Source organism: Electrophorus electricus, chromosome 16 (assembly GCF_013358815.1).
Source record: "Electrophorus electricus isolate fEleEle1 chromosome 16, fEleEle1.pri, whole genome shotgun sequence".
NCBI classification, from domain to species: Eukaryota; Metazoa; Chordata; class Actinopteri; order Gymnotiformes; family Gymnotidae; genus Electrophorus; species Electrophorus electricus.
Window position 1 is genome coordinate 4038410 of NC_049550.1, and position 71636 is coordinate 4110045.

At 38.4% G+C, this 71636-nt stretch overlaps 7 protein-coding genes, 1 long non-coding RNA gene and 1 other non-coding gene across 17 annotated transcripts in view; 5 read left to right on the forward strand and 4 right to left on the reverse strand.

Annotated features, from left to right (window-relative positions):
- radil (Ras association and DIL domains) overlaps positions 1-9708 on the reverse strand; it is a 25910-nt gene extending 16202 nt beyond the window's left edge. For 2 of the 4 annotated variants that reach the window (XM_035534995.1, XM_035534992.1), the window contains exons 1-3: positions 9442-9708; positions 8079-8187; positions 6380-6947 (exon numbers count right to left, since the gene is read on the reverse strand). In XM_035534995.1, coding sequence (XP_035390888.1) covers positions 6380-6914 — 535 coding nt within the window. In that variant the 5' untranslated portion in view covers positions 6915-6947; positions 8079-8187; positions 9442-9708. The remainder of the gene's footprint in view (positions 1-6379; positions 6948-8078; positions 8188-9441) is intronic. The other 2 variants (XM_035534993.1, XM_035534994.1) reach the window with 2 other exon arrangements.
- Positions 9709-10462: 754 nt separating this feature from the next.
- On the reverse strand, positions 10463-19714 carry LOC113588365 (monocyte to macrophage differentiation factor 2-like). Of its 5 annotated transcripts, none has more exons than XM_027027513.2 (8): positions 19518-19714; positions 16539-16620; positions 16176-16336; positions 15365-15439; positions 15037-15138; positions 14242-14311; positions 14097-14109; positions 10463-11442 (listed from the first exon to the last, which is right to left on the reverse strand). In XM_027027513.2, exons 1-8 carry the CDS (start codon positions 19529-19531, stop codon positions 11357-11359), a joined length of 603 nt encoding a protein of 200 aa, XP_026883314.1. In that variant the 5' UTR covers positions 19532-19714; the 3' UTR covers positions 10463-11356. The 5 variants fall into 5 exon arrangements, with proteins under 5 accessions (XP_026883314.1, XP_026883312.1, XP_026883313.1 ...); XM_027027511.2 differs by having other exon boundaries at positions 14073-14109; XM_027027512.2 differs by lacking the exon at positions 14097-14109.
- A 500-nt stretch (positions 19715-20214) lies between these two features.
- Positions 20215-21753, reverse strand: LOC113588366. The gene is made up of 5 exons (XR_003411844.2): positions 21651-21753; positions 21298-21407; positions 21023-21069; positions 20589-20629; positions 20215-20415 (listed from the first exon to the last, which is right to left on the reverse strand). It is a non-coding gene; the product is annotated as an uncharacterized LOC113588366 (long non-coding RNA).
- Positions 21152-21238, reverse strand: LOC113588370. The gene has a single exon (XR_003411845.1). It is a non-coding gene; the product is annotated as a small nucleolar RNA SNORD60 (small nucleolar RNA).
- Positions 21754-40004: 18251 nt separating the features above from the next.
- LOC113588367 (histone H4) lies at positions 40005-40356 on the forward strand. Its single transcript, XM_035534812.1, has one exon. It carries the CDS (start codon positions 40008-40010, stop codon positions 40317-40319), a length of 312 nt encoding a protein of 103 aa, XP_035390705.1. The 5' UTR covers positions 40005-40007; the 3' UTR covers positions 40320-40356.
- Positions 40357-40818: 462 nt separating this feature from the next.
- Positions 40819-42000, forward strand: LOC118242691 (histone H2B 1/2-like). The gene is made up of 2 exons (XM_035534806.1): positions 40819-41140; positions 41746-42000. Exons 1-2 carry the CDS (start codon positions 40834-40836, stop codon positions 41757-41759), a joined length of 321 nt encoding a protein of 106 aa, XP_035390699.1. The 5' UTR covers positions 40819-40833; the 3' UTR covers positions 41760-42000.
- Positions 42001-48393: 6393 nt separating this feature from the next.
- Positions 48394-49085, forward strand: LOC118242675 (histone H1-like). Its single transcript, XM_035534783.1, has one exon. The coding sequence runs from the start codon at positions 48394-48396 to the stop codon at positions 49015-49017; it is 624 nt and encodes a 207-aa protein (XP_035390676.1). The 3' UTR covers positions 49018-49085.
- A 1230-nt stretch (positions 49086-50315) lies between these two features.
- LOC118242688 (histone H2A) lies at positions 50316-50719 on the forward strand. The gene has a single exon (XM_035534799.1). It carries the CDS (start codon positions 50316-50318, stop codon positions 50700-50702), a length of 387 nt encoding a protein of 128 aa, XP_035390692.1. The 3' UTR covers positions 50703-50719.
- Positions 50720-51268: 549 nt separating this feature from the next.
- LOC118242683 (histone H3) lies at positions 51269-52551 on the forward strand. Of its 2 annotated transcripts, XM_035534794.1 has the most exons (2): positions 51269-51532; positions 51623-52551. In XM_035534794.1, the coding sequence occupies exons 1-2, from the start codon at positions 51320-51322 to the stop codon at positions 51728-51730; spliced, it is 321 nt and encodes a 106-aa protein (XP_035390687.1). In that variant the 5' UTR covers positions 51269-51319; the 3' UTR covers positions 51731-52551. The 2 variants fall into 2 exon arrangements, with proteins under 2 accessions (XP_035390687.1, XP_035390686.1); XM_035534793.1 differs by having other exon boundaries at positions 51269-52551.
- Positions 52552-71636: the final 19085 nt, after the last annotated feature.

Sequence of the window (71636 nt, forward strand, 5' to 3'; positions counted from 1 at the left end):
CTGAGCATGGACTAAACTACGGAGTCAATGGTCAACCATTATTACAAAGTCTTTTAAGTCTAGGCTTAGGCTTAATATCGGTCTGGAAAAAGGTTTTAATGGTGTATTAACCGAGGCCCTTCCTACAAAGCAGTGCAGAATTCAACCTGACCAGCACATTCACTCACCACTAAGTTATGGCATGGAACAGTTACTGATTCAAGATCTGGATGATGCAGACAAAATGCAGGAATGCATCTAATAAACAGGGCCATTCTCAACAACTGCATATTCAAACACAAACAGCAACAGCCTTGAGTTAAGACAAGACTGTAGTTTACAGATGATGGCGACACAACAAAAAGGCAACTAAACAATAATAATAAAACAAATAAAAAAAAGAACTCTGTACCATGAGGGAATGAATCCAAGGCAACCTGGAATTATTTCAACTGAAACCTCTAAAAGATAAATGACAAACATTACAGTAATTACAGCCATGATTAAAAAAAATTAATCTCACAATGATGACCTTCATCATGCTCTCTAAACAGCAGATGGCCAGGGCTTTGACTTATGAAGGACCTCTAACATGATGAAAGGCTGTTGGCAGACTGCAGTGGCATGCAACTTGCGAGTTGCTGCATTTTTGGTTAAAACCCCATAAACGTTTACAAGGCAGGAGTGCTCACTTATTAAGGCACTGGTCCATCGCATTTCAGCCTATCATGACGTGGTCTTTTGAGCAAGATAATGCATGGAAGCCGTGAACCTCGAACAATCAAGAGTGCTTCCTTGAGTTTTCTCCCAGGGTTTTGGGTCAAATGGACTGGCATGACAGGGATACAGCATCGCAAAACCATTGCAAAGGGAGGCTGTCAGGGCTTTGCATAAATGCTCAAGCATGCAAAAGTACAATGTCTCTACCAATCCTATGCAATATAATGTGGGCTGTGTACAAGGTGAACAATGACATCGGAGATGCTGTGGAATGTGTAGTGGTAAACAACATAGCATATATTCCAAGATAATATAATATGGCTCTCAGAAAACAATGAAACAAACAAACAAAAGCAGAAAAAACATATAGAAAATATGGGTTCATTGCCTTGCTCCCATAGCATTTCTACAACAGCATCACTGAGTGGTCCCAGGAAAACTCATTCCTGGACTAACTACGAAAATTTCATAATGCTGAATGTTCAGATTTCAGAACTCAGAAATCAACTAAGAATGTTGAATGGTTCACTAGAAATGAAAAAACATAAAAACAAATAGAAAAACATAAAAAATAAAATGCAACAAAGTGCCGGGAACAAAAACATTGTACTCAGTAAAAGGTTTTCTTGTGACAACATATGGTGGAGGATTTCGTGATATATGAAGAGCAGTATAGAGCTGTGTAACGTGGTTGCAGACGGTTATGGCGCTGTAAGAGGCTTAATACAGAATATGATAGCAGCATTTCTCAGCCTTTATTTACCTGGGTTGGGAGACCTGGACGCTAGAACAGGACAAATGTTGGCATATATATTATATATCTCTGTACTGGAGTATATTACATACATTGATATTTACTTTAATTTTATATACAACAAAAAAATAAATCATATAAGAGGATTACTGTTAAATACCTCAATAGGGATGCAGATATATTGGGTAACATGAATCAAATGTTTACATGCAGCAATGGTATATTGGGTGGTTGGGGGCAAAAATATAAATGGAAACTGAGTATACTAGGGCTGCACTATTACTCACAGTTATATTAATCACTGTTGCAATTAATGTGCCATAAAAGGCCCAATTATGGACTAGTGCTCCTGCTATGGCAGTGCTCTTTATTATACACAGGAGCACTGAGCTGAGGAACACCATGGTGTGCACTGTCAGACTGAGAGAGAGAGTGTTCTGGCTATTCTCTCCCCCGGCTGCTCCAGGAGACAGTCAGGCTGTTCCTGAATCCTCAGTGCCATTGTGACTGGAGTTGTCACTATGGTCATGTGCCTTAATGTGTGATCTCCATTGTAGTTCATTAGCACAATGACAGTGTCAGCAATAAATCAATGAATAAATAAATATACAAACACCCTCATCACATTGCATTTTTGACAGTGAATGTGCAGCCCCAGAGTATACAAGGTAAAGACGGATTATGTAGTGGGATTTCAGGAAGAGAGGTGCTGGGTGGGGCTGGTGGTTGACACCATACCTGAATACAGTCCCCACCTTTAACAGTAGGAGTGCTGGGCAGTACCATTCGCCAGCACCGGGGGGAGCTCCGGTGGCTTCTACCATGCCCCCCTCTACTCAGGGTAGTTAACACAGGGGAGTGTGTGTGAGACCCTGGGAGCAGGGGCACATCACCACACAACAGAGGAAAACGCATTGATAAGACAGTAAAAAAAAACACAGAGAGACTTCATATACACACGCATACAATCTGATATTATGGACCGCAAACACTATCTAGTAGTGCTACTGCTTTTTTTCAGTGTTAATACGAATAACAGGATTAAATAACACTAGTACAATGAGTGAGTAATTATCAAGTACTGCAAAACAGTTTGGTTTTTGTTAATTTCATAATTTTATTGCTTCCTTCCTTTCTTTTTTAGATGATTTGTTTCTAAGCTGCCACCCACACAGCACTGCTGAGGTCAAATTGCTCGGACGAGAAAACACACTGCTTGACTCTCTCCCTGAGCAGGACTACATCCCTTTCACTTAGAGCAGAGGGAGCATCCTACCCTCCAGCCCGATGAGAGAACAGTCAGTGCTGGGAATTCAGTGGTAAAGAGCCACCAAATCTTCTGATTTGAAAAAGGTGATGTGGGCGATTGTGAAACAAATTAAAGTACAATAGTGAAACATTAAATAAATACATAATTAAAGCCAAACATTTTACAGCCAATCAATCCAAAAAAAAAAAAAAAGAAAACCCCCCCACACACATTACATTTTTTTTTTTAATCAGTCTACTAAACTCAGGATCCAGAATATAATGCAATGTGTATATTTTTCTTTATAAGCAGACAATAAAAAAACAGACTATTTAATTGTTTAGCTTTCAAACAGTGAACAGATTTTAAGTTTTGTTTTTTTGTTTTTTAATGAATGAACACTCACTATTGGTTAGCAGTGTTATTACTTCATATTGTCTTACTGAAAATTCAAGTCATGCATAATTGATTACATTCTTGAGTGGGTGGTATCAGTGTGTGCTTAATATATCAACACAAGTCATATCAACCACCACCTGGCATCTGTCATGCAGTAAGTATTTGTGTGTGTGTGTGTGTGTGTGTGTGTGTGTGTGTGTGTGTGTTTGTGTGTGTGTGCATATGTACAAATGTGTATCTGAATGTAGGTGTGTGTATGGTGGGTGGGTGTGTGAGTGCATGTGGGACTGAGTAACAAATGTAATTTTCACATCTATACTCACTTGTTCAAATTGGTATAAGCAAACGAATTTTCAGCTTTATGTCAGAAATGATGACAAATCACTCACTGATAGAGTGGCAGTTCTCCACCATGTGAACATGGGGGATTAGGCTGAGGCCAAAGAGGCTGTGTTAGAGAGGCCTGTTCATTTATACCTTCCTACCTTATTGTTCTCCAATTAAGCCATATTAATCAATATATTGTGAGCACTATGTCAATGTTCTATATCATTCAACATTTTATTTTATTTGTTTATTTATACATGCCTACATGTCTGTTAGAATCAAGGCCTACTGAATATTGAAATGAAATTCTGACAACAAACAGATGTGATATATTTGCATCAAGCTCAAAGCATTCATTAAATCTATTTTATGTTTTCTCTTTTCATTCATAAATAGGTTGTGGAGAATGTGTCATGTTTTTAAATCAACTAAACAAAACAAACAGGCAACCAAAGACATTGTGGGCTAAAAAAAATGTACAAATGGACATCTAATCAAGGGGCATTCCACTGTGTGCAATACATCAAAACAAACTTGCCAGATAGTATGTGTGTATCTACAGCTTGTCCTATATCAAAGCAGCTCCTCATAGCAAATTCATATTTTTTATGACCTTTAGGTGGTGCTATTGTTCTTAGGTCCAAAGATGTCCAAAAACAGCTGCCACCATATGAAGCTATCCACTGATAGATAGATAGATAGATAGATAGATAGATAGATAGATATATAGATAGATAGATAGATAGATAGATAGATAGGCCTCAGTTGCAAAATATTCCCATTCCTAAAGTAAAATGACATCGTACATCTGAACATTTTTCAAAATTAACCTTTTTTTGTAACTTTCTTGTACATTTGTGTAAAAAAAAATGAAAAAAAAAAGTCAAGAAGTTTGGGAAGAGTCAGCTGTGCTATGTTAGGGGAATGTATTTATTTATTTATTTATTTATTTAGCACAGCTAAGTGACAGATAAGCAAAAAATATATATTAAACCAAGAAGTCCAGCTTGTGTACTTAAATGACAGATATTTTTTTTTTCCAGTAGCTCGTTAGCAGGGTTAAGTCACACAAACCCAGACTAGCTTTCCCCCTTCTGCTTACACTGTGTACTTCTAGAGTGTCAGTTCACAACAGAGCTCCAGACAATCCACACACACACACACACACACACACACACACACACACACACACACACACACACACACACACACACACACACACACACACACACCAAGCCTTTGCATGTAAAAGAGGAAATGCAGATCAACCTGAGGATAAGTTATCCAGACCAACGTTACTCCTGGTATTGATTTACCCTCCACTTTGTATTTGGCTCAACTGCCATCTTGTTAAATTTGTAATTTAGCACAACAGCAAACAAAGAGAGGGAAACAAGGTGAAATAGATGATTTCTTGCTTATTGATAGTCTGCAGTGTAATAACTTGGATCTTGAGAGTTACAGAATAATTCATTTTCTACCATATTTCAGTGTCAACATAAGGAATGATTCTGTAGCTGTTCCAAATATTGTAATAACAGTGCAAGAAGAAAGAGTCAAAGTTGATTCTCCATAGCACCAGGAGGCCAAAGCAGAATGAACATTGTTACTCATTAAGCAATTAGTTATTCATTAAATTGTGTATATGATGCATTTTGAAAACAACACACCTTGTATTTTTGTAATGTAACATTTATATTATTTAGCCACAAACATTGATAAAGCCTTAAATGTTCTAAGAGTCTGAGCAAAGAATAATAAGATTGCAAGGGAGCTGAGAATGTGTTGCCAATTGCTGCTCAACTGTAAACAAAGCCGTTGGCATTCTCAGTCCCTTTAGCAAATGCTGATGTGGACAGTACAGGGCAAGAGGATAGAAGGATGGAGCGGGACACAGAGCGGCTAACGGCAAGGATATAGCTTCTCCGCCTTCAGTCTTAGACTCTATCATATCTGAATAAAAAAGCTGCTACATTGTTACAATAAAGTATTGCACTTTTTTATATACCCTTGCGTTAATTAAATTTTGCGTTCTCTAAATTCATATAGAGACTACGACTTGTGCTCATAACTGTACCATACATTATATAATATGTAATGAAATTTGTGTGAGTATTGTCACGGAACGCTCGCCTCGCCTGAGTCACATAGTTTGGCCCGCCACGTGCAGTGGGACGGCTGTTTTGTTTGTAACCACACCTGCACACACCTGCACCTTGTTCGTCTAAATGTATATAAACCCGTGTCAAAGTGTGTAGGGTGTTGGTTATTGTAGGCGTAATGTAGAATGTTTCGTGTTAATGTAAAACATTGTATCTGTCTAAAGTTAACCGTTTCATTTTCCTTGTGTGTGAATCTTGTGAGTGCTGTTAGTGTTCTATGTTAATAAATGTACATCCCAGTCAGTGGAGTCTGTGCGTCCTGCCCCTCGCCCTGCGGCACTCAGGCCACCGCACGTTACAAGTATAAGGTGTTTACATTATTTAATATTGTTTATTAAATGATTCTTATATAACTGGTCTGCTTAAACAGCAGCATTTTGTTTGACGAGCAAACCTCAATGCTAAGATTTAATTCTGCATTAATATTAACACACTTCATAACCGAAGCTTAGAAACTTATACTGCTCTGGCCACAGTGTTGAAGGAAATATTTTACACAGTAAAATTACTGACTGCTAAGAACAGTTTCTACATCCTAGAGAGTGGTTTGTGTAGTCAATAAACTACATTTTCATTGTGACCTCTTGGAGATCCAGGCCATGACCGTGTCAGGGTTGGAATTAAAATTGGAACTGAAAAGAGAAATGTTCTACCCAAAGAAACAATAGGAAAATTAGGCAAGTGACACTAATTTGCTTTTGTCTTAGAAAGTAAGTTATATCTTTATAACAGTCCTGCAGCAATAATTCTCATTTGTGTTTGTTGCATTTAAGTGTACATATGTGTTACCTGCAGTCACTGTGTCTTTCTCTTTGGCTGCCAGTTCTTCCACCTCTGCTCTCCGCCTCAACTCAAATCGCCGTGCAAAACCTTCCTTCGGCTTCCACAGATCTTGCAGTAGGAGGGGCTTCTCATTGTTACCTAATGCTCGCAAGCATTCAGTCTGCCATCGCCGATCCAACCCCTCAAATCGCCCGATTACATCGCACAGGACATAACTGCTGGCAGAAGCCTTGTTTAGCGAATAGCGCTCCAGTGCCTCCTTAATAAGCTCCTGTGCACTGGAATAAGGTGTAGCCAAAACACTCTTGTAGTTAGCACCTGCACAAATTTCATCTCCGAAGATCTTCAACACTCCTGGTGCAGAAGTCTGAGTAGAGAGCTCAGCGGGATCATCCTGCATCTGGTCCGGGAGGTCTGTGATGGAGCGGCGGTCACGGTAGCTCAGCGTCCGGTACAGGACCTGGGTGAAGGTGCGACTCTGTCGCTTCAGACGGCTCTTGGAGGGCAGGGACATGCTGGCAGCAGAGGAACCGTAGAACATGGTGCCAGGATGCTCTGGTCAACAGAACTAGAACTGAGAGGATCATGCAAGTCAACAAGAGCACAGAAAAGTTTGGGAGCGTGATTACCAATCCCAGTCTTAGGAATTCAATGCTCTTACTTTTATGCTTTTACTTTTATATCTGTGGTTTTGATCAATCTTACCCACATTACACAAGTTTGCTAATTAGCTGTGCAGTTGGTGTATTATGCTATGGAAGACAAAAATGTGCAGTGCATGAAGTCCACAACATTTCCAGAAATGGACCTGGGAAATGTTCTTCTAGGCCATATTAGCAGTGTTTAGTACACTAAGAAACATAGCCCAATCTCAACAAAAGGCTAAAGAAAGTTGAATTTTGTATGCATATTAACCATCATGGGAAGTAATGGGACATGAACCCGGAAAGGCTTATATGAATATGCTAAACTTGTAAGTAATTAACACCCTAACCTAGGTCAGGCAATTTTTCAAGAACATACATGTTATATATGCTGATTGTGAGACAGACTAAGAACAAAACATTATAATGCAAATTCTTCCACTCAGTCAGAAATGTTTGTATCATAGGTAGGCTGATCTCTTATGATAAGAACAGTGGCCATGTAAACTGCAATATTAGCTTCTTTTGTTGATTTGCTGATATATCATAGTTTTTCAGTCATCATGATCAGTTTATGATATTTACCTTGGTAAAGGGACTCTCTCTCTCTCTCTCGCTCACACACACGCACGCACGCACGCACACACACACACACACACACACACACACACACACACACACACACACACACACACATACACACATAATGGGAGACAGGATGGGCCTAGCTGAAGTTTGTAAAAAGTAAATAGGGATGTTGCCAAGCATCAAATGGAAAATCTACTGATGGAAACTGTTATATGTGAACAACAGTGCTGAACAAAGATTGTATAGAAGTCGACATGCTGTTATCTCTGTATACAGGAACTGTTTGCTTTTACAAACATTCCTTTCAATGGCTGGCCTAAAATGAAATCATGGGTATGTCATTAGGTAGCTCACAAAAACATTAAGTGTGCGATATGATAACAAACACACACACACACACACACACACACACACACACACACACACACGGTTCCAGTTACTACACCCATTGTAGCTAGTAGTTAAATCCTTACCCTTTCTTCTGCTTCACCATCCAAAGCATTTTACTATACAGAAGTTCAGTGCAGTTCAATGGCCTTACAACCCATCTTAAGGTCAGGATGCTATGGCTCCTGGCATCTGCTACAAAGTGGTGGGTAAATCCAGGGAACAGAGTTGTAGAAATAATACAATTAGACTGGCTGATCAAACTGGCTGTGACTCATCTTCTCGTGTATTGCATGTTGAGTTGCAGTTACTACCCTTAGGAAAGTGTTTAGGGTGCCAAATTGTAGAAGGAATACATATATAAGTATAGGATCCCATATAAACGCAAACAGGACATATTATACATTCATGATACTGCAGTTATAAAAGAAGCAGGCCCTACGCGTGGAACAGAGCGAGCGAGCGAGCGAGAGAGCGAGAGAGAGAGAGAGAGAGAGAGAGAGAGAGAGAGAGAGAGAGAGACAGAAAGAGAGGGAAACTGCATCAGCTAAAATCTCCACTACTCGGCAGTCTGACAGAAACTGTGACTATCTGCCCGTGCGTTGAAAGACTATCATTCGCTCGCTCAGCCTTTTCAAACATGGCACGTATTTGCACGTTCTGTATATTTCACGCGCTTCATTATATTTTTGATATCTATAGGCCCGATTATTTCAAACCCCGAAGAGTTTGGGTTCCTCTTGGCATGCCATGTGTTTATAAGCAGGAGCGTCAAATCCCTAGTGCCTATCTGAATGTGGAGTAGCATTAAAGAATACAGTTCTACCTTTGAATGCCGATTGACAAATATAATTCCGACAGACAAATATAATTTAGTCTGTTACAATTTATAGCGAGTGTATAAATAAGTCCAAATATGATCGGTTCAGCAGCGTCATTACCAAGGTCAACATTTTCATCTAGGAAATTGAGTCCCCTTGCAATGAAGGCGGAATCATTTTAGGACATTTCATTTTAAAGAATTGTCGCCCCGTTCGCTTGAGTCCAGTTAGTTGGGCTATTGCGGGTCTCCACTAGCAACGCCGCGAGGCAACAAAGGCACCTGCTCACGAGCCCTAATCCGCTTCTGCGTCTTAATTGGTCTTAGACAGCCAGACTCTGAACACTGATCCCTCACAAGCCGTTCGCTTGAGTCTCATTGCCGACATTTCTCAAAACACTTAAAACATTTTCAAACTAATTCAGTGGGCCGGCGAAGTAAAGGGGAGTTCCGCCCAGCGGCTGCTATGGAATGCGACAATGTCTACCTGTATAATAACATTAAGGTAACAACGTAATACAAAAGTTCGTCATGATTACTGTATGTCACTAGTCCGTTTCAAAACGCAATCCTTTCGCCTCAAACAACCAAACCAGCAATACATATCGATCCGACATGGTGATACTCACGTTGATCGCAGGAAGAAGGCTCATTCTGCGGCGCTCTGTCAGTTATATGCTCGTTCTAACGCGGTGTACATCCATCCAGCATCGAAATTTGTCGCATATGTCAGTTCAAAGCAGTGTTGGCTCATTTCTCCTTTTCACTAGCACCCCATTCATCCCGCTTCGCTGTTTTATCGTTTTACCTCTCGTCTTTATTTGCCCGTTTCCATAGGCTACGCTCTGCCGTCTGCAAGCTTTTCTGTCTGCATTCACTGCGCCGACCGCGTCCGGAGAAAGACGAAGTGGGAACTTGGAAGACTCGCGCTAAAAAAAAAAGTCTCAAATAGGCCCGCTAATCAGGCTCCAATGGATGGAATATACCCCTGCATCAAGAGGGAGGGAGAACGTGTGTTGCAGTGAATAGGTAAAACAAGTGCAGGCTGTGGGGTAGGTTTTATTAGCTACTGTCAGTTTATGCTTAATATATTTTATAGTAAATAAATAATAAACACAACAGTTAATAAACAAGGTAGTCTCACAGTTGTTATTTCTTGAATTCATTTTTGACTTTGGTGGTTGAGTTTATTTTCTATTGTGCAATGCTCTTTAGAACCTCTTTCTAGGAACATCAGGTCTAGAAATAGAAGGCCTCTGACTTCATGATCTGAGAATCATGTTGGTTGCTGTTTAAATTGTATCGGTTCTGTGTAGAGACAAGTCTCCTTCTCAGAGCAATGTTTTTGCTCCAATGATCTTTGTTTTTTATTATTTAGGATGGGACTGAGAACTAAATTACCTATGTTATTTTTGTACTAGTCTTTAAATTGACAACTATTAAGCATTTAATAGCATTTAACTATTAAGGGACTTGGTGCTGTGCTCCAAAGGATTCAGAATCACATTAATCACACTAGAATTATTAAGATTTTGTGCCTTGTGGTGTATGTCTTCAGCATGCAGAGATGCTGGCTTGAGATGAACAGGACATTCCAAAATTGTTAATAAACACCAAAATGATGACAAAAGGGCAAGTTATCTCCTTGATAAAAAGCATTGTTAAATGAGAAGACATATAAAATACACATGTACAGACACATTGTAAATCAGTGGCAATACAAACATTGCAGCAATGTCACAATCACAAAAGTCACATTTGAAAATTTTACACATTTAATTACTCTTTTATAATGCATGGTTTGGAAGGGCGGCAAGCTCCACAAAGCTTTCAACATTTCAAAAACTGTTCTGAAAGAAGGCAAATCTGGAAAAGGCACAAATGTTATCTATAATGACTTTTCAGTAGGTTTTGACATTTCAACTTAAACCAGATTTGTGTTAATGCCAAAAACATGGACTAACAACAAGATCAAATGTAGCTTGAATCATCCTTCTAATTACATCATAAACTAGTATTGAAGTAAATATCAGTAACCAGGTTTAATGGCAATAAGGCAACCCATTTTAATTCTCAGTTATGGATTAATCCACAATAAAGTTTATGATTAATTTTATGTGATATATTAATTTGAATTAATCTATATTTGCAGTTGGTCCAAGTTTGCCAACTCAATGCTAGCGGCAGTGGGAGCTGTAGTTTAGAAAATTGTTGACAGACTTTGCCTGAAGGAAGTGTCCTCTTGCAATGCACTAACAAGGGGAAGATAGTGTTTTCAAATGGACACATTAACACCAAAATAAAATTTATGAAAGAGAAAAAAAGAATCACAATATCTAAAATTACAGCACTCTAAGAATCTAAATGTATCAGACTTTGTAGTGAAATGTGACACTTTATGCTTGTCAAAATATCTGTCTACTTATGTCATAATGATTATAAAACAATTCTTAAAAAACATTCCAGATCTTCATTAGGGTCCTTGGGTTCTTATACACAGTACACAATGCATCCTGTGCTGTTCATCATAATTAAAAACCTTTATCACACGTGACAGTCTTGTGATGTAGAAAACTTGATTTGCCTTTTGGGTTTGCCAGAGCCTGAGTTTCCATGGTACCATATGCAAACTGTGGCAAAAAGCATAAGAGGATATATGGAAGTGAACACTTAAGCATAGGACTTACACATTGTAAAAAATCTGAAATTTCACAGTACCTGAAATTTAAATAACTGATTCATTCCTAAATAAAACTTAGTATTTACATACCAAATCCCAGGAGGAAATAATCACAGCTATAAAAAGTAACAATACCTATTATATTTGAAGGTTTTCTTTATATTAATTATAACACATGAAAATAATTCACCATTTTATGTAACATGTTTCTAGAAGGAGTATTTTCCTTTCCATTCCAGCAGGTTCAGTATAAAGTAAAAGCCCATCAGCTTGCATGCTTTTATAATAATCTATCAGCCCCTGCTGGCCAACCCAGAGAAACTTTTAGGCTCTGGAAAAACCCTTAGTCTCTGTCATAATATATTTATTTTTCAAGTGCTGAACAAAACCTTTGATGCTATTAACCCTAATGGTGATCAAACTCAAACTTTAAATCATCTGAGATACAGTGAAATCTTAACTGGCCCTCATAACTGGCCATAGTTAAGGATAATTCTTCCAAAATGACCCACAAGACTGAGATACACCTTTGTTTAATCTCCGGCATCTTAATAACTGTCATGAAGCATTTCAGTTCATATCTGTGGCACTGCCTGAGAAGCACTTATTACTAGATGCAATTTCTGTTTTTCATTATGATTTGTTTCACCTCTGACCTTTCTATGACCTCTATCATGGTTTTCTCTTTTGTTTCTTGAAAACTGTTTGAGACCTCTTTGGGACTTAATCCAACAGAAGACATTTCTTTACATTTTTTTCACCATATTCTCATAATATGCATAACAACTGATGTTATATTTTAGTTTCAATTGGAATTTGATTATAGCAAATTAGCCTTTATATGAAAAAAAAAAAAATCCTTGAATTTATCTTTTAGTAAACACAAATAATATTCTCTGAACTATACATCATATTCATAATCATATACAATAAACCTGCCATGGTCGATAGCAAAATCATCATTGTACTTAGACATAATAATCATAATAATCAAATATTAAAACATAGCCCAAAACACATATCAGCTATTTACAAAGTAATAAATTAACATAAAAATATGAATTGACCCATATTATGTACAAAATTTATCCACTCTCTATGCAAGTGATTCTATCCAAAACAATACTGTGTGGTCACTACTGATACTTTGAACAATGAACACTAAATATTGCACACCAGTATTATTATTATTACTATTATTATTATTATTATTATTAATAAATAATAATAATAATAATAATAATAATAATAATAATAATAATAATAATAATAATAATAATAATATACACTTAGAAATTACTAAAGGCATAATAAAAATTTTAATAAAACCATTAGTTATATGTAATTTACCTATTAGGAATTTTAGTTTTGTGTACAATAATGGCTGAGTCTGTTTGCACCACAGGGGAATGTTAGAGAAATGAAAATGATACAAGCCAATGGGATTCCCCTGAGACCAGCCAATGGGAGTCCCCTGAGAGCAGAACTTTGGCTACTTTAACCAACCAAAAGCATGAACTTATTCCTGATAGTCTGGCCATTCATTATTAATGGTCAACAATGGCCCTGAGAAACATCATGTTATAGCATTCTTGGATCACGTATCAGGAACATCTTGGTAAAATGGAGAAATAAAAAAGTTTGGGCCAATTGTATGGGCCTCTGTTACAAAGCAGGGATTGTGATAAAGACAAATTATCTGTGGGTCAACATTTCTGGTAAAACAGGAAGCAGCAGAATTGGACCAGATGCTCAACCTTTCAGGGCAAGGTTTTGAAGTGACAGCAGCTGCCTTTAGTCTTGAGCCTTTGTCACTGAAGCACTTGTGGCATTTCACACTAAAATGAACACTGAAATATATTAATGTAAGTGGGTGTATGATATGATATAGATATAATGGCACAGGCCATTTAATGTTCACAAATGGCAAACAGCACTGAGTAAACAGTAATACAAGATAAATCCTTCTCTCTTCCTCAGCAGTAGAGAGAGGGCCCCTGTCGGCAGTGTCAGACAGAAAAGAGAAATAGAAGAAGAGAAATACTTTCTTTGTCCTAAAACTGAGGTGATGGTTCAAGTATCCTTATACCTCTAAGATCCGGAGTTTTACCTTGTATTTTAAGAAGCATTTCTAAATAGCAAAGATGTTTCTTTCTTTGAATGGCCAAATTATGCTTTACATTCATGTGTGTGTCTTTAGTGAAATCTAACTGCAGCTATGTTGCCTGCCAACAAAATGCAACCCGATATTTTTGAATGAACCATTTTCCCATCCTTACTCAAATAGATTTTCTCTGAGATTACAGTGTTTGTACTTGAACATTTCAGTAATATATTTCACCACACTGCAAGGTAATTGAATATATAGATGTGTGTATAGATGCGTGTGTGTGTATGTGTGTGCACATGTTTGTCACCGAGCTGTGCTGGTTTGTTGATTGACAGGTGTGTACAAGTACTTCCAGATGGCGTAGTAATGGATGCCTGCTCCCATGGCAACAAACAGGTGCCATATAGCATGAGCGAAGGGAACTACTCCATCACTTTTAAAGAATACCATCCCCAACACGTAACACCCACCTCCAACCAACAGCTCATACAGACCTGCCCTATCCGTCTGGGAGAACAAGAGATGGGAAGAAAGAAAGCGAAAGAGAGAGTGAGAGAAGGGGAGAGCACAGGATGAGTTCCTATTTCTCAGAGGAACCATTTATCATCTGTTACAGTAATGTGATGGGACGCCTCTTACCATGGAGAGGACCACTAAGGCAGGAAACACTCCCATTGCTGTGTAGCAGACCAGCTCAATCACTTTATACCTGCAACAAATGCCAGAAAGCATCAGAAACACTAATGTTTCTTGACTTTAACTTTGTTGGGTAGCTAGCAACCAAACAAGAGTGAACAATCAGTTATGAAACTATATCTAACATCTATATAATATCTAAGATATTCTTCTAATTTCATAGTGGAACTGCAAACCATGGACCAGAATGCAAGACAAGGATTAAGACTTGGATTAAATGCGGAGTGACAATGGTGAATTAACCTTTTATATAATCTTAGGCTATATTTGGGTCTGGGAACATGGCCAAATATGTTCTATTTTATATGCTACTGTTTTTATAAGAGTTATTGCAGGACTGCCTTTCCAAAAAATTACATAATTGAAACAGTAACGTGTCAAAAAAACAACAGCTCAGGGTGTCAAAACATTATACATGTCGTTCTTACCTAACTGTAAATATTATATTTCCCTGGGAAAAAGTTGACCTCCATCTGTCACTGTATAATTTGCACTCTGCTTTCATATATTTTTGCCTTTTTCATTCTCAAAAACATATAAACAAATGAATGGTCATGGAAGGTAAACAGTAATTTTAATATTATTGACACCAATGTATCGTGACATTTGGTCAAAAAAACACAGTAATAGAAAAAAGCCTTCTACAATTCTGCTCTGGTACTACTTCACAAACATGTACTAAACACACATTTATACACACACACACACACACACACACACACACACACACACACACACCTCTCATGAAAGAAGAAGACATATGTTGTTCCTCCAGAGGCCATCACCCAGACAACCCAACGCATGTGAGCAGCCCACGGGCCAAGCTCTCGTAAAGTTAGCCTGACAAACACACACACACACACACACACACACACACACACACACACACAGAGAGCAATGATTCCCACACTAAGCCAAAAAAAATTCAATGGCTATATTTCATAGTGGTCTGTCTGGACATATAAAGATTAACAATCACCCTAATTGCTGAACAAAATAACAAAAGCCAGTGTCTATCACAACACTATTTCTCACGGTCCTATTGGGCAATCCAAAATGTGCTCACCAGGGGGTGTAGGATGCAGCAATGAAGAAATATATTACTATCCTGTCACACATGTGGAAACAATGCTCGACTGATCTAGTAGGAAAAACAGATCAAGTAAGAGTCCATGAAGTACAAAAGAAGAACAACAATATCCAAAATGCATACAGTTTTTGCCAAGTTCTATTCCCTTTGCCACAAATGTGAAAACAGGCCTAAACAATTTCTGTCAAATAAAGTATAAATTCTAACCCAACAAGATCTGGCGATTTAATATCTATAAGGTATGAGTACACCATCACTGCCACTGAAACTTACATTTAAACCAAATATTAACCTAGTTAGATTTACAGATAAAGCTTTCTATCCTGTATCTGTAAAAAACATAACACATGCTCAGCATCATTACCAGGCTAAACAGGATGATGCAGACATAGGACCTTCATCAGCTTTGCAAGTGAAGTGCTTCTGAAGCTAGTTTAAAGAATTTAAGAGACCACTCCAAAATGTAATGACAGCCAGTTCATTCCATTCAAATATTTCATTTTATTTATTTTATTTTCATTTATAGTAAAACCAGAGAAAAGTATAATTTCTCTGAATTTATTTTAAAACTGTATATAGTTTTAGCCACGTTTGTTTTGAAATTCTAGACTTTTATGGAAGAAATAACTGGAGCATATGCTCAATATTTTTCCTGTTTTCTCTGTTTTCTAGTAGTTTCTAGGAAGTGGCTGAGATGAATGCCTGAGAAAAAATGAGTGCCTGAGAAAAATGTTTTTGGATTAAACAGTGTTTTTGAAAGAATGTTTCTGAATGAGGGTGTGTATACCGTAGATGACTCTTCTTCCAAGTGATGATGTGGAATGCTGTGGATATGGTAAACAGGCTCGATAACCCCGCGCCATACAGCCATGCAGATGTCTCCTCCCATTGGTCATTGGAGAGGAAGTACAGCAACACTCCACCCATGATACTGGGAATGATCCAGAGCTATGAAAAACAAAATTACAAAATGTCTGCATGTGATGTATAAAAATAAGCCCAAACACCAGCATATAATAATGTCACTCTCCAAACAGCAAGAGTTAAAAAAAAAAAAACAGATATGGAATTTTAAAACAGTACAAGGTTAAACTTAGTCAAGACCAGGCCAAATACACATATCTAATTAAGAGAAGGTGCACATGCTCACCGCGTGTGTAGCACAGTTAGCTGCATGTTCATATTCCGTTGGCTGATACCTCTTATTAGCGGGTGCTCGATTGTTCATATATCTGCAAATTGGAGAACATAAAAGTATTGGTAAAGGGAACTTACTGTAGTGAGGGGTCACCAACAAATTCTCTCAAATCAGGACACAGGAACAAAATACTTATTTTAACCTGACCCAAACACTGCTGAAACCTAATGTGTAAAATATTCCAGAAGCAGCTTATTTACATCATTCTGATAAGTCATTCCTACAGTGAGCACTTAACAAGCATAAGTGCTGTTTCTTCTCAGTTGCAAATAAACGAGTTGCTGCTGGTTATGTGGCCATTCAACAACAGTAGAATGAGCAGAGTGCCTGTTTGATCTGGTAGTGGAGAACAGCATTTGCTCACCTCTTAGAGCCTTCATTTTGCATCAGCTATTAGCCATGCACTTAACTCATTTTATCAGAAAATGTTTCTCCCATTGGAGTACTCCCTTCCAAATAATCATATGAAATGCTTGAAGAACTACAAATGGGGACCAGTAATTTGTGACTATATGTCAAGGAAGCAGCCACGTCATTTCAATAATAATTTAGTCCTGTAACCTTTCATAATTAAGATGATTCTGCTGAACACTGCCATGCCTTTCAGTTGCTTGGCAACAGCTGGTAACCACAGAGAACCATGAAAGATGATTCTACCTTCCTTCACACACGTTTCTGTGGGGGAGTGATGCCACTGTTGCCACAGAAACCAATGGATCTACAGAGCCTGAGGCAAAGAGTTTCCCAGAAAACCTTAGTGAAAATGATTTCCGCTCACTCCTTCATTCCACTCATCCCTCTTTCTCAAGGGGAGTCCCCTGGCAAGACCACACCCTCGTTCACAAGGGAGTTACCAGGTTCCCACATTAATAATTAATCAACACATTCAAAACTGAGCATCCTGCTGAATGTCTTTGCAAGGTTCAGATGTTTTTTTTTTTAAGATATACTCCTTCCTGCCTCACATTGGTATCCTGAACATCTCACTTTGCTTTGATCAAATGTTTGTTACAATGTTTTCTGCTTCTTGGCATGGAAGAGGACAGGGAGATGACTCATGTTTTCTCTTCCCTTATGCAAAATACACCAACTGCTTCCTGCAAATTTATACACTGTGAAATAATAAATTATCATACAGGAAATAAATAAATAAAATCATCATCAAATAGATTCACCTGCAGCTCATGTAAAGAGACAAAATTTGATTTCATAGTCAACAAATCTTGTGCATTCACTCATTAGTTCATCCCACATTGGTCTTAACCCTCAGTATGACCAATGAGTAATAATGTGCCTTTAACCACCAAAGGAATTAAAATGTGTACTTTTTGACATACAATCTTGGGTAAATCTTTTTTTTTTTTTATTACTAAAGATGTTCTTATGTGTAAGAAGACCACACATAAAAAGAAAGCTTATAACGGGTGAAAGCAGCACTTAAATAAAGGGGGACAGATAGAACCGTTGTAACGCAGTGCACTATTGAGCCAATGTAGGTCAGACGGGCCCAATGTAGCCTCTCCCTTCGGAAGACCCAGCTCATCCACTACTGGGATCTACTGTCTCCTATTGCCAAAAAAAAAAAAAGACTGATTACTGCTGTGGGCCTCAGAAAACTGGAAGAAGATCAGGTTCCAGCTGGTACATTTGCTGCTGGTATATTTTACTTCAATGTCAAGAGGAAAAGACTCTAAGGTTATTTAGAGAAACCACAGATACTGTAGTCAAAGCAATAATCAAAATATGTTATGTCCAGATGTTATGAATATAGTTGTAATGTCTAAATATACTGGTAAATTACATGTACTATAAGAGGCATTATCAGAATGTGTTGCTGTAGTCTGTTAGGTACTGTATATCCCATATTATTTTGACCCATGCAGAATCAGAGAAAGCATTTCCATAATACACTGATATACCTTTAAATGAGATAGCTCACAGATTGCTATCTGCTCACATGGTTTCTCGCCCGGAGAGTTCACCATCAACTTAAACCATCATATTTAACATGGAAAAGGGAATTACCTTCTGCCACTACAAACAAGTGCAAAGAAAGCATGCAATTCATTCAAATGTCTCTTTGTCAGCCTATTTAGAGTAACTGCATTCAGTTAGAGTACCACAAAAACTGAAGACAATTGTTGTATACGAAAATCCACATCATTTGTAAAAAATGACACCCAGAGAGCTCATCTTCGCACTATTCTCCCATCCTAGACATGTTCTAGTTACTATTCTTAGTGACCCAATACAGCAGCCTAAATACTCTTGACCTAGCAAACAAAATCCCGCCATACCCAGCGAAAAGATATTATAACTTGCCTCTTCCAAGTAATTGAGCGCGTACGCGCCTCACAGCGGCGCTCCAGGTACTTCCTCCCCCTCAAAAAGCCGCTGTCGCCAGCCCCCCGTGATGCTTCTCACAAAGTCAATCGCAAAACGTTTGACGGACTGTTCGTTTCCGCCTAAAACCTCGAAAGCACTCGTGTAGCATCTGTAACGCTGGCAAGTGACCACGCTCTGTGTAATAAAGTCCATATGCGGTAAGCTCTCTGTGGTCGGCCAAATCATAGAATATGGATATAAATATTGCCCACTGAGACGAGAGGTAAAAGGAATTATGCATAGCGTTTTGCACAATCTTGAAATACTAAATTACTTCTGAATATTAAAACCAGATAAGGTTCATCATGGAAATAAAATTTGCTTCGTTTTCTTTGTTCTCCCGACAAAACAACGCCTAAGCACATACAGATGTTATTCAGGGGAACACGCGTGGGGATGGATCCATGTTTTTCACATCACAAAGCTGTTAAAATAAGCATGCGGAATGAACAGATATGTCGTTCACAATCAGGATGTAGAATGCAATACTGCCCGATTATTTTTGTACTTTACCGTTTCCAGAGGTGGGGTATACAGCCTACTTACCTTACAAGATTCATTTAAATAGTGCGAGTGCAACTGTTGCACGGAGATTTTAAAAACAGCCGGGCAGAGTAGTCCAGATATACTGTTGCGCAAAAATCGATCCCACCTCGCCCGCTCGTGTAAACATTTATCTGCGTAAACTGATGGTCGCTGTATATCACAGGGATGCTGCACAAAACGCGGGGCGATTCATCTCAGGACGAGCTACGATCCGGAAGTCTTGGAGGACGTAACGCTCTCAAAGGAAAACGGGCTTCCTATAGCCAGCTACAGAAGCTGTCAGACGCAGAAAGCGATCACGCTAGTCAAATCACTTCATTTGTGACCACTGAAGTGTCAGTTCACTACCAAGAAATGTAAAAGGTGCGGAAAGTGGTGTTCTTTGAAGTTGAACGGTTACAAGACTTGCATCATTGCCTGAGCGGTCCTACAGTATTATTTCAAATGCAAGTTCCACCCTGCAGGACTACAAGGTAAACAGATTTGGGAGCGAATTTAGATAGGATACCGGCCTGAATCAAAGTATCATGGTCACAAACGGCACTCAAAATATCGAGAACCAATTCAAAGCTCCCAGACAAAGGGCTTTAATCAAACCAAGCCACTAAGGTGCATATATAGCAACGTACCTAGATCCATCTGTAAATCAGAGACCACACTGAAACTACAAATGCAAACCAAGCCATTGACCCCAACATGTTGAGAAACCAACTTTATTTAGAAACAGGGCATTTTAACCTTCATACAACTTGTTGAATATTTTTCAATATTATCAATGTAAAAATGCTACTTGTTGAACCCATGCCATGGTCTTGGGCACAACCTTCATAAGCCATGGCAATGCGTGTGCATGTCAAGTTAGCCAACACCCACGTCCCTTACTCCAGTAATTTCCCACCTGCAGGAGGACAGTGTTAGCAGGATGTTAGCTGAAAACTTGCAGTAGGTACATAAAAATTCAGATGAGTAAAATAGGAAGTGCATAATCACTGCAAGTGAATTCTACTGATTCAGGAATACCAGTGACTAATGAGGTACACCGGTTCAATTAGAGTACCAAAACCAGCTTACCTTCATCATGATGCACAAACCACCAGGATTTTTCAATAAACCTGTGAAAACCCATACAATTATAAAGATACAAAAGGTTCCTACAAAACAGCATATCTTCATATTGAGAATGATGAACATTTGAGCCAAGTCTGCTTAGAAAGGGCTGGGTAGTCAACAATTCTGCATGTTACTTCAATGAAAAAAATACCAGCTGTTGCAATGCATCAGGGAGAGAGTTTATCATCAGATCCTTTTGTAAGGACCAGACAAACACATGCTCATCATAGCATTCCACAGCCAAGTACAGAATACCTCAGCACCAAAAAAGGCAAGGGGCTAAAAAGTGCAGAATGAATCAAGATGTCTGCTTTTGGCCCTACACACAGCTATGACAAGTGTTGACTCCTTTAAAAATTAAACATATATTTAAAACTTGCAGCAAACTGACTCACCTCCTGCATCATATGCTCTTGTCCATAGCATTCCAGAAAGCAGGGACCTGGTTAGAGGAAGAGAAAGCCACAAAAGCATTAAACATAAAAGCTCTTTGCCTAAGCAAGTCACTGAAAATGCAGGATCATGAACCTCAGACTATAATTCATAATCAAGCACTGCTAGGCAGTGCTCATACGAGGTGTCAGAAAAAAATAGAAAGGTCATCAGTGGTTCAGGAGCACTCTACAGTAAGAATGCTAGATTATGAATGCACCGAAGCAGGCAAGCTTACCTTAACACAGTTGTCTTTGGGAACGTCCTAATGGACAGGCATCATCTAACGTAGTCAGTCAGCCACGCGGCATAGCATTCGGTCATCCATAGCCACGTGGTCCCGCAAGCCTACATATAAGGGGGGGAAAAAGGTTTGTTAACAAGGCATTTTCCTGCCACCTAGCAAGATATACGAGGCACTTAAATTCTAATTACACAAATAACGTTCAGTACAAGTGCTTGAAATATTTTCCACGCGCCATAGCTAACCGCTAGTAAACCGTTCAGCCCGCTACCACAGCTAACTAGCGCTAGGCTTGTATGCCACAGAGAATAAACCCGGCCTAATTAAACACACAAACTGTTTCTTACATGGACATGGACATGTCCAGATGTTGAGCAAGAAGGCGCCGAGATAACATATCACCCAAACCGAACACGGCTGGTAACTACAAGCCAAAAGACCCAGCAGCCAGGCGCGTTGCCCTTTATAGTTCTTCTTCTTTGTGGCGTCCGCTAAAAGTGTAAGTACGTACTCGTTATCGCCACCTTCTGGAAAAGAATTTAGAGACGTTTGCTATTTGCGTGAATTTAAGATTTTACCTTGAGTGATAATAAAATAACATAGAATAGCAGGAATGTACTATGTGCTCTTAATTAATTCGCGTTAATTTTAAAATAAATAATTAAATAAACACATACAAATAAATAAAATATTAACTGTGGCCTAGTTTGCACAAATTTACATTAGGCACACACTATAATAAGGTAATAAATAAATCATAATTGTCAATAGTCGGTAATCATTATGATGCAATAAATACACTGTGTTCTAAAAATGTTACTACATAGAACTTGTCAAAGCAATGTAGTATGACAAAAATAGTAGCAGTGTACTTCCTTTTTATGTTAAAAAAAATGCTCATAAACACAATCACAACTCAGTTTATTCAGATAGTACACTTGTGTTATATAAAGTCAGAAGCAGAAATACAGATGCTGTGGTCAAGAGGAGCAGAGCAACAGTACTTTCCCCTTGCCACACATCATGGGGTATGGCTCACCACGTGCTGTGGGAAACGCGTTCATTGACTGTTTGGATTGTGACTGCCCTCTTGTTTGTAACCACCCCCGCCCCCCCCCCCCCCCTTTGTTATCACACACCTGAACATTGTTGCTTGTCATGTGTGCATGTACTTAAATCTGTGTTTGTAGAGATAGGTATCAGGCATTATTTGTGGTTCACATTGCGCGCTCTCTCTCTCTCTCTCTCTCTCTAAAGTAAAAAATATTTATTATTTAGTCATGTACTTAATTTTGTTAAAACTGAAATAAGTTGCCTTTCAGAGTCAAGAGGGGAAACAAACAAAAAATGTGCCTTTCTGGTCCTGTAAGTCACCCTGTAAAGCATGAGATATTCATTTAAAGGTTTAGAGCTGTCAGGAGTTTTTTAAAATGTTAGATGTCTCTACAAGTCAACGGCACGTGCACAGGCTCAAAAAGAAGGTCTTGTTGGTTGGGCTGGTTACCTGAGTAACGTTACTGAGGGTGAGCCACACAGCACTGATCTGAAGAGCCTTGTAAATTAGTAAATAGAAGGAGAGAGATATCAGTGAAAGTCAACACTGGGATGGAAACCCAGTTGTCTGTGGCTTCACCTGTGGTCAAATGTTAATATGGTACATATATAGAATATGAATATATATATATGCACTGCTGTTTTCTTTTTCCTCAGTTTGGAAAGAACACTCTCAACCATTTCACTGCGAGTTATACTGTGTATGACTATGTATGTGACAAATGAACTGATAAATTATAAAGTCAATTTTATAATTTTGTTTTCCCTACTACCTGTACATCTGCATCAGGAACAGGAAAAATAACTGCTTCTGATATCCATGGGAATAGTTTTGTGTTTTTTTCTGTTTATATCACTAGGGAAGTTATTTTTGCTTTTCTGTTGTAGACATGCATTTTTGTTTACTATGGCATGGTCAGCTCCTGAACCTTGCTCCAGTACTTCATTGCATTAAACATAATTTCATACTAACCAGTACAGCCTCTATTATTCATTGCTGCTAAACCCACAGCTTAGTGTAACAGGGTTCAAACCCAGGTCAGATAGATGACACCAACAATCTACTGGGTGAGCTACCACACTTTAATGATGGTGGGCCCATATGCAAAACAGTTAGGTCTTAGAACCGGTAAAACAAGAGAAGTTAAAAAAACCCAAAAGGTGGGGAGTCAAACCCCAGCCCCTTTGTTACGAGGCAAAGAAGCTTGCGCTAGACTGCGGCAGCCACTAAGCTGCCTATGGGTATATTGCACTTCAGATGCAGGGAGGACAACAAAACAGGCAGAAAAACTAAACACCATGGCAAGAAAGGTAGCACCAACACACTGGGGAAAACCAAACTAAAACTTCCCAAACAAAACATGGAGGAAACTTAGTGACTAAGGGAAGCCTCAGAAGAGAGACAGACTTAAGAGGAAAAACTGGAGAAGGCAGGGGACATATAAAAGCACAGGCACCCTCAAAGAGCAGTGTAGCACAAAGGCCTCAAGACCCAGCATTACCAGCTAGGCACTTGGCCCAAAACTTTAGCACCATGGAGTGACTGGCTCACTGGGCTTATATAGATCTAGCCCAGCTGTTGGGCATCAAGCCTGATTGGTAGTGTGCCTGACTCGAGGCCTCCCCCTGGTGGTCTGAGAGGGCCTCAGCCTGGTGCTAACCTTTCCACTTAGACTGGGTTGTAACAGTTATCTGTTGTATTTGCACTACATTAGTCCTATGAACCTTTCAGTGCAATAGGTTTTTAGTTCATATATATGTGTTTAATTTTGTTAGTTTTGTTACATTGACTTTATCTGTTGTATTTGTAGTGCAGTTCAGTTTGTTAATGTTTGTTACACTACGCATTTACTTCAGCATAACACTAATCAATATTTTTACAATAACAATACAATATTGTTAAATAAAGAGACTAAGAATTGAAGCAGTCTTCCTTCATTTACTATTGAAACACTTAATATGAAGTATATGAATAATACAGTTAATGCAGCATGAGTGTTTCATATTCTTCTTTGGTAACTCAGTCTCCTGAGTTCCATGTTTTTGCTTCCAAGCAGGAAAGCTGAAAATTTGCATTCCATTTACATGACATTTTCCAAGCAAGCTGTGAGAATGATTGTGGCAGCTCATAATACAGCAAGCATTTGCCATTTTGTTATGTTTTTATGGTAGATAATATAAACACCACTACTACATCCACCTTACATCTTGATCTGTACTGTAACTACTGTGTCCTAAAATCCTACAATGCCTTGTGTTGCTTACTTTGTCACAATTATATTCTCTTTCTCAGATCACTTCCAGTGTTAATGTCTGTCCGTCATTGTGTAAACAATGTTATATGTAATATGCATTCTTGTCACAAAAAGAGATAGAGTTTTTGAGTACTCCTTTAACACGCGCTCCATGATTAGATAAATCAGCTCAGAGAAATGAAGGCCCCCGAGCCACGTTGCAAAATTGTCTTCTGTATATTTCATGCAATTGCATATTTTCACTGAGGTCGCCAATTACACACATAGTTCAGCTTTTACATAAATAAATAAATAAATAAATAAATACCTGACTCTATAAAAGAAAGGCATACTGATATTTGTTCCATATTTGTTAAACAAATCATATGAAACCATTTAACTAATGAGTATGTATACTCTTTAACCTCGTCCTAAAGACCTGTAAAGAAGTAATCACTGTGGCATATCAGGGCTCATTCTTTAAAGACATTGCCACACACAGATCATTTACAGGACATCTATCAGTCAGCATGCCTGAGGAAGGGACATAAAATCACAAAAGACTGCAGACACCCAGCACAGGGTTTGGTTACCAAGGTGCCATCTGGTAGGTGGAGCCACAGCCTCTAGTCCTGTACTTGTCGACTAAAAAACAATTTTTTACCTACAAGCCATCACAATACTGATCCAGCTGATTATCATTCTCTAATATCTCATCACTGAGACCCTTTAATGTTAGTCAGGGTTGAAGCTCTAATACATGCAGCTGGCCACCAGAGGGCCCCATCTCTGGAATTCTAACAATCACCATAGCTACTGATCACACACACCTCCTCATCAGCACCACGCTATTTAAGACTACCGGAACCTCAGTATCATTGTGAAGTAGCGATGACACTTTCATTGTGCATACCAAGCCTTTGTTTAATACTTTTGTCAAAGTCAAATTTATGGGTATAGTGCTTTTACAACAGCTGTTGTCATAAAGCAGCTTTACACATGTCTGAGTCCAAGCCCCAGTGAGCAAGCCAAGGGTGGCAGTAGCAAAAACTCCCTAGAGCATGAGGAAGAAACCTTGAGATGAACCAAGATCATCTCCTCTGGCCGACAACGGACACTGCAATAGTAATAATATAAAGAATAAAGTGCAGAATCAGAATCAAGCTTTATTTCCACGCATACAAAGAATTTGTTCTTGGTTACAGTATCTCACCATGCACAGCTGCATGTACATAATACAACAAAAGACATTTCCACCACACTCACACACACACACACACACACACACACACACACACACACACACACAGTCATACTTGGAACCTTACATGTCATAGAAAGATGAAGTACAATAAATAAGTAGATTGGCAGGTAAAAGGTATAGGGCAGAAAAGAGCAGATAAAGGTGAAGTACATGATCAAGATGAAATGTTTAGGTGTGAGATTCTGCATGTTATGGAGAGTTTATATGCATCAACTGTTCATGAGTGATGGCATATTGGAAAATATCTTCTCTGTAGCTGGGTTGTCTTGATCCTTATTTGACTAAAGCGCCGGCTTGAGGGAAGGCACTGGAACAGGTGATGACTGAGGCGAGATGGGTCTGCTGTGATTTTCTCCACACACCTACTGATTCTGGAAGTGAGCAGAACCTAGCAGTGTGGGCAGCTTAACACCAATGGTCTTCTCTTTAGACCTGATAATGCACTGCAGTCTGTGGATGTCATGCATGGTAGCTGAGCTGCCACACACTGTAATGAATGTAGTGATGACAGATTCTATGATGACAGTGTAGAACTGGACAATTGGCTCCTGGGGCAGGTTGAACTTCTTCAGCTGATGCAGAAAGTACATCCTCTGCTGGGTTTTATTGATGATGGAGCTGATGTTACTGTCCCACTTCAGGTTCTTGACCCAAGTAGTGAAAGTGAAGAAAAAAAATAAAATAAAAAATAGAGAATTAAGTAATGAATGTCTATTATTTTTGGTGTTTCTGAAGTCCTAGTCTACTTTCGATGGTGTGTGTCTGAAACCCATCTTGTATGCGAACGTCTGTCAAGGGCAACAGAGAAGTAGTTTGGGGGGGGTGGAAGTGTGGTGGGCTACAGCAGGGTGGCATCAGGGGGTGGTGGGAGGAGCCATGGTAGCTGAGACGAGTTGAGGCTCAGTAACAACATAACATCAGGAGTAGGTGTACCTCAGCAGAAAGAGAGAACAGATTATAACATTTACATTTACATTTATGGCAGACACTCTTATCTAAAGTGACTTACAAAACTGCTTTGTAATTTATTCGTAGAATACATCCTAGCCAGTAGAGTAGGTTAAAGTCCAAGATACCATTGAATTAGAATACTGTTGAAATACAGGGGTCAATGTTGATGCCTAGAAGTACAAAATACATAAGCTCTATCTCAGACAACAATCAATGCAATAATGAATAAGTACTAGAGTTAGTCAACATAGGAGAAGTCAACATCAGTGCAATAAACAATGCTCTACAATAGTACTATTATAGTTTTAGTTAGTCAACATAGGAGCAGGGTCAGTGGTCATTTAATTAATCCACAAATATATGTGCCTTCAGTCTGCATTTGAAGACTGCAAGGGACTCTACTGTCCAGACAGCAAGTGGAAGTTTGTTCCACCAGCTAGTAGCCAGGACAGAGAATAGTCTCAATGTTTATCTTTCATAAGACTTGAAGCATGGAATTTCAAGTTGAGCCATACTTGAGGTTTAAAGTACTCGAGGTACAGATCGGGCTTTAACCACTGACATCATATATGGAGGGTCTGGTCAATTTTTGCCTTTGTAGCCAAAGTTTTAAATCTGATGCGTGCAGCTACTGGAAGCCATTGAAGGGAGCACAGCAATGGAGAGACGTGTGAACTGTGGAAGATCGAAGACCAATTGTGCTGCTGCATTTTGGGTAAGCTATAGAGGTCTGATGGCTTTTATAGGAAGACCAGCAAGTCGTGAGATGCAGTAGTTTAGCTTTGAAATTACAAGAGACTGCACAAACACCTCACCAGCTTCCTGCGAGAGAAAGGGCCGAATATTTGTATGTTACAAAGGAGGAATCTGCAATACCTGGTCAGATTTGAAACATGAGTTGAGAATGACAACTTGTTGTCCAAAGCTATGCAAAGGCTAGGAGCAGCTTCAGATAGTGATACCAGGGAGTTTTCGAAGGAAACTGTGAGGTCATGGTAGTGCTGTGAAAAGCATGTTTGACTTTAATCCAAGTTCAATGGCTGTAACTTGAAAAGATTTAACAATTCAGTTTCTAAGAAGGGATAAAGGACAGGATAGAAGTCACATTCAGGTGAGTGTGATTAGTATGAAATGTTTATTTTCGTGCTTGAGGTAATTGGTTAAATCCATCTATCAAATTTGATGACTCTAACTTGGGATTTTAATGACTATCAAAATCAGCATTTGAGAGAGGGTTTAGGAATGAAGGATAGAAGGGTTAGTGTCACAGTTAGTCCCTCCTAGCTTCCCTGTCTTTTGTTTTGGTTCCATTCCTTAGTTTCATTTTCTCCACCCGGCTTGATAAGTTCAAGTATTTAAACCCTGTCTGTATTGTATTTTGTGTGAATGTCTGAAAGACTGTCTCTGTATGCCCATAGGTTTGTACTCCATCTATCCTAGCCTATTTTTTCTAGGCTTTGCATTTCTAAGACTCTTATTTGTTCCATGCCCTTGTTGTAGCCTGCTTCACCTGTTTGCCTTTGTGTTTTTGTTTGTTGGATTATGTATCCTCATACTCTGCATACTGGCTCAATGACCCTGGACTCTTAATCTGGATTTGCCCCAAATAAATCTCGCTCTTCTCTGCACATGCATCTGACTCCTTATAGTTAGATTTGTATGCAGTCTATGTAAGTGCAGTTTGGATCAGCAACTGAATCTTCATAAGACATATGAACTTTAAAATTCGTTATCAAAATTGTTTTTTTTTGTTGCTGATACACAGTGATAGAAGGGTTAGACAGATGAGTGCCATCAGAACGGAGGGTATTTTTGTGATTTGGACCAGCAATTAAATCTTTAAAGTTTGCTGGTGGTAGTATTCAAAGTATCAACATTAGTTAGGTTCTACGGGTGGATCTAGAGATGGGCAAAAATAACTTGCTGTTTATACCACATTTGGAAATAGTTTAGCAGAATATACAGTTCCTTGAGTAGATAATATGGCAGGTTGGACAGAAGGGTCCAAATCATATTTTGGCTAAACCTACCCCCAAGAGGGGTCTTTGGAGGAGACTCATACGAGGCTGGTCACCGATTGTATGAGAGACATTCAGGGACACCCAAATTGAGATTATGACTGCATGAATAAATGCCTTGTTGCACAATGAATGCCTTGTTGCACAATCTTAAACAGACTTTAAGAGAATAAGGACAAATGTGTGTCGGATCTGCCACTTTGGCTCCCAAACTTCCATATAATTGTGATGTGTTAGATGTAAAGAAAACCGATCCTGTGTGACTCGTGTAAAAAAAGGTTTTATTTAATACAAAAATTAGACATGCAGTGTAAATAAAGATGACAAAGTTTGAGCAGTGATTCAGATGACAGACTGATTAATGGTAACTGAGGGTTGAACAGTACTCTAGTATGCAGACAATTTAACATGGTGGAAAAAGAACAGATATGCAGAGAAAGGTCTACAAGACTGCTGAAACACCTGGCTGATGGTTTTAAAATCTGTGCTTGATTAACTGCAATATTATCAAAACAAGCATCTCAAAAGAAGTCACAAACTCCCAGGAGCACAGACAGGCTATCAAGACATTTAAACCACAGTACTGTAATAACCGCCACAAGTACAGCTGTGTACTTAGATAATAGATAAATGTTAGTCATCTAAAAGATGTTAGAAACATTAAGGAGAACCCCCCCCCCCCACCCCCAACAAATTAGAATTAGTGTGAAGTAGTGTGTGCATGTTCCTTTTTTGTCTTGGTTACCCTTTTCTCAGACAACATGACCTGAGGGGGGTTGTTTACAACCTGCTACCCACACAACTATTTTCACTATTTCACACTGGCACTTCTGTAGCATTGTAGCATTTAGCTGATTTTTGTTACAACTGAAAAATGACAATTATGTGGACAATGAAAGTTGTATCATGAGCAATGTTTTAAGTTACATAGCTGGCATGCATCTGAAAATCTCAAAGACTTGTATTATCTCTACAAATATCCATGACATGGACGTAAAAATCATATGTGTACCCGCTATATCGAATCACTTATGGATTTCTCATTTTCTAACCACTTACATGATAATGATCAGGCCAGCGCCACCTCATTGATATGAAGACATTTTAAAAAGAAATCCAAACAAATATCTTTACCTCAGTGAAAATATGCAAGTGTGGAATAATATGTGTTTAATGCTACTTTTCCATAATTAGTGCTTTCAACTGTTTCAAATGGGTTCACCCCATTTATTTCCAGTGCAACCTCTGTGACTTCTCAACATTGGACATAAAAGAAAGAGAATGAAAAAAAGGGAACACTCTAAAAGAAATGACTTGTGGAAACGCCCCAGAAAAAAAGAAACTGCTGTTGTGTAAAGCCTAGTTTCACAAAAATATGACATGGGAAAACATTTTAAGTGCCCATTGCACTCTCAACATACTGGGGTTCTCCTAGTTACATTATAGCCAGGGGGAATAGTCTTTGCCAATAAAATCCCTCACTTATATAATAACTTTTGCATGCTAGTTTGTATTCACACTGCATTGTTCAGACTCAAACAGACCATTTCTTATTAGAGGTCTTAACAAAAAGCTATATGGGAGGGGTGACATCAGCCTTGTGATTGAATAGGGTAAGCCTACAAAATTGTACCAAAGATTACAACTGCCTTAGATTTTAATAAGCCTGCTAAGTGGATGTTCTGTTTGTTTCTCCCTGGTTTCTCTTCTCTTCCCACAGCCCCGACCGAGGCAAATGTCCCATCACTGAACTTCATATCTGGTGGCTGGATCTGGCTCAAGACCCACCTGGAGGGGGGATAAAGGGAAGAGCCTCTGAGTGTTTATCTGGATATCTGGTTGCTTGTGCCCCAATACAGAGTAACCTGTTAGAGATAATAACCCGATACAGTTCTCTCTGTAAATTTGTTTGTGTATTTTGAGGAGCATTGATAGTTGCTGCACTGCTGGCTGTGCAACAAACCTCCCCCTTGGGGTTAATGTTTACCTTGAGAGTGGTCAAGTCTTCTGTCATGTAGAGCAGAGAGGAGAGTCAAATGCAGATAAATAGTACTCAGGTTTAATTGAAGTATAGACAGAAATACAAACGACAAAAGGAAAACCAGAGTAGTACTGTAAAACTGTATAAACAAGCAAAATACATAAGGGTGAAGCAAACAAACTCAAATTAACAGGCAAACAGGTTGGTACATGAGAAACTGAAAGGCTCTGAAGCTTTATGCAAAGGAGAAACAAGATTTTGCAAATCAAGTGCAAACATGGAACATGCATACAAAAATGGAAGTGAGGAACAGGTCCACATAATAGTCAAGTGATCTGAAACGGTGCATAGTTGTGAGGTTGGCTGTATCGCGGGAGGGGTGGAGAACAAAACACACTTGCGAAGTGGCGGCGCGTTGGATGTTAAGCAAAACTGAACTAACTAGGTAAACCATAATATATGGGGCGGATGGGATAGAATGTGTTTAACAGACAGACACAGACTAACCATACCGAATAGAACAAAGAAAAAAAGACAGACAAACAAGAGGAACTGGCTAACAGAACAATAACAGGTTACTAGGGTAAGGGCGAGACTAAGTTAGACAAAATATTACAGAAGAGGGAACAACAGAGAACTAAACAAAGATAGCAACATAGACAGCGAGGGTAACTAAACAGGAAGTGTGGGGAGAAAACATGAACGTTAGGCAAGGAACAAGATGCGAGATTCAACAGGAATATACAAACTACATACAAGCAAGGAGCAAGAACAAACAAACTGTAATCTGAGACAACCATGAGCTTAGTAGAGACAATGAATGACCAACAAACAAGAGACGCAGGAATGGGGTTTACATAGGAATGCAATTAGGGACAAATTCGGAACAGCTGGACACAAAAGGGAGAAGACACGGAACCATGGAGACGGACGAAAACCCGGAAGTGACTCGGTTGCTAGGGAAACGGGGGACGTTCAGGTCTGCGTACGTGACACTGGTGAGGAGTGCTGGGATTGGTTTGCTGGTGAGGGCATGACAGACACAAAGCATGACTAAACACTAATGTATCTTACAGAAGATCATTAACTGCTAATATATCTTACACAGCATCATTAACTACTAATGTATTTTACACAACATCACTAACTCTTTTGACTCTGCCAGGATGGCACCTCAACCCTATTATCAGTTCTTCAAAGCCACTCTGTAAGAAAGATTTATCACTTCTGCAAGGACACATGGCCATAAAGACCATAAACACAAAGACCATAAAATACCCCAGAGTTCACAGCCCAGAATACGTAGATCTGTAAGACTTATTAAAAGTCCATATTCTTAAAGGACGACTGGATTTTACTATTTCCCATGCAAAGGGCCTTTTTGCGAGTGAGCATTGTAGCCTGTTCGTGTTGCTTGTATTTTTGTTATAGCCTGCATCCCATTTTTGTCATTGTGTTTTGTTTCATGTAGTTTATTATGTATTCCCCAACACTTCGTATTGGCTCCTTGACCCTGGACCATGACTATGACTCTGATTATGTATTTGCCCTTGATAAATATGGCTCTTCTCAGCATGTGTCCGCCTCATGATCGCTCCACATTACAGATATTACAGGAGTTTACTGGTATTTTCATGGCTGGGAAAATACGTAGCCATTCAGTTTTCTCCTAAAGGGGACACATTCCAGATTTTTCTATGTTATAAATTATTTCATAAATTTTCCTCAATGATGTGTAATGTCCATTTTTGGTACCATGTACACTTTACAAGCCCTTTGTTATATTATATTTGTGACATTTTCTTGAAGCCAGGAGAAAGGGTTGAGTTAGTTGGTCGACACTCAAAAGAACCAGTGCTTTAGTAGCATAGCTGAGAGGGCAAATCATGCAGGATTGTCGGAACCATCAATGCAAAGCACTTGACTCAGGCACCTTTGAGGATGGAATAAGTGAGAGAAAATGATAATGAAGATGTGAAAATGAAGAACTTCTGTGCAATAGTCAATGAACTGATGCTTTTGAATGTGGAAGAGGAACGGTGTGACAATTACTGGGAGTCCTGGCTGGGTACCGGCCAGGGTAATTGAAACTGTATGAACAGTCCAAGGTCAAACAATCCATAGACAATCCAGTGTAAACTGGAGACTAATTTAACATGTAAATTTCATTATGTATGATCAGCTAAACATAAATAGGGAAGTAAACAAATGTCACGGGACACTCCCCACCCCATGAGTCACGTGATACGGCCTGCCGCATGCAGGGGGGTTCACGCGTGTTTGGAGCCACACCCCCGTGAAAGTACGCACCTGTACGGAGTTAAGTGTTAGTGTGTGTCTGTCTATTTAAACCCACGTCAGTGCGTGCCTCACCGTTGGTCTTTGTCTATGTGTCAGTCAGAACATATGTTAGCGTCCATGTTTGTAGCAATCTTTATCGTTAGTGTTAAGTGTGAGTATGTTCATTGTTCACTGATGTTGTGTGAGTGTCACCGTTATCTGTTACATGTTGTGTCATTAAATGTTTCACAATGTCGATAGAGTCTGTGCATTCTGTTCCACGTCCTGCGGTACTCGGGCAACGTGACAACAAATAAATGATTAAATTAATGATTAATTAAATTAATTATTTAAATAATCCTAATTTGATCAAATTATTAATTATGATGAAATAACGAAATAAAATCAAGCAGTATAAATTAAGTCAAAGCAGTTTATGGAAGCATGAAGTGATATAAAATAAATGAACATCAAATAGGTACATACTTCTGAGTTTCATTTTACAAGGTTGTAAGTGCAGTCGGGGGTTTTAAGAATTGGTAAGACGTTATGGACAATATGGTAAAAACAACGGTGTGCATAAAGGGAATTAGAAAGTGTTGTAGTAGGCTACTACTATTATTATTACTACTAGGACTTCTTTACATGTTAGTATTCAGAAAACAGGGCTTAGAATATCTTTCCATAATTGCTTACACTGTTTTAAGAGCTAGTTCAAATAAAAAAAATTGTTGATTCAAATCGGTGTAAATGTTTACAATTGGTGTAGTACTGTAAAATTGGTGGTTCCCTCTCCAATCCGGTGTTAATCAGGTGTTAAGGTGTTAATATTCAAAAATGGGTATAATGTGCTCTCAGCTTGCATTTGCCTATTATCCTCAACATGAATATATAGTTAGTTATATATAGTTATAGTTATATATAGATAGTCCTATATTGACTAACTGAAAATAGTACTTATTGTAGGGTATTGTTTATTTCACTGATGTTGTCTAACAAACTCTGAGTACTTACTGTTTATTGCACTTATCATTGTCTAAGATAGACCTTATGTATTTTGTACTTCTGGGCATCAGCAGTGATCCCTGTAAGTCTACAGCTCATTGGTATATTGGACTCTAACCTACTCTACTCGCTAGGATGTATCTTTGAGTAAATGACAAAGCAATTTTGTAAGTTGCTCTGGATAAGAGCATCTGCTAAATGCTGTAAATGTAAATGTAAACATGAAAATTTTATGTAAATTTCAGACTAATATGATATTAATTTTAATGCTTATTTTTTATTCTGTCGCATTTCCTATTCATAAATGTATGAAAATATCTATTATTAAACATATGTACAATTACAATTCACAAACATTTATATACAGCCTGTTTTGTGAATACTATTTGACTATTTGAGACACACCACCCTCCCTTAACCTCAGCAGGCTGCTCCACAAATTTTAATAAATATTCTAGGTTTTTGTATATTCATTAATAAATATGTATTGAAAGTCTTTATTTCAATCACTCTGCATCCCTGCGTAACTTGTCATTATTGCCAAAATGTCATTATGCTTAACATTTCTAACTAGGGGCGCAACCACCCATTTGTTAAGGGGTAACCGAACTGCCAATCCAGTATTGACAGAAGCCAGTCCTATTGGGTTGGACATATATGTACTGTGACGTGTGGAGGCAAAGCAGGATGCTGGGACGACTCGTGTCTAACACACCAAATGTTTTTATTTGACACAGACGACAACAGGGTTAGCGAACTAACCTGGTTCAAACATCGACACACCTATACGTAGACACAGGACTTATATGGGGGTGGCTGCTCTGGCTTCAGTGCGCGTGCCTCCAGAGATGCCTTAGCTGATTGGCCCGTCTCAGGGGCAGGCACCGATGACTCCGCCTTCTTGCTTTTGCGTGGCTGCGGCTTAGGCGCTTGAGCTCTGGTGCTGCGATCCTTCACTGAGGGAGTGTCCTCCTCTGGGGACAATACCCCCTGCAAGCCCCATTTGGGCCGCCTGCTTGTACCGGAGCGGAGCCGGTGGTACCTTGGGTGCTGCAGGCTCTTCGCTTTCAGAGTCCATCGACACGGTGTCCATCTCCGAAGGAGAATCCCTATGAAGAGCCTCCTCCATCTCCATCGCCGGATTCTTCTGCTGGTAGACCTCCGAGACCGATCGGAAGCTGACATCAGTGTATTCCGATTGGAGGTTGGTGTCTGTTTGGCACTCACTCCGATCGCGCTCCTCATAAGGGTAATAGGACACCGCGGTGTCCGGACCCTGAGACTGGTCTCCTCAGTACCAGCTCTCATGGTTCGTTAGGGGCCTGTAGGACTCCGTGGAGCTCCCCCAATTCCTGCGGAGCACTCTTCCCTGTCGTTGCAGTATTCAGAGTGCCCAGGAATGTGGAAGGATTCCCCTTAAGGGCTAGGGAGGAACCTTCTTCCCCTTCTTCTTCGTTTTTCCCGGCATCCTTCGATGGTCGATATTTCTGTGATATGCGGAGACAAGCCGTGTCTAGCACAACAAACATTTTTATTCGACACAAAGACGACAACGTGGTTAGCGAACTAATCTGGTTCAAACATTGACACACCTATACGTAGACACAGGGCATACAGGACATACAGACACTAACGACACACAATAATGAGCAGGTGTGAAACACAGAGAGGGAGTGATCATACAGACGAACACACGCACACGCGCAAACACAGAGAGACATTTGGGGAGAGGGGCTGTACCCTGACATACAAAAATGCAAACGCTGTTTCTTTGCTTGAACATATACATGTTATTTAAAAGTTCTAATTAAGTTACATTTCATAACTGTGCACTAGTATCTACCAAGCTTGAACTACCATAACATCATTTTTTACAACAAATTAAAGCTCCTATTGCATGCACAACCTCTAGCTGTTCTGCGGGTAAGACAGAGATGTCACACTCAAATACATCACTTGATAGCATTGAATATTCTAAAAATAAAGTCCATCTACCCGCAAAAACTTCTTACAACTAATATAAATACCTGCGTACCGATTTTCAGCCATTTACGTACAACTGTTTCCAGGCACAATTGGCATGATTGGCAACTGTTTCAACAAACAGGATGCTTAGACAAAAATGTAGAGTCCTCATTTGCTTTATATTTTCCCCACTGTGTGAGGTACATCGATGTGCTCAGCAAAGCATTGCTTTTAAAGTGCGTCCTAAAGTGTAACGCATGTATATGACAGTTTGGGGAAACTGACACAGTCATGGATTGTTTTTAGTAAATAATTTGATTGACAATACTTTTGGACATCATGGAAAGGAAGAGGCTTATTTTAGATGAAGTTTGTCTGGAGTTATTTGGGTGTAGTTATGAGCTGGAAGCTGAGAGATGGTTCAGTGGCTTCTAGCCTAGACTGGCTATGATATTTGCATAGCAAACCACTGGATGCTTCCAGCTGTAAAAAAATCAGAATCCTGCTACAAATTGTAGGTATAAATGAAAAAATATTAATTCTTTACAGTATTACAGCATTTACAGTGTTACAGTATTTTCACCAATATAACCCTTTAGCCTAATAGCAATGAAGCTATAATGAAGCTAATATTGTCTTTTAGTAAGTTGTTAATCATTGTTGTGATGTTTTAGAAAAAAAACATTGCACATTCAATATATAGTGACTAATGACTTTGTATGCATTTTGAGAGGTTTTGGGGCACTTTGGAGATATCTAGGACACCTAGTGGAAAATACTCTTTTCCACTATAACAAAAAAGGAAAAGGGCCCAAAGCAAAACTTCGGGCACACCACATGCTTAGTACCTAGTAGCACCCGTTTTGGCAAGCATCACATTTTGTAAACACTTTTTCTAGCCAGCCAAGAGTCTTCTGATTCTTGTTTAAGGGATTTTCATCCATTCTTCATTGCAACAGTCTTCTAGTTTTGTGAGATTCCTGGGCTGCCTTACATGCACTGTTCTTTTGATGTCTATCCACAGATTTTCAATGCTGTTTGGATCAGGGCACTCTGAGGACCATGGTAAAACCTTCAACTTGCACCTTTTGAGGTAGTTTATTGTGGATTTTGAGGTGTGTTTAGGATCATTATCCATTTGTAGAAGCCGTCCTCTTTTCAACCTCAGCATTTTTACAGAATGGTGTTATGTTTGCTTCCAGATTTTGCTGGAAATTCATTGAATCCATTGTTCCCGCTACCCATGAAATGATTCTGAAATGTTTTATGGCCTTCCAGACCCCTTATCTTGACTGCCACTATTCCTGTTAAGCACCATTTTATAATTACATTTCAAACTGAGGAAATGGCAAACTGAAAACACATTGTTGTCTTCCTATAGCTTTCTCCTGTTTTATAGGCCTGAAGTATTTTCATTTTCATTTTGCTAGGCAGCGGCTTAGAAGAACCCATGGCTGCTGGTTTCTGGGACAAGGTTAGAGGAGTCTGTGTATTTATAAAGCTATGAAATTTGCATCATAGCCTTTCCCATCAATTGGCCTTTCCTAACAATGTTTGTAAACAAGCCATAAGCCTAACAGGCTAATGAAGGTCTGAGACTGTGGTCAAAGTTATTTGAGTGGTCAAATCTCCAAGGTACTTTTTTTTTTTTTTTTTTTTTTTTTGCTGAAAATGTTGAAAAGTGTGTTTCATCTTTTAACTTGATGCCTTTTGGAGATAATTTCATCTTCAACTTGATTAACTGTTCACAGTAACATATATTTTGTCCAGGGGTGCTCAAATCTTTGCATGCCACTGTATGACTGCACTTCTATTTTGTTCTTTCAGAAGACAGCTTAAATCTTTTTATTAACAATTTCCTTCTTTACCCTCACAATATGTTCTTAGCCAAATCTGTCTTCTTCTTGATTATGCGATGGTCTATTTTTTCTACTGTGGGTATGTGTGGGTGCGTGTGCGTGTGCGTGTTTGTCTATCTCTGCATTTCCATTTCCTGAAAGAAAAGGGATGAAAGAAATAACTACAAAGAATAACAATAGCACTGGAAGAACAAGTACAATTTATCATTTATTTATTCAGGGTTTGACAAATATTACTGACACATGGTTCTAAGCTATCACTTTTGAACATGCCTTCAAATCACTTTGGCATCCACTGTTGAAAACACGACTATCGTTACAACACAAGCTTTAAGATGTTCCACAAATTTAATAATAAATGGCTAACAGTCTTTGATTCCAAATGCAATTGTCCCTTCATGCCTCTTGAAGACAGAAATAAGTCAACTCTCATTTTGTTGTGGCTGGTTTTACAGTTTGGCCACAAGATGGTAGCGAAGGTCCATCTATCACAACATCCCAAACAGTATTGGTGGGTTTTACTTGAAATCATTTAGTTAATTTATTTTTCTTGTTATTTTATTTGAAATGTACTTCTATTCCTCCTTCTCCTCCTCTTCCTACTGTTAATAATAATAATAATAATAATAATAATAGTGGTGGAAATAATGTTAACAAAAATATTCATGATAATAGGGTTGTTTCCTTGTGCTGAGTTCAGGTCACCCTCCAGTACCGGTTTCAAGCTTTACATTTTAAGTAAAGCTGCTTGACAGTGATGATGAAATTCCCAATACAGCAGATGATTCATACTCTTTACAACATTTTTTTGAGCATTTTTTTAGACTGCAGTCTTTGAAGGCCTTTGAAGGCTGTATTCAACCTTTAGGGCATACAAGTGCGTTTTCCTATGATTTACAAGCGTAGTGATGTCCTTTATTAATGCTTGAAAAGTGTCCCATGTTCATTACTTTGGAGCGTTCTCTGTCTGGGTTTTCATGTAGAAATTGAACATACACATCTAGAACTCTCTTGAGACACATTTCCAGGTCCTCATGAAAGGTCAGTATGATGTACCATTGCATTGGAATATGTTCATTGGTCCTTGTTGTACAACAGTGGTTATCAGCAGCATAAGGCGTCAATGGATGAGGGTACATGGATGGAGTTATGGTATGTGAAAAAAGCAGTTAAGCTGCCACTGTTGCAGAGGAAGATGAAAGTGAGAAGACAGCAGATGAGTATGCATTGTGATAAAAAAAAAAGTTTACCTGTTTTCTGTTTGTAGAGGTCATATGAGGCTAGTTATAAAAGTAGGCCTAGACCATGAAGAATGGAATGAGTGACGTGCTATCAAAGCAGTTTGAGTTGCTTGCAAAGAATAGTTGTCCTCTGTAAACAGCACAAGGAGTGGGCAAATCACTAAACATCTCTTAACTGGACTATGTGGCTTTAAAATATGGGCCTTGACCCCACTGCCTCAATCTATTTGTGTGTTTTCCTAAAAATGTCATGCTCTGTCCATTTCTGTTATTAATTTGAAATTGAGATCTTCCAACCTAGCAATTTGAAACCCATCATGTTTCTCTAACCTGAACTACATGCTGTTCTTGGATTGGTGGGAACCCTAAGAGGCCTAGTGAACACACGCGTTAGGAGTGTGCATCTAATTCCTATATTTTCCAGCAATAGTCTTTAAACTTGGGGGTTTTCAGCACCCGTGCTGAGGACCTACTTCCATTCTGACTCTTCTTCTTATTAGTAGCAGTAGTAACAGTAGTAGGCCAGCTTATGCTGCACTGAATCTTTTGTTGTCTTTGCTTGTTTGTTTATCGTTCTTTTTCTTCCCTTACGTTGTTGTTCGTTATTATTGTCTAAGCTATCTTATATTTTACATATATGAATTGTCTTTTTTGTGAAATAGTATGGAGTTTTTATTCCAGTCTGGCTAAGTGTGGTGCTGGAGGCGTTTGGAGGAGCGTGGTCTTTAGCTCCGCCTCCTCGAGTGCTCCTTGTCTTCAACCAGGTCCTTTAGACGAGAATAATATGGGCGCACTGGGCGCGGAAGCGTCATTATTTCACTTTTCTTCGAGTAGTGCAAGAAGTCTATAAGGGATGTCTGGCAGAGGAAAGGGTGGTAAGGGCCTGGGAAAAGGTGGCGCTAAGCGTCACCGTAAGGTACTCCGCGACAACATCCAGGGTATCACTAAGCCAGCTATCCGCCGTCTGGCTCGTCGTGGCGGTGTGAAGCGCATCTCCGGTCTGATCTACGAGGAGACCCGTGGCGTGCTGAAAGTGTTTCTGGAGAACGTCATCAGGGACGCGGTTACCTACACCGAGCATGCCAAGAGAAAGACTGTCACCGCCATGGATGTGGTTTATGCTCTGAAACGCCAGGGACGTACTCTGTACGGCTTCGGAGGGTAAACACTGAGTTCAAACGAAACCAACGGCTCTTTTAAGAGCCACCCATACATTCAGTTAAAGAGTTGTTCCGTGCGGCTATGGCCGCCTAAACGCGCCCAAATGTTCTATATTGATAAGGGCTGTAACACGGTTTTAAACGTCTGCATGTTGTATACATGCAGATCGCAGCCCAAAATAAGTCACGGTAATGTTAAAAACATTTCCCAAAGTAAGAGAAAAGAAGCAAAGAATGAGCATTGTGGAGATTTGGCTTGGCTTTCTGCGCCACCTTCCTAAGAAGGGGCGGGAAAGTTAAAGCTAGACATGGCAGGGTGGGATTAAGAGGTAAACGCTATGGACTGGCGGAGCAACGATAGGAGGTTCCTGTGAGAGGCGGGGTTGTTTTCTAGCCAATGATGGCTTGTTATGACCGCGGAGGCGAGGGTATGTTCTAATTAGAATACCAGAGTCTAAATAAACTGGGTGTTCACGCCCTGTTTCTTATTCCGTTGTGGTTTATTCAACGACGAACGTCATGCCCGAACCAGCGAAGTCCGCCCCAAAGAAGGGATCTAAGAAAGCCGTGACCAAGACGACTGGTAAAGGAGGCAAGAAGCGCAGAAAGACCAGGAAGGAGAGTTATGCTATCTACGTGTACAAAGTCTTGAAGCAGGTCCACCCCGACACCGGTATCTCTTCTAAGGCTATGGGGATCATGAATTCCTTTGTGAATGATATCTTCGAGCGCATCGCTGGTGAGGCTTCTCGTCTCGCTCACTACAACAAGCGTTCGACGATCACCTCCAGAGAGATCCAGACTGCCGTGCGCCTGCTGCTTCCCGGTGAGCTGGCCAAACACGCCGTATCTGAGGGTACAAAGGCCGTCACCAAGTACACCAGCTCCAAGTAAAGCGTCATAGTGCGACTTGACTAACCCAAAGGCTCTTTTAAGAGCCACCCACGTTTCCACCAAAGACTTTTTCCATCGTGTGAGTGCATGTACCGTAAAACGAGAAAAGGAAATAAGTTGTAGCTGAAGTAGCGCTTGTGGTGTTCTTGTTCGCTGTGCCGTCGTTTCTCTTCCCCTTTCCCGCGCGTTTTATTAATTTATTTTCGTATGCTTTATTCAGCCGCATGTATCTTGTAATTTAAATGAAACTTTGGAAGTGCTTGAAATTGGGATTTGGAAACCTGCTTCTCCCCCCCCAGAGCTGGGTCGCAGTCTTGTATGAGACTTTTTTTTTTTTTTTTTTTTAATATGTATTGTCACTTTAGGATACAAGTATCTTTGTGTATATATATTATTGGGTCTGATGTAACCTACAAGTATGTCAAGTCACTATGACAACTGTTGTTGTAATCTTCATTGCCCACATTGCCATTTCCTGTTGTTACATTTCATTAGTAGCTATTAATATTCTTTTCACATGTTTTGCCTTGTTTGCAGTAGATGAAGCCTAGTCATCTGCTGAGAAGGGCTAATGGTCTAGGCCTACGTGACCCCTTTGCCCAAGGGGTCATTCGCAAGGTGCATCTATAATGTCCCATGCAACAGACTGAGAAGTCTTGGAAGAGCTAGCATGTGTATGCGCACATATATGTGCATGTGTGAGACACACAGAGAGAGAGAGAGAAGCTGGAGTTGTGCAAGGTATGTGTATTCTGGGAGTGGGATTACTGACCCACAGGACTGTGACTTATAGAATCACATCATATGGAAAAATAAAAAAAATGAATTACAATAATTGTGTAGATCTGACCCACTAAACAAACCTTATGCATGTTCTTTAGAACATTTTCTGCATTATGTCATAAATAAGGTGTTGACCTAAAATGGAAAAATCACAAGGCAAGTTTATCTATTGCCATTCAAAGTGCACAAAGCAATACAGAAGGTTTGTATCTGCTTGTCATTAGGGGTCTGATGCAGTTAAGGATTGCATCCCATCATATATTGCACTAAAGAAGTAAGTTAAGAGAAAACTGTCCAAATAGAATATCACTACAAGGCCTATTTGGAAGTAGGTTACACATGTGCCATACCATGGAAGTGTGGCACTGGAAATGTTATTGGGCTTTGCAAGAAGGTAAAGCTAGGAAAGAGATTAGGCTAATGCAGAATTTAGGGTTATGAAGAGGTCAAGTTATTTCCCATTATGGTTAAAGACAACTTGGGGTAATCCAATGTAGGGTTCTGATGAAGATATGGTTATTCACTTTAGGGTAGGCGTGAACTTGGGCTTACTCAAATAAGGGTTCTGATGACATCAGGGTAATGCCCATTAGGGTTGGTGTGAATTTGGGGTTATTCAAATGAGGGGTCTGATGACATCAGGGTAATGCCCATTAGGTTTAGAGTGAATTTGGGGTTATTCAAATGAGGGTTCTGATGAGGGCAATTCACGTTAGTGTTAGAACATAATTACCCCCAGCAGTGATGTGAGCTCGGACACCTGACGGTGCTCACGTGGTCGCCTCCCCTGATGAGGTGCACCTGATGCCAGACAAATAAGAGGACGACCACGTGTCGAGGAGCACCAGCCCGAGCGAGAGTGCCAGGTTTGGGGGCTTCCTTTGACTAAAACTGGGCTGATTTGACAGACACTTGTGTTTTTAAATGATTCTATTACGTTTTCATATCACAAAAACAAGCAATGAAAACACTATATATGAATGGCATTATAAAGCAATATTTCATAAGAGAGAATCTATACTTTATAATAATTTTTCATCTGTCAGTTCTCATAATTTTCATATGAAAAGTGAAGTAAGATTACATATGGGCTAAGTCACAGATAAACATCTTACATGAAACTCTCCAAAATTTTTACACTTCACACAAATCTGTAGTACAAACATTTTTTACATTTCCCACATTTTTCACCATGTCATCCTTTTGTCTCTTTTTTTTAAAATTTACTATACATTGTTTCACTACTTTTTCACTAGACAAAAAAAGTATTTTCCATAGTCATTTTAGCTCTTGTAGACCAAATTTGCTTCACAATTGTGCGTATACCTATCTAAAACAAAATTATCTTTTTACAATGTATGTTCACATTATAAGCACGATATATTATGTTTTTGTGATTAAATTCTATGTTTAAATCAAACCTCCTGAACTGTTCCCATATTTCTTTAGATCTATAGCAGTCCACTAACAGATTGTTTCTTCCCTATTGTTTCTTTCTCTTTACAATTAAGCATTGGACATTCGGCCGTCTTCACAAAGCAACTCCGTTGAACCACAGACATCGTTGGTAGCCTAGCCACTTCAGCAAGCCACATCCTAGCCTTTATTTTCTCTGAAACATGTTCTCCTGATAGCAAATTCAACAGATTTTTATTCTCCCTTTCATCGCAATCCCCAGACTGTATCTGCCCTCTGTACTTATGATCTGCTATACTTTTATAAATAGTTTTATTCGATTGCGTTCTCCAATCGATCTTCCAACTTTTACATTTATCAACAAAATCTGAGCACAAAAGTTTATAGTATGGTACATTCTTCCTTTTCTTTCCTTTCTTCTTTTCCCAGTCTGAGATTTCACCAATTCATTTAGCTTTCCTACCAGTGCTTGTATTGACATGTCTACAAAAACTTATTTTTAATTAAAGCCTCCATTTTCTTTATTCTTATATACACATTCCCTTTTTGTAGCTTCTCTGTTATTACCCCACATTGTTCTAATATATATTTTATTCAGTTCGGTCACTATTTTGTTCCGCTGGAGGAAAAACGATGGACAGAAACAATAGTTTTGATAAAACGAATGTCTTAATTAGTTTGATCTTCGATTTGTAGCTCACACCCCAGTGTATAATTCTCTTTGATTCCTCTGTGATTTCCTGTAGCTTCCTCTGCCAGTTGCTCTCAACTAAATTTCCGTTACCGATATAAATTCCAATGATTTTAATTTCCTCATGCATACTGATACATAGAGCACTCCTTCCTCCTTGTTCCCCAATCCAAACCGCCTCAGTCTTGGAATGATTCAAAGATGCCTCGGATACACGTTTGTACAAGTCAAAATGTTCGCACATCCCATCTAACTCTTTTTGAGTTGTTACATCATCTGCATTAACTGTTCACAGTAACATATATTTTGACCAGGGGTGCCCAAGCTTTTCTTTTGCATGCCACTGTATAACTACAATTCTATTTTGTTCTTTCAGAAGACAGCTCAAATCTTTTTATTAATAATTTCCTTCTCTACCCTCACAATATATTCTTAGCCAAATCGGACTTCTGCTTGATTATGCGATGGACTGTGTGTGTGTGTGTGTGTGTGTGTGTGTGTGTGTGTGTGTTTTGATGTAGCTCAGCATTTGCATTTCCTGAAAGAAAAGCTTGCAAAGGGATGAGAGAAATAATGTTACACTCCTGGAGTGCTTTGCAGTAGGTTCTGCAAAGTTTGTCAGCAAATTAGATTTACTTAAAGGTTATTGGCAGGTCCCTCTTACTGATCATGCATCAGAGATCTCTGCTTTTGCTACCCTGGACACCTTTCTGCAATACATTTATGCCTTTTGGATTGCGTTTATGAAAGGTGTATTGAATTGTGAAGCTTATCTCGATGACCTTGTTGTATATTCAGATACATGGGAACAGCATTTGAAGACACTGGAGACCGTAATCTCTAAGTTGCGAGATGCTTCATTAGTGTTAAATTTGGAAAAGTGTGAATTTGAGGACAAGCGTGGTTCGCTACCTTGGAAAACAGTGGGACGTGGACAGGTGCGTCCCTTGGATGCTAAGGTAGAAGCCATCAAAGCTTTTCCAGTTCCTCGGACAAAACGGGACCTACGTCGGTTTTTGGGGATGGCTGGCTACTATCGTTGCTTTTGTAAAAACTTTTCAGATGTTGTCTTACCTTTGACTTCACTTTCATGCAAAAACACTTCTCTTGTATGGACTCCAAACATCAGTTAGCTTATAGTACCATTGAGAAAGAAGCCCTTGCACTCCTTTTTGCTCTGCAACACTTTGAAGTGTATCTTGATGGTAGTTCAGATCTAATCACTGATTATACTGACCATAATCCTTTGGTGTTTTTGAACAAGATGTGTAACCAGCGACTCGTACGATGGTCAATGATTGTCCTCTCAATCCTCTCAAGATGGTTCATGAAAAAGGTGTAGCGAATGTGATGCTGACGCATTGTTGAGAATTTAAGGTATGCTGGAGTCGTGTTTCCCCCAGTTCTCACACGTAAGTTGGGTGTTACACTCCTGGAGTGCTACAGTGTGCTCCTGATCCAGTTCTGCATTTGGGGCTGTCTGTGCACCTCGTTGCTAGCCCCGCCCCTCATTGAGTGATTGCTGGGATTGCTGTGGCTTATATAAGGACCCTGCTGCAAGAAGCCAGTGGCTTGCCCAAGCTCCTTTTTGTGTTAGTGTTTTGCTATATGAATTGAGAGTTTGAAATCTTTGCTGTGCTTTCCTTGTCTGTATGTTAGTATTCCCTATGTTTTGTTTATGATTGTGATCGCTGTGATAGTTGAACGGTTTTTGTGTATGTTTATGTATAGTTACTGATTGTAGGGAGTGGTGCCTGTTGGTTTGGGGTTATTGTCTGTTTATTGTCAGGGAGTTAGTGTAGGATTGTATTTTATTTTTGTCCTGTAAAGTGTATTTAGTTGTGGTGTTTCTTCTGGTAGTGTGGGTTTTGTTTATTTTGGCAACTCCTGAAGTAATTCAGTGTTTGTAGGTAGATGTGTGTGTCTTTGTTCACCATTTAAATACACATTTCACCTCATCTACCAGTTTAGTCTTGTGACTAATTATTCCACCTACCATCCTGCTACCAGTCTTTTCAAAATGCTGTTGCGACCTCATCGCCTAGACAGGGTCGTAACAATAAATACGACGAATAACAATAGCACTGGAAGAACAAGTACAATAAGAATGTACAATTTTTCAAACCCCTGAATAAATAGTCTAATATTACTGACACATGGTTCTAAGCTATCACTTTTGAACAAGCCTTCAAATCACTTTGGCAACCACTGTTGAAAACAGGACTATCATTATGACACGGTGCACAAGCTTTAAGCTGTACCACAAATCTAATAATAAATGGTTAACAGTTCTTGATTCCAAATGCAACTGTCCCTTCAGGTCTCTTGAACACAGAAATAAGTCAACTCATTTTGTGGCTGGTTTTATAGTTTGGCCACAAGATGGGAGCAAAGCTCCAACTAGCAGAGCATCCCAATCAGTATTGGAGTGTTTTACTGGGCATCATTTAGTTGCATTTTTTTTTTTTAATGTATTTGATCACTTTATATGACTACACAAAGACACTTGTGTTATATATATTTGTGTGTGTGTGTGTGTGTGTGTGTATATATGTATGTATTTATGTATGTATGTTTGGTTCTGATGTAGCCTACAAGCATGTCAAGTCACCTTGGCAACTATTGTTGTAATCTTCATTGCTCACATTATGGCATTATTTCTTGTTGTTACATTTCATTAGTAGCTTTTAATATTATTTTCACTTATTTTGCCTTGTTTGTAGTAGAAGAAGCCTAGTCATCTGCTGAGAAGGAATAACTTACTTCTTTAGTGCAATATATGATGGGATGCAATCCTTAACTTCTTCAGAACCCTAATGACAAGAAGAGACAAAGTTAGTTTTTGTGATGCCCTGTCAATACCTTCTGTATTGCTTTGTGCACTTTGAATGCCAATAGATAAACTTGCCTTGTGATTTTTCATTTTAGGTCAACACCTTATTGATGACATGATCCAGAAAATGTTCAAAAGAACATGCATAAGGTTTGTTTAGTGGGTCAGATCTACAAAATTATTGTAATTAGTTTATTTATTTATTTTTTTAAATATGATGTGATTCTATGAGTCACAGTCCTGTGGCTCAGTAATCGCACTCCCAGAATACACATATCTTGCACAACTCCAACTTCTCTCTCTCTATCTGTCTCACACATGCATATATATGTGCGCATTCACATGCTAGGTTTTCCAAGACTTCTCCGTCTCTTGCATGGGACATTATAGATGCATCTTGCGAATGCAATGTGGGGCAAAGGGGTCACGTAGCCCTAGACCATTCAGAATGGAATGAATCAACTGCTATGAAACTTGTAGGAATTGCCTGTAAAGAATAGCTGTGATCTGTATGCAGTACAAAGAGTGGGCAAATGCTAAACATCTCTTAAGGTGAGTTTGGGGTTATTCAAATGAGGGTTCTGATGAGGTCAGGGTAATTCACTTTAGGGTTAGAGTGAATTTGTGGTTATTCAAATGAGGGTTCTGATGAGGAAGGTTAATTCACTTTTGGATTAGATGGAACTTGGGGTTATTCAAATTGAGGGTTCTGATGAGGTCAGGGTAATTTACTTTAGTGTTAGAACTTGGGCTCCCAGCAATGACGTGAGTTCTCACGTGGTTGCCTCCCCTAATGGGGAGCACGTGATTCCAGCCCAATTAGAGGCCAGCTACCTGACAAGGAGCGCCAGGTTTTGGTGGCTTTACTTTGACTAAGACACTTGGCTGCGGGAAGTACACTCTCAGCCACTCTCTCCTGCACCTGTGTTTTACTCGCACGTACATAAGGCCTTTTTCAACTAGTACACACACCACTGCCGCACTCTTAGCACCTCCATGCTTTTGCTCAGGCTCTCCTTCAACGCGCATATTGGGACTTGCTAGATGTATGCCTTCATTTCTCACATTTTCACGCCCCACATGCCTAGAAATACACCATGTCTTATTTGGAGCGGCAGTCGCGCAGTACCGTTTTGTGGCAGCTGTGCAAAACAAGATCGGGCTGCACGGGCTTTTCTGGCACGCAAGTGAACCACAGAGCCCATTCTTGCGAAACGCGTTGTTTGACGACTTACAAATTGTTTTAGCATGTATATTTAGGCCCGGATTTGTCATGAGAAAACACAAGTGCGAGCAGCTCACGGAAGCACAGACGCTGAGTGCTGGGCGGGTTGAGTCTACACCGTCCTCATGCGGCTTTTAAGGCCGGCCCCTCGCTAGGAGGGAGGTTCAACTCAACAGAGCAGTGTGTGCGACGTAGAGTACTGTTTGCGCGCGTCTATTTCTCGTAGTTAACACGACGATGGCAGAAGTAGCTCCAGCCCCAGCCGCCGCTGCGCCGGCCAAGGCGCCTAAGAAGAAAGCTGCCGCTAGACCCAAGAAAGCGGGACCCAGCGTCGGTGAGCTTATCGTCAAAGCTGTTTCTGCTTCCAAAGAACGGAACGGGGTCTCTCTCGCCGCTCTGAAGAAAGCTTTGGCTGCGGGTGGTTACGACGTGGAAAAGAACAACTCTCGCGTCAAGCTTGCTATCAAAAGCTTGGTGACAAAGGAAACTCTGGTGCAGACCAAAGGAACCGGTGCCTCTGGCTCTTTTAAGCTCAACAAGAAGCAAGACGAAGCCAAGAAAAAGCCCGCTAAGAAAGCCGCGCCTAAGGCGAAAAAAGCGCCCGCCAAGAAACCTGCCGCGGCTAAAAAGCCCAAGAAGGTAGCGGCAAAGAAGCCCGCCTCCGCCGCTGCAAAGAAGTCGCCCAAGAAGGCGAAGAAGCCTGCTGCCGCCGCGAAAGCCACCAAGAGCCCCAAGAAAGCAAAGAAGCCGGCCACCCCGAAGAAGGCAGCCAAGAGCCCCAAGAAGGCAAAGACCGCCAAGCCCAAGACTGCCAAACCAAAGGCTGCAAAGGCGAAAAAAGCTGCCCCCAAGAAGAAGTAAACGTGCATGTTTTCATGTCTTGGTATCCCCAAAAGGCTCTTTTAAGAGCCACCCACTTTTCTCTTCCAAAGAGCGGTTTTCCTTACACTCTCGAAATGGTTACGAGCGAATTAATACGGCCAAGTGTGTAATCGGAGTTTATTTTAACGTGCGATTTCTTCCATAGACGTACTGAGTGGACACGGAAAAGAAAAGTGAAGCATTAGATGGTGTTTGTATTGAATGGAATTTTTTTTTAATACGGTCAATTTAAAAATGGAAAGGAAAACGAGGACCAATTCCATTTTGCATAGAAATATTGTACAGCCTAAGCAGATTTCTGTGCCGTTTATTTCTCCCTTTCCATTATTAAGAAAATTCAATTCAACGCAAACACTCCACCACAGAAACCTCACAAACAATATCCACCGGAGGACCCAGACTACCTTCACGCTATAGATTACTAATTAACAATACAATTTATATCTGTAAATTAGGTATACATTATCCATTTATATATCCAAAAGAGTCCAGGGAAATTTCTTTTTTCCTCTCATATCAATCGTCTTCAACCTTTGTAACTCACACACAATCTGTTTAAACACTATTTCTGCAGGTATTATACATTGTTCAATAATCATCTTACGTCGTGTTTTCCAAATCTTCGAATTTATCACACAAACAATCATCCAACAAAAGTCCTTTACATTCTCAGTCAAATTCTCATTAAACACTCCATACATAATACTTTTGCTGTTACGACCGCATTTAAACCCAATACCTTCCATTTTCTCCCAAATTTCAATAGTCCTTGTGCACGGCAGTAATAAATGTTCTATCGTTTCATCGGCCATGCAATTATACATCGGACATTCCTTAGTTGTAACAAAACAACTCTATTTGACAATACATCGTACAGGCAATCTTCCAAAAGATATAAGCCATGCCGTACCTCGAACATTCTCTCCTGTCTTTATCATACATGTACGTATCATGAAAAGACTTAATAATAATAATAATAATAATAATAATAATAATAATAAAAATACAAATAACTTGGAAGTATTTAGACTATTTGCTCCAAACTGAAATCCATATGAAGAAGAATGACAAAAACTGGAAGTGATTCCGTGTGGGAGGGAGAGTTGCAGGCTAAGGAAAGGGAGGCCGGCTTTGGAAGTGGACGAGTGCTTCGCGATTGGTTATTCGTCCTGTCCTCCTTAGCCAATAGGAGAGCTGTTGATTTTGCTATATCTGAAGCGCTCGTAGGTGATAGGCGATTATTTCAGCTTTGCTCTCAAGACGCTGTTGTACCCATAATGAGTGGAAGAGGGAAGACCGGCGGTAAGGCTAGGGCTAAGGCCAAGACTCGCTCCTCTCGCGCTGGTCTGCAGTTTCCTGTGGGCCGTGTGCACAGGCTTTTGCGCAAAGGTAATTATGCCGAGCGCGTTGGTGCCGGTGCTCCGGTCTATTTGGCTGCTGTGCTGGAGTATCTGACTGCTGAAATTCTCGAGTTGGCAGGCAACGCCGCCCGTGACAACAAGAAGACCCGTATCATTCCTCGTCATCTGCAGCTCGCCGTGCGTAACGACGAGGAGTTGAACAAGCTGTTAGGAGGGGTGACTATTGCTCAAGGTGGCGTGCTGCCCAACATTCAGGCTGTTCTGCTGCCCAAGAAAACCGAGAAGGCGGTCAAGACCAAGTAAATTCACCTCTGCTCCGTTGTCTGCAGATCCCAAAGGCTCTTTTAAGAGCCACCCACACTGACTGAGGAAGTGCAACTTTTTAATGTTACTGTCTGTTCTACCTTGCATTTTTCTCGAGGGCACTAAATGACTAACGGGCACCGCTGTCCATTACCACGCCACGTCTGAGCACACGTACACCTTCCCCGTTTTTACGCGCCCAATAGCATCTGATGAAAGCAAGCTAGTACTCGTACATTTATATACGTACTTGTAGAAGTGCTGTGTGTGTGTGTATATATTTTATTTATATATATATATATATATAAATAAGATGCTGTTGGTGCTACAAACATGTAAAAAAAAAAAAGTAACCGGGAGTACGTTCAACAATGTACACTGCAGGCACATAAAGAGCACGGCTCAAAAGTAGGCTTACTGGCTTGCTTTTTTGAAATGTGCGCGTAGTGGAACACGGGCCAATTGACTTGATGTGACGTATCTTTATTTGTCCAATGGACGGCATGCTTACTGAAGACGCCCAATGAGCGCAGGTCGGCGTTATGGCTTAAAAAGGATGTCGTCGTGGTTGTGTCTTATTCTCTTTCTTCGTCAGTTAAGAGTAGAATTGCGTCGCTATGGCAAGAACAAAGCAGACCGCCCGTAAGTCCACCGGTGGTAAAGCCCCGAGGAAGCAGCTTGCCACCAAGGCCGCTCGTAAGAGCGCCCCAGCCACCGGCGGCGTGAAGAAGCCTCATCGTTACAGGCCTGGTACCGTAGCTCTGAGGGAGATTCGTCGTTATCAGAAGTCGACCGAGTTGCTGATCCGCAAGCTGCCCTTCCAGCGCCTGGTGAGAGAAATTGCTCAGGATTTCAAGACCGATCTCCGTTTCCAGAGCTCTGCCGTCATGGCCTTGCAGGAGGCTAGCGAGGCATACCTGGTCGGCCTGTTCGAGGATACTAACTTGTGCGCTATCCACGCCAAGAGAGTCACCATCATGCCCAAGGACATCCAGTTGGCCCGCCGCATTCGCGGAGAGCGTGCTTAAACTGCTCGCTCGGCGTAATATCCCAAAATACCCAAAGGCTCTTTTAAGAGCCACCTAAATTGTTTCGCTGCAAAATGAGCAAGTCGCCTTGGCAACGCTTCTCACCGATACGTCGTTATTATAACGTGCATCTGACATGTGCTTCTAGATTACGGGCAACCTAGTTTGCTATGAGGGTTAATTCCATAGCTGAGAAACTATGGCAACGGTAAGGAGCGTTGTATTGTGAGTCGACAAGAAACTTTGTAGTAAGGTCGTCTGGGTTAGCGGTGCTCTAGCGGGAGTATGACGTTCACGTCATCAAAATGTATCACTGAGAAACGAAACTGATACAAGTCTTTCAGAGATGTCAGTGTCTTTTCTTCGACTGAAATAAATATGTACTGGTGCTATTAACTAAATTCTAGACACGGACGTGGTTTTCAGACCTGTTCTCTATTAACCTTTGTGTCTTGGTGGTAACACAACTTTCATGGAAAAAATGAACAAAAACAATGTTTCATTTTTTAAATGATTTGTTTTGTTTTCTGTGAAAGTCGTTAGCTTTCAAGTTGCGGAGAACTATTTAGTGGTGGCTCATTTTTGATCAGAATGCTGTCAGAATATAAATGTATAATGCAGAACAATTAGCCAGTTTCTCTTGGGAGAAACAACAACAACAAAAAAACAACACCAACAATAATAATAAACCTATGGAATGGGTATGTCCTTCTCAGAAATAATTTCTAGGCTTAGCTGACAGCCACTCTCATAAAGGTTTGTTTGCTTTTGTATCTGCTGTTGAAATAAACACAATAATTGTCTTTCATCATAAAAAGAAAAGCCCTAAAACAATAACTAAAAAATGCTCTGAAGACAAATAAAAATATTTATAGAAATTGACTTGCCTTTCATGATGATTCTTCTTTTTCTTCTTCTTCTTATTGTAAGCCTACTCGTGGTTAGTTATAGGAGACTTGCATTTATTTCTGTATGTATTTATTTTATTCATGTTCATCAAGCACTTAATATGTGAGATCAAAGCATGCTTTTCATGCATTTATTTCCATAATCTCATTATGGTCTTTTTTTTTTCCTGAACTCCTGAAGTTACCCATCTGGAACCCCATAGTTCATTTGTTTGCTGTACCATACACCAGGCCCTTTTAACAGATATCATATCATATAACAGTATCTACAGTGGCATGCAAAGGTTTGGGCACATCTGGTCAAAATGCATGTTACTGTCAACTGTTAAGCAAGTTGAAGATGAAATGCTCTCCAAAAGGCATAAAGTTTAAGATGACGCATTCCTTTTGTATTTTAAACTGAAACTTTTTTTTTTTTTTTTTTTTTTAACATCTTTTACATTTTCAAAATAACAAAAAAGGAAAAGGGCCTAAAGCAAAACTTCGGGCACACTACATGCTTAGTACCTAGTAGCACCCGCTTTGGCAAGCATCACATTTTGTAAACACTTTTTCTAGCCAGCCAAGAGTCTTCTGATTCTTGTTTAAGGGATTTTCATCCATTCTTCATTGCAACAGTCTTCTAGTTTTGTGAGATTCCTGGGCTGTCTTGCATGCACTGTTCTTTTGATGTCTATCCACAGATTTTCAATGCTGTTTGGATCAGGGCACTCTGAGGACCATGGTAAAACCTTCAACTTGCACCTTTTGAGGTAGTTTATTGTGGATTTTGAGGTGTGTTTAGGATCATTATCCATTTGTAGAAGCCGTCCTCTTTTCAACCTCAGCATTTTTACAGAATAGTGTTATGTTTGCTTCCAGATTTTGCTGGAAATTCATTGAATCCATTGTTCCCTCTACCCATGAAATGATTCTGAAATGTTTTATGGCCTTCCAGACCCCTTATCTTGACTGCCACTATTCCTGTTAAGCACCATTTTATAATTACATTTCAAACTCATGAAATGGCAAACTGAAAACACATTGTTGTCTTCCTATAGCTTTCTCCTGTTTTATAGGCCTGAAGTATTTTCATTTTCATTTTGCTAGGCAGCGGCTTAGAAGAACCCATGGCTGCTGGTTTCTGGGACAAGGTTAGAGGAGTCTGGGTATTTATAAAGCTTTGAAATTTGCATCATGTGGCCTTTCCTAACAATGTTTGTAAACAAGCCATAAGCCTAACAGGCTAATGAAGGTCTGAGACTGTCGTCAAAGTTATTTGAGTGTTCAAATCTCCTAGGTACTCTTTTTTTTTTTTCCACAATTGTATAAAACAAACTAATACACTGACATTGCTGAAAATGTTGAAAAGTGTGTTTCATCATTTTTGACCTGACATTTAAACAAGATGTGCGTGCACGCAAACATACACACATAATAATGGTGAGTGTATGCTACTGATTGAACTCAAACAAAATTAAAATGCTCTTTTGAATATGCAGTATCTTCCCTTTATGACCTCACACATTATCAAAGTTTACAAACAATAGAAGAACAATTTCACACAAAAGCAACATTTTCTGCAAGCATTGTTTGCTAATGGTGAATGCAGCCAGAAACTTTAAAGGTGCTGCATATGACAATATCCCCAGTTCTCTTTTTTTGCAGAATCCATGGGTACACATCTCAATGCCAAACAGCTTGTAGATGTGCATTTTTCCAGATGCTCAGAAGTGAACACGAGAACAATGATTTAGAAGAGGAGGAGGTGTCTGAAGGAGATGAGGAAGAATTCAACCCAGAGCATGGTGCATCATCGTCAGGTGAAGAGAAAATCCCTCAAGGTGAAACAAACATTTTTGTCCAAACTGTGGACCATAAGAAAGGTCTAGGAGAAGTGAATGAAATGTCTTTCATACCTCTACAACACTGGACCTGAAGTAACAGTGGATACAGACTGATTCCATTCAAAGGTACATTTTTAATTCCATATATGTAATGTAAACTGATATTCATTGTTAATTTTAGAATGTATTATTGTTAAATTAATTTTTTCATGCTTTTGTTTTATCTATTATTTCATGTTCATGTTTTATTTATTATTTTACTTCTCTTTATTGTTGTTGTTTACATGCCTTATGGATAGCGGTAATGGTTCAAAAATGTGAGAGGACTAGTATTTTGTCGTTGAATTCTTAATAGTAAAACATATAAAAATATATAACTGTTTTGGCCAAAATATTCATGACTACTGTTTCCTTTCAATATAATGCATTTAAACTTCTTTCTGTACATTTCTACAACTTTTTTAGGCTATGCTTTAGACTACTTAAAACATACCTCTCACCTCAACATTTCTCATAACTTCTCTTCTTATTCTTATTTGTTAATTAATGTGTTGATTGTTTTAATGTATTTTTTCTGCATCTTTGTCATAGTAAAGCGACCTTGAGTCTGTGACAGTTTCTATATAAATGAAACTTATTATTATTATTATTATTATTCTACAAGTGCCATGTTTCTGATGGAGCTCCACATTTTCCATTTAAATTGATGTATTTCTAAACCTAAAACGTGACTAAAAATACAAGTAAAACCGTCTAGTAGACCAGTCGCCATGGGAGGTGATAAAATAGATGATCCTCTGCTTCCATCTCGTGGCCAAAATGGAAACATTCCATAATATTCAATCATTAAGGGCACCTAGTTTTAATCAGAATGCTGTCAGAATATAAATGTATAATGCAGAACAATTAGCCAGTTTCTCTTGGGAGAAACAACAACAACAAAAAAACAACACCAACAATAATAATAAACCTATGGAATGGGTATGTCCTTCTCAGAAATAATTTCTAGGCTTAGCTGACAGCCACTCTCATAAAGGTTTGTTTGCTTTTGTATCTGCTGTTGAAATAAACACAATAATTGTCTTTCATCATAAAAAGAAAAGCCCTAAAACAATAACTAAAAAATGCTCTGAAGACAAATAAAAATATTTATAGAAATTGACTTGCCTTTCATGATGATTCTTCTTTTTCTTCTTCTTCTTATTGTAAGCCTACTCGTGGTTAGTTATAGGAGACTTGCATTTATTTCTGTATGTATTTATTTTATTCATGTTCAACAAGCACTTAATATGTGAGATCAAAGCATGCTTTTCATGCATTTATTTCCATAATCTCATTATGGTCTTTTTTTTTCCTGAACTCCTGAAGTTACCCATCTGGAACCCCATAGTTCATTTGTTTGCTGTACCATACACCAGGCCCTTTTAACAGATATCATATCATATAACAGTATCTACAGTGGCATGCAAAGGTTTGGGCACATCTGGTCAAAATGCATGTTACTGTCAACTGTTAAGCAAGTTGAAGATGAAATGCTCTCCAAAAGGCATAAAGTTTAAGATGACGCATTCCTTTTGTATTTTAAACTGAAACTTTTTTTTTTTTTTTTTTTTAACATCTTTTACATTTTCAAAATAACAAAAAAGGAAAAGGGCCTAAAGCAAAACTTCGGGCACACTACATGCTTAGTACCTAGTAGCACCCGCTTTGGCAAGCATCACATTTTGTAAACACTTTTTCTAGCCAGCCAAGAGTCTTCTGATTCTTGTTTAAGGGATTTTCATCCATTCTTCATTGCAACAGTCTTCTAGTTTTGTGAGATTCCTGGGCTGTCTTGCATGCACTGTTCTTTTGATGTCTATCCACAGATTTTCAATGCTGTTTGGATCAGGGCACTCTGAGGACCATGGTAAAACCTTCAACTTGCACCTTTTGAGGTAGTTTATTGTGGATTTTGAGGTGTGTTTAGGATCATTATCCATTTGTAGAAGCCGTCCTCTTTTCAACCTCAGCATTTTTACAGAATAGTGTTATGTTTGCTTCCAGATTTTGCTGGAAATTCATTGAATCCATTGTTCCCTCTACCCATGAAATGATTCTGAAATGTTTTATGGCCTTCCAGACCCCTTATCTTGACTGCCACTATTCCTGTTAAGCACCATTTTATAATTACATTTCAAACTCATGAAATGGCAAACTGAAAACACATTGTTGTCTTCCTATAGCTTTCTCCTGTTTTATAGGCCTGAAGTATTTTCATTTTCATTTTGCTAGGCAGCGGCTTAGAAGAACCCATGGCTGCTGGTTTCTGGGACAAGGTTAGAGGAGTCTGGGTATTTATAAAGCTTTGAAATTTGCATCATGTGGCCTTTCCTAACAATGTTTGTAAACAAGCCATAAGCCTAACAGGCTAATGAAGGTCTGAGACTGTCGTCAAAGTTATTTGAGTGTTCAAATCTCCTAGGTACTCTTTTTTTTTTTTCACAATTGTATAAAACAAACTAATACACTGACATTGCTGAAAATGTTGAAAAGTGTGTTTCATCATTTTTGACCTGACATTTAAACAAGATGTGCGTGCACGCAAACATACACACATAATAATGGTGAGTGTATGCTACTGATTGAACTCAAACAAAATTAAAATGCTCTTTTGAATATGCAGTATCTTCCCTTTATGACCTCACACATTATCAAAGTTTACAAACAATAGAAGAACAATTTCACACAAAAGCAACATTTTCTGCAAGCATTGTTTGCTAATGGTGAATGCAGCCAGAAACTTTAAAGGTGCTGCATATGACAATATCCCCAGTTCTCTTTTTTTGCAGAATCCATGGGTACACATCTCAATGCCAAACAGCTTGTAGATGTGCATTTTTCCAGATGCTCAGAAGTGAACACGAGAACAATGATTTAGAAGAGGAGGAGGTGTCTGAAGGAGATGAGGAAGAATTCAACCCAGAGCATGGTGCATCATCGTCAGGTGAAGAGAAAATCCCTCAAGGTGAAACAAACATTTTTGTCCAAACTGTGGCCATAAGAAAGGTCTAGGAGAAGTGAATGAAATGTCTTTCATACCTCTACAACACTGGACCTGAAGTAACAGTGGATACAGACTGATTCCATTCAAAGGTACATTTTTAATTCCATATATGTAATGTAAACTGATATTCATTGTTAATTTTAGAATGTATTATTGTTAAATTAATTTTTTCATGCTTTTGTTTTATCTATTATTTCATGTTCATGTTTTATTTATTATTTTACTTCTCTTTATTGTTGTTGTTTACATGCCTTATGGATAGCGGTAATGGTTCAAAAATGTGAGAGGACTAGTATTTTGTCGTTGAATTCTTAATAGTAAAACATATAAAAATATATAACTGTTTTGGCCAAAAAAATTCATGACTACTGTTTCCTTTCAATATAATGCATTTAAACTTCTTTCTGTACATTTCTACAACTTTTTTAGGCTATGCTTTAGACTACTTAAAACATACCTCTCACCTCAACATTTCTCATAACTTCTCTTCTTGTTCTTATTTGTTAATTAATGTGTTGATTGTTTTAATGTATTTTTTCTGCATCTTTGTCATAGTAAAGCGACCTTGAGTCTGTGACAGTTTCTATATAAATGAAACTTATTATTATTATTATTATTATTCTACAAGTGCCATGTTTCTGATGGAGCTCCACATTTTCCATTTAAATTGATGTATTTCTAAACCTAAAACGTGACTAAAAATACAAGTAAAACCGTCTAGTAGACCAATCGCCATGGGAGGTAATAAAATAGATGATCCTCTGCTTCCATCTTGTGGCCAAAATGGAAACATTCCATAATATTCAATCATTAAGGGCACCTAGTTTTAATCAGAATGCTGTCAGAATATAAATGTATAATGCAGAACAATTAGCCAGTTTCTCTTGGGAGAAACAACAACAACAAAAAAACAACACCAACAATAATAATAAACCTATGGAATGGGTATGTCCTTCTCAGAAATAATTTCTAGGCTTAGCTGACAGCCACTCTCATAAAGGTTTGTTTGCTTTTGTATCTGCTGTTGAAATAAACACAATAATTGTCTTTCATCATAAAAAGAAAAGCCCTAAAACAATAACTAAAAAATGCTCTGAAGACAAATAAAAATATTTATAGAAATTGACTTGCCTTTCATGATGATTCTTCTTTTTCTTCTTCTTCTTATTGTAAGCCTACTCGTGGTTAGTTATAGGAGACTTGCATTTATTTCTGTATGTATTTATTTTATTCATGTTCAACAAGCACTTAATATGTGAGATCAAAGCATGCTTTTCATGCATTTATTTCCATAATCTCATTATGGTCTTTTTTTTTTCCTGAACTCCTGAAGTTACCCATCTGGAACCCCATAGTTCATTTGTTTGCTGTACCATACACCAGGCCCTTTTAACAGATATCATATCATATAACAGTATCTACAGTGGCATGCAAAGGTTTGGGCACATCTGGTCAAAATGCATGTTACTGTCAACTGTTAAGCAAGTTGAAGATGAAATGCTCTCCAAAAGGCATAAAGTTTAAGATGACGCATTCCTTTTGTATTTTAAACTGAAACTTTTTTTTTTTTTTTTTTTTTTTTTACATCTTTTACATTTTCAAAATAACAAAAAAGGAAAAGGGCCTAAAGCAAAACTTCGGGCACACTACATGCTTAGTACCTAGTAGCACCCGCTTTGGCAAGCATCACATTTTGTAAACACTTTTTCTAGCCAGCCAAGAGTCTTCTGATTCTTGTTTAAGGGATTTTCATCCATTCTTCATTGCAACAGTCTTCTAGTTTTGTGAGATTCCTGGGCTGTCTTGCATGCACTGTTCTTTTGATGTCTATCCACAGATTTTCAATGCTGTTTGGATCAGGGCACTCTGAGGACCATGGTAAAACCTTCAACTTGCACCTTTTGAGGTAGTTTATTGTGGATTTTGAGGTGTGTTTAGGATCATTATCCATTTGTAGAAGCCGTCCTCTTTTCAACCTCAGCATTTTTACAGAATAGTGTTATGTTTGCTTCCAGATTTTGCTGGAAATTCATTGAATCCATTGTTCCCTCTACCCATGAAATGATTCTGAAATGTTTTATGGCCTTCCAGACCCCTTATCTTGACTGCCACTATTCCTGTTAAGCACCATTTTATAATTACATTTCAAACTCATGAAATGGCAAACTGAAAACACATTGTTGTCTTCCTATAGCTTTCTCCTGTTTTATAGGCCTGAAGTATTTTCATTTTCATTTTGCTAGGCAGCGGCTTAGAAGAACCCATGGCTGCTGGTTTCTGGGACAAGGTTAGAGGAGTCTGGGTATTTATAAAGCTTTGAAATTTGCATCATGTGGCCTTTCCTAACAATGTTTGTAAACAAGCCATAAGCCTAACAGGCTAATGAAGGTCTGAGACTGTCGTCAAAGTTATTTGAGTGTTCAAATCTCCTAGGTACTCTTTTTTTTTTTCCACAATTGTATAAAACAAACTAATACACTGACATTGCTGAAAATGTTGAAAAGTGTGTTTCATCATTTTTGACCTGACATTTAAACAAGATGTGCGTGCACGCAAACATACACACATAATAATGGTGAGTGTATGCTACTGATTGAACTCAAACAAAATTAAAATGCTCTTTTGAATATGCAGTATCTTCCCTTTATGACCTCACACATTATCAAAGTTTACAAACAATAGAAGAACAATTTCACACAAAAGCAACATTTTCTGCAAGCATTGTTTGCTAATGGTGAATGCAGCCAGAAACTTTAAAGGTGCTGCATATGACAATACCCCCAGTTCTCTTTTTTTGCAGAATCCATGGGTACACATCTCAATGCCAAACAGCTTGTAGATGTGCATTTTTCCAGATGCTCAGAAGTGAACACGAGAACAATGATTTAGAAGAGGAGGAGGTGTCTGAAGGAGATGAGGAAGAATTCAACCCAGAGCATGGTGCATCATCGTCAGGTGAAGAGAAAATCCCTCAAGGTGAAACAAACATTTTTGTCCAAACTGTGACCATAAGAAAGGTCTAGGAGAAGTGAATGAAATGTCTTTCATACCTCTACAACACTGGACCTGAAGTAACAGTGGATACAGACTGATTCCATTCAAAGGTACATTTTTAATTCCATATATGTAATGTAAACTGATATTCATTGTTAATTTTAGAATGTATTATTGTTAAATTAATTTTTTCATGCTTTTGTTTTATCTATTATTTCATGTTCATGTTTTATTTATTATTTTACTTCTCTTTATTGTTGTTGTTTACATGCCTTATGGATAGCGGTAATGGTTCAAAAATGTGAGAGGACTAGTATTTTGTCGTTGAATTCTTAATAGTAAAACATATAAAAATATATAACTGTTTTGGCCAAAAAATTCATGACTACTGTTTCCTTTCAATATAATGCATTTAAACTTCTTTCTGTACATTTCTACAACTTTTTTAGGCTATGCTTTAGACTACTTAAAACATACCTCTCACCTCAACATTTCTCATAACTTCTCTTCTTGTTCTTATTTGTTAATTAATGTGTTGATTGTTTTAATGTATTTTTTCTGCATCTTTGTCATAGTAAAGCGACCTTGACTCTGTGACAGTTTCTATATAAATGAAACTTATTATTATTATTATTATTATTCTACAAGTGCCATGTTTCTGATGGAGCTCCACATTTTCCATTTAAATTGATGTATTTCTAAACCTAAAACGTGACTAAAAATACAAGTAAAACCGTCTAGTAGACCAGTCGCCATGGGAGGTGATAAAATAGATGATCCTCTGCTTCCATCTCGTGGCCAAAATGGAAACATTCCATAATATTCAATCATTAAGGGCACCTAGTTTTAATCAGAATGCTGTCAGAATATAAATGTATAATGCAGAACAATTAGCCAGTTTCTCTTGGGAGAAACAACAACAACAAAAAAACAACACCAACAATAATAATAAACCTATGGAATGGGTATGTCCTTCTCAGAAATAATTTCTAGGCTTAGCTGACAGCCACTCTCATAAAGGTTTGTTTGCTTTTGTATCTGCTGTTGAAATAAACACAATAATTGTCTTTCATCATAAAAAGAAAAGCCCTAAAACAATAACTAAAAAATGCTCTGAAGACAAATAAAAATATTTATAGAAATTGACTTGCCTTTCATGATGATTCTTCTTTTTCTTCTTCTTCTTATTGTAAGCCTACTCGTGGTTAGTTATAGGAGACTTGCATTTATTTCTGTATGTATTTATTTTATTCATGTTCAACAAGCACTTAATATGTGAGATCAAAGCATGCTTTTCATGCATTTATTTCCATAATCTCATTATGGTCTTTTTTTTTTCCTGAACTCCTGAAGTTACCCATCTGGAACCCCATAGTTCATTTGTTTGCTGTACCATACACCAGGCCCTTTTAACAGATATCATATCATATAACAGTATCTACAGTGGCATGCAAAGGTTTGGGCACATCTGGTCAAAATGCATGTTACTGTCAACTGTTAAGCAAGTTGAAGATGAAATGCTCTCCAAAAGGCATAAAGTTTAAGATGACGCATTCCTTTTGTATTTTAAACTGAAACTTTTTTTTTTTTTTTTTTTTTTTAACATCTTTTACATTTTCAAAATAACAAAAAAGGAAAAGGGCCTAAAGCAAAACTTCGGGCACACTACATGCTTAGTACCTAGTAGCACCCGCTTTGGCAAGCATCACATTTTGTAAACACTTTTTCTAGCCAGCCAAGAGTCTTCTGATTCTTGTTTAAGGGATTTTCATCCATTCTTCATTGCAACAGTCTTCTAGTTTTGTGAGATTCCTGGGCTGTCTTGCATGCACTGTTCTTTTGATGTCTATCCACAGATTTTCAATGCTGTTTGGATCAGGGCACTCTGAGGACCATGGTAAAACCTTCAACTTGCACCTTTTGAGGTAGTTTATTGTGGATTTTGAGGTGTGTTTAGGATCATTATCCATTTGTAGAAGCCGTCCTCTTTTCAACCTCAGCATTTTTACAGAATAGTGTTATGTTTGCTTCCAGATTTTGCTGGAAATTCATTGAATCCATTGTTCCCTCTACCCATGAAATGATTCTGAAATGTTTTATGGCCTTCCAGACCCCTTATCTTGACTGCCACTATTCCTGTTAAGCACCATTTTATAATTACATTTCAAACTCATGAAATGGCAAACTGAAAACACATTGTTGTCTTCCTATAGCTTTCTCCTGTTTTATAGGCCTGAAGTATTTTCATTTTCATTTTGCTAGGCAGCGGCTTAGAAGAACCCATGGCTGCTGGTTTCTGGGACAAGGTTAGAGGAGTCTGGGTATTTATAAAGCTTTGAAATTTGCATCATGTGGCCTTTCCTAACAATGTCTGTAAACAAGCCATAAGCCTAACAGGCTAATGAAGGTCTGAGACTGTCGTCAAAGTTATTTGAGTGTTCAAATCTCCTAGGTACTCTTTTTTTTTTTCCACAATTGTATAAAACAAACTAATACACTGACATTGCTGAAAATGTTGAAAAGTGTGTTTCATCATTTTTGACCTGACATTTAAACAAGATGTGCGTGCACGCAAACATACACACATAATAATGGTGAGTGTATGCTACTGATTGAACTCAAACAAAATTAAAATGCTCTTTTGAATATGCAGTATCTTCCCTTTATGACCTCACACATTATCAAAGTTTACAAACAATAGAAGAACAATTTCACACAAAAGCAACATTTTCTGCAAGCATTGTTTGCTAATGGTGAATGCAGCCAGAAACTTTAAAGGTGCTGCATATGACAATACCCCCAGTTCTCTTTTTTTGCAGAATCCATGGGTACACATCTCAATGCCAAACAGCTTGTAGATGTGCATTTTTCCAGATGCTCAGAAGTGAACACGAGAACAATGATTTAGAAGAGGAGGAGGTGTCTGAAGGAGATGAGGAAGAATTCAACCCAGAGCATGGTGCATCATCGTCAGGTGAAGAGAAAATCCCTCAAGGTGAAACAGACATTTTTGTCCAAACTGTGACCATAAGAAAGGTCTAGGAGAAGTGAATGAAATGTCTTTCATACCTCTACAACACTGGACCTGAAGTAACAGTGGATACAGACTGATTCCATTCAAAGGTACATTTTTAATTCCATATATGTAATGTAAACTGATATTCATTGTTAATTTTAGAATGTATTATTGTTAAATTAATTTTTTCATGCTTTTGTTTTATCTATTATTTCATGTTCATGTTTTATTTATTATTTTACTTCTCTTTATTGTTGTTGTTTACATGCCTTATGGATAGCGGTAATGGTTCAAAAATGTGAGAGGACTAGTATTTTGTCGTTGAATTCTTAATAGTAAAACATATAAAAATATATAACTGTTTTGGCCAAAAAATTCATGACTACTGTTTCCTTTCAATATAATGCATTTAAACTTCTTTCTGTACATTTCTACAACTTTTTTAGGCTATGCTTTAGACTACTTAAAACATACCTCTCACCTCAACATTTCTCATAACTTCTCTTCTTATTCTTATTTGTTAATTAATGTGTTGATTGTTTTAATGTATTTTTTCTGCATCTTTGTCATAGTAAAGCGACCTTGAGTCTGTGACAGTTTCTATATAAATGAAACTTATTATTATTATTATTATTATTCTACAAGTGCCATGTTTCTGATGGAGCTCCACATTTTCCATTTAAATTGATGTATTTCTAAACCTAAAACGTGACTAAAAATACAAGTAAAACCGTCTAGTAGACCAGTCGCCATGGGAGGTGATAAAATAGATGATCCTCTGCTTCCATCTCGTGGCCAAAATGGAAACATTCCATAATATTCAATCATTAAGGGCACCTAGTTTTAATCAGAATGCTGTCAGAATATAAATGTATAATGCAGAACAATTAGCCAGTTTCTCTTGGGAGAAACAACAACAACAAAAAAACAACACCAACAATAATAATAAACCTATGGAATGGGTATGTCCTTCTCAGAAATAATTTCTAGGCTTAGCTGACAGCCACTCTCATAAAGGTTTGTTTGCTTTTGTATCTGCTGTTGAAATAAACACAATAATTGTCTTTCATCATAAAAAGAAAAGCCCTAAAACAATAACTAAAAAATGCTCTGAAGACAAATAAAAATATTTATAGAAATTGACTTGCCTTTCATGATGATTCTTCTTTTTCTTCTTCTTCTTATTGTAAGCCTACTCGTGGTTAGTTATAGGAGACTTGCATTTATTTCTGTATGTATTTATTTTATTCATGTTCAACAAGCACTTAATATGTGAGATCAAAGCATGCTTTTCATGCATTTATTTCCATAATCTCATTATGGTCTTTTTTTTTTCCTGAACTCCTGAAGTTACCCATCTGGAACCCCATAGTTCATTTGTTTGCTGTACCATACACCAGGCCCTTTTAACAGATATCATATCATATAACAGTATCTACAGTGGCATGCAAAGGTTTGGGCACATCTGGTCAAAATGCATGTTACTGTCAACTGTTAAGCAAGTTGAAGATGAAATGCTCTCCAAAAGGCATAAAGTTTAAGATGACGCATTCCTTTTGTATTTTAAACTGAAACTTATTTTTTTTTTTTTTTTTTTTTTACATCTTTTACATTTTCAAAATAACAAAAAAGGAAAAGGGCCTAAAGCAAAACTTCGGGCACACTACATGCTTAGTACCTAGTAGCACCCGCTTTGGCAAGCATCACATTTTGTAAACACTTTTTCTAGCCAGCCAAGAGTCTTCTGATTCTTGTTTAAGGGATTTTCATCCATTCTTCATTGCAACAGTCTTCTAGTTTTGTGAGATTCCTGGGCTGTCTTGCATGCACTGTTCTTTTGATGTCTATCCACAGATTTTCAATGCTGTTTGGATCAGGGCACTCTGAGGACCATGGTAAAACCTTCAACTTGCACCTTTTGAGGTAGTTTATTGTGGATTTTGAGGTGTGTTTAGGATCATTATCCATTTGTAGAAGCCGTCCTCTTTTCAACCTCAGCATTTTTACAGAATAGTGTTATGTTTGCTTCCAGATTTTGCTGGAAATTCATTGAATCCATTGTTCCCTCTACCCATGAAATGATTCTGAAATGTTTTATGGCCTTCCAGACCCCTTATCTTGACTGCCACTATTCCTGTTAAGCACCATTTTATAATTACATTTCAAACTCATGAAATGGCAAACTGAAAACACATTGTTGTCTTCCTATAGCTTTCTCCTGTTTTATAGGCCTGAAGTATTTTCATTTTCATTTTGCTAGGCAGCGGCTTAGAAGAACCCATGGCTGCTGGTTTCTGGGACAAGGTTAGAGGAGTCTGGGTATTTATAAAGCTTTGAAATTTGCATCATGTGGCCTTTCCTAACAATGTCTGTAAACAAGCCATAAGCCTAACAGGCTAATGAAGGTCTGAGACTGTCGTCAAAGTTATTTGAGTGTTCAAATCTCCTAGGTACTCTTTTTTTTTTTCCACAATTGTATAAAACAAACTAATACACTGACATTGCTGAAAATGTTGAAAAGTGTGTTTCATCATTTTTGACCTGACATTTAAACAAGATGTGCGTGCACGCAAACATACACACATAATAATGGTGAGTGTATGCTACTGATTGAACTCAAACAAAATTAAAATGCTCTTTTGAATATGCAGTATCTTCCCTTTATGACCTCACACATTATCAAAGTTTACAAACAATAGAAGAACAATTTCACACAAAAGCAACATTTTCTGCAAGCATTGTTTGCTAATGGTGAATGCAGCCAGAAACTTTAAAGGTGCTGCATATGACAATACCCCCAGTTCTCTTTTTTTGCAGAATCCATGGGTACACATCTCAATGCCAAACAGCTTGTAGATGTGCATTTTTCCAGATGCTCAGAAGTGAACACGAGAACAATGATTTAGAAGAGGAGGAGGTGTCTGAAGGAGATGAGGAAGAATTCAACCCAGAGCATGGTGCATCATCGTCAGGTGAAGAGAAAATCCCTCAAGGTGAAACAGACATTTTTGTCCAAACTGTGACCATAAGAAAGGTCTAGGAGAAGTGAATGAAATGTCTTTCATACCTCTACAACACTGGACCTGAAGTAACAGTGGATACAGACTGATTCCATTCAAAGGTACATTTTTAATTCCATATATGTAATGTAAACTGATATTCATTGTTAATTTTAGAATGTATTATTGTTAAATTAATTTTTTCCTGCTTTTGTTTTATCTATTATTTCATGTTCATGTTTTATTTATTATTTTACTTCTCTTTATTGTTGTTGTTTACATGCCTTATGGATAGCGGTAATGGTTCAAAAATGTGAGAGGACTAGTATTTTGTCGTTGAATTCTTAATAGTAAAACATATAAAAATATATAACTGTTTTGGCCAAAAAATTCATGACTACTGTTTCCTTTCAATATAATGCATTTAAACTTCTTTCTGTACATTTCTACAACTTTTTTAGGCTATGCTTTAGACTACTTAAAACATACCTCTCACCTCAACATTTCTCATAACTTCTCTTCTTATTCTTATTTGTTAATTAATGTGTTGATTGTTTTAATGTATTTTTTCTGCATCTTTGTCATAGTAAAGCGACCTTGAGTCTGTGACAGTTTCTATATAAATGAAACTTATTATTATTATTATTATTATTCTACAAGTGCCATGTTTCTGATGGAGCTCCACATTTTCCATTTAAATTGATGTATTTCTAAACCTAAAACGTGACTAAAAATACAAGTAAAACCGTCTAGTAGACCAATCGCCATGGGAGGTAATAAAATAGATGATCCTCTGCTTCCATCTTGTGGCCAAAATGGAAACATTCCATAATATTCAATCATTAAGGGCACCTAGTTTTAATCAGAATGCTGTCAGAATATAAATGTATAATGCAGAACAATTAGCCAGTTTCTCTTGGGAGAAACAACAACAACAAAAAAACAACACCAACAATAATAATAAACCTATGGAATGGGTATGTCCTTCTCAGAAATAATTTCTAGGCTTAGCTGACAGCCACTCTCATAAAGGTTTGTTTGCTTTTGTATCTGCTGTTGAAATAAACACAATAATTGTCTTTCATCATAAAAAGAAAAGCCCTAAAACAATAACTAAAAAATGCTCTGAAGACAAATAAAAATATTTATAGAAATTGACTTGCCTTTCATGATGATTCTTCTTTTTCTTCTTCTTCTTATTGTAAGCCTACTCGTGGTTAGTTATAGGAGACTTGCATTTATTTCTGTATGTATTTATTTTATTCATGTTCAACAAGCACTTAATATGTGAGATCAAAGCATGCTTTTCATGCATTTATTTCCATAATCTCATTATGGTCTTTTTTTTTTCCTGAACTCCTGAAGTTACCCATCTGGAACCCCATAGTTCATTTGTTTGCTGTACCATACACCAGGCCCTTTTAATAGATATCATATCATATAACAGTATCTACAGTGGCATGCAAAGGTTTGGGCACATCTGGTCAAAATGCATGTTACTGTCAACTGTTAAGCAAGTTGAAGATGAAATGCTCTCCAAAAGGCATAAAGTTTAAGATGACGCATTCCTTTTGTATTTTAAACTGAAACTTTTTTTTTTTTTTTTTTTTTAACATCTTTTACATTTTCAAAATAACAAAAAAGGAAAAGGGCCTAAAGCAAAACTTCGGGCACACTACATGCTTAGTACCTAGTAGCACCCGCTTTGGCAAGCATCACATTTTGTAAACACTTTTTCTAGCCAGCCAAGAGTCTTCTGATTCTTGTTTAAGGGATTTTCATCCATTCTTCATTGCAACAGTCTTCTAGTTTTGTGAGATTCCTGGGCTGTCTTGCATGCACTGTTCTTTTGATGTCTATCCACAGATTTTCAATGCTGTTTGGATCAGGGCACTCTGAGGACCATGGTAAAACCTTCAACTTGCACCTTTTGATGTAGTTTATTGTGGATTTTGAGGTGTGTTTAGGATCATTATCCATTTGTAGAAGCCGTCCTCTTTTCAACCTCAGCATTTTTACAGAATAGTGTTATGTTTGCTTCCAGATTTTGCTGGAAATTCATTGAATCCATTGTTCCCTCTACCCATGAAATGATTCTGAAATGTTTTATGGCCTTCCAGACCCCTTATCTTGACTGCCACTATTCCTGTTAAGCACCATTTTATAATTACATTTCAAACTCATGAAATGGCAAACTGAAAACACATTGTTGTCTTCCTATAGCTTTCTCCTGTTTTATAGGCCTGAAGTATTTTCATTTTCATTTTGCTAGGCAGCGGCTTAGAAGAACCCATGGCTGCTGGTTTCTGGGACAAGGTTAGAGGAGTCTGGGTATTTATAAAGCTTTGAAATTTGCATCATGTGGCCTTTCCTAACAATGTTTGTAAACAAGCCATAAGCCTAACAGGCTAATGAAGGTCTGAGACTGTCGTCAAAGTTATTTGAGTGTTCAAATCTCCTAGGTACTCTTTTTTTTTTTCCACAATTGTATAAAACAAACTAATACACTGACATTGCTGAAAATGTTGAAAAGTGTGTTTCATCATTTTTGACCTGACATTTAAACAAGATGTGCGTGCACGCAAACATACACACATAATAATGGTGAGTGTATGCTACTGATTGAACTCAAACAAAATTAAAATGCTCTTTTGAATATGCAGTATCTTCCCTTTATGACCTCACACATTATCAAAGTTTACAAACAATAGAAGAACAATTTCACACAAAAGCAACATTTTCTGCAAGCATTGTTTGCTAATGGTGAATGCAGCCAGAAACTTTAAAGGTGCTGCATATGACAATACCCCCCAGTTCTCTTTTTTTGCAGAATCCATGGGTACACATCTCAATGCCAAACAGCTTGTAGATGTGCATTTTTCCAGATGCTCAGAAGTGAACACGAGAACAATGATTTAGAAGAGGAGGAGGTGTCTGAAGGAGATGAGGAAGAATTCAACCCAGAGCATGGTGCATCATCGTCAGGTGAAGAGAAAATCCCTCAAGGTGAAACAAACATTTTTGTCCAAACTGTGGCCATAAGAAAGGTCTAGGAGAAGTGAATGAAATGTCTTTCATACCTCTACAACACTGGACCTGAAGTAACAGTGGATACAGACTGATTCCATTCAAAGGTACATTTTTAATTCCATATATGTAATGTAAACTGATATTCATTGTTAATTTTAGAATGTATTATTGTTGATTTATGTTCTTCATGCTTTTGTTTTATCTATTATTTCATGTTCATGTTTTATTTATTATTTTACTTCTCTTTATTGTTGTTGTTTACATGCCTTATGGATAGCGGTAATGGTTCAAAAATGTGAGAGGACTAGTATTTTGTCGTTGAAAAGTTATTTGAGTGTTCAAATCTCCTAGGTACTCTTTTTTTTTTTTTTTCTGAAAATGTTGAAAAGTGTGTTTCATCTTTTAACTTTATGCTTTTTGGAGATAATTTCATCTTCAACTTGATTAACTGTTCACAGTAACATATATTTTGTCCAGGGGTGCTCAAATCTTTGCATGCCACTGTATGACTGCACTTCTATTTTGTTCTTTCAGAAGACAGCTTAAATCTTTTTATTAACAATTTCCTTCTTTACCCTCACAATATGTTCTTAGCCAAATCTGTCTTCTTCTTGATTATGCGATGGTCTATTTTTTCTACTGTGTGTATGTGTGGGTGCGTGTGCGTGTCGGTGTGTGCGAGCGTATCTCTGCATTTGCATTTCCTGAAAGAAAAGGGATGAAAGAAATAACTACAAAGAATCACAATAGCACTGGAAGAACAAGTACAATTTATCATTTATTTATTCAGGGTTTGACAAATATTACTGACACATGGTTCTAAGCTATCACTTTTGAACATGCCTTCAAATCACTTTGGCATCCACTGTTGAAAACACGACTATCGGTACGACACAAGCTTTAAGGTTTTCCACAAATTTAATAATAAATGGCTTACAGTTTTTGATTCCAAATGCAACTGTCCCTTCATGTCTCTTGAAGACAGAAATAAGTCAACTCTCATTTTGTTGTGGCTGGTTTTACAGTTTGGCCACAAGATGGCAGCAAAGGTCCATCTATCACAGCATCCCAATCAGTATTGGTGGGTTTTACTTGATATCATTTAGTTAATTTATTTTTCTTGTTAATTTATTTGAAATGTACTTCTATTCCTCCTCCTCCTCCTCCTCCTCCTCCTCCTCCTCCTCTTCCTGCTGTTAATAATAATAATAATAATAATAATAATAATAATAATAGTGGTAGAGATAATGTTAACAAAAATATTCATGATAATAAGGTTGTTTCCTTGTGCTGAGTTCAGGTTGCCCTCCAGTACCGGATTCAAGCTTTACATTTTAAGTAAAGCTGCTTGACAGTGATGATGAAATTCCCAATACAGCAGATGATTCATACTCTTTACAACATTTTATTGAGCATTTTTTTAGACTGCAGTCTTTGAAGGCCTTTGAAGGCTGTATTCAACCTTTAGGGCATACAAGTGTGTTTTCCTATGATTTACAAGCGTAGTGATGTCCTTTATTAATGCTTGAAAAGTATCCCATGTTCATTACTTTGGAGCATTCTCTGTCTGGGTTTTCATGTAGCAATTGAACATACACATCTAGAACTCTCTTGAGACACATTTCCAAGGTCCTCATGAAAGGTCAGTATGATGTGCCATTGCATTGGAATATGTTCATTGGTCCTTGTTGTACAACAGTGGTTATCAGCAGCATAAGGCCTCAATGGATGAGGGCACATGGATGGAGTTATGGTATGTGAAAAAAGCAGTTAAGCTGCCACTGTTGCAGCAGAAGATGAAAGTGAGAAGACAGCAGATGAGTATGCAATGTGATAAAAAAAAAAAAGGTTTGCCTGTTTTCTGTTTGTAGAGGTCATATGAGGCTAGACATAAAAGTAGGCCTAGACCATGAAGAATGGAATGAGTGACGTGCTATCAAAGCAGTTTGAGTTGCCTGCAAAGAATAGTTGTCCTCTATGTGGCTTTAAAATATGGGCCTTGACCCCACTGCCTCAATCTATTTGTGTGTTTTCCTAAAAATGTAATGCTCTGTCCATTTCTGTTATTAATTTGAAACTGACATCTT

What these genes read in the sequence shown, in the direction of transcription:
- LOC113588365 (XM_027027510.2), bottom strand. An exon ending in CTAACTGTGCTACACACGCG is followed by an intron (nt 16,337 to 16,538) that starts GTGAGCATGTGC and finishes TGTTTTTCATAG; the next exon opens with CTCTGGATCATTCCCAGTAT. An exon ending in TGGAAGAAGAGTCATCTACG is followed by an intron (nt 15,440 to 16,175) that starts GTATACACACCC and finishes TTTTCCTACTAG; the next exon opens with ATCAGTCGAGCATTGTTTCC.
- LOC118242683 (XM_035534793.1), top strand. Translation starts at nt 51,320, where the DNA reads ATGGCAAGAACAAAGCAGACCGCCCGTAAGTCCACCGGTGGTAAAGCC.
- LOC118242675 (XM_035534783.1), top strand. Translation starts at nt 48,394, where the DNA reads ATGGCAGAAGTAGCTCCAGCCCCAGCCGCCGCTGCGCCGGCCAAGGCG.
- LOC118242691 (XM_035534806.1), top strand. Translation starts at nt 40,834, where the DNA reads ATGCCCGAACCAGCGAAGTCCGCCCCAAAGAAGGGATCTAAGAAAGCC.
- LOC118242688 (XM_035534799.1), top strand. Translation starts at nt 50,316, where the DNA reads ATGAGTGGAAGAGGGAAGACCGGCGGTAAGGCTAGGGCTAAGGCCAAG.
- LOC113588367 (XM_035534812.1), top strand. Translation starts at nt 40,008, where the DNA reads ATGTCTGGCAGAGGAAAGGGTGGTAAGGGCCTGGGAAAAGGTGGCGCT.